We start from the raw sequence: 61,720 nt of genomic DNA on the forward strand, positions 1-61,720 counted from the left end.
TGACAACTCCATTGTGTCCTCCTCCCAGAGCGCTAAGAACCTTGGCGTGATCCTGGACAACACCCTGTCGTTCTCAACTAACATCAAGGCGGTGGCCCGTTCCTGTAGGTTCATGCTCTACAACATCCGCAGAGTACGACCCTGCCTCACACAGGAAGCGGCGCAGGTCCTAATCCAGGCACTTGTCATCTCCCGTCTGGATTACTGCAACTCGCTGTTGGCTGGGCTCCCTGCCTGTGCCATTAAACCCCTACAACTCATCCAGAACGCCGCAGCCCGTCTGGTGTTCAACCTTCCCAAGTTCTCTCACGTCACCCCGCTCCTCCGCTCCCTCCACTGGCTTCCAGTTGAAGCTCGCATCCGCTACAAGACCATGGTGCTTGCCTACGGAGCTGTGAGGGGAACGGCACCTCAGTACCTCCAGGCTCTGATCAGGCCCTACACCCAAACAAGGGCACTGCGTTCATCCACCTCTGGCCTGCTCGCCTCCCTACCACTGAGGAAGTACAGTTCCCGCTCAGCCCAGTCAAAACTGTTCGCTGCTCTGGCCCCCCAATGGTGGAACAAACTCCCTCACGACGCCAGGACAGCGGAGTCAATCACCACCTTCCGGAGACACCTGAAACCCCACCTCTTTAAGGAATACCTAGGATAGGATAAAGTAATCCCTCTCACCCCCTTAAAAGATTTAGATGCACTATTGTAAAGTGGCTGCTCCACTGGATGTCATAAGGTGAATGCACCAATTTGTAAGTTGCTCTGGATAAGAGCGTCTGCTAAATGACTTAAATGTAATGTAATGTAAATGTTGAGTCATCTGTATACACAGACACACTGGCCTTACTCAACGCCAGTGGCATGTCGTTAGTAAATATTGAAGAAAGTAAGGGGCCCAGACAGCTGCCCTGGGGAATTCCTGATTCTACCTGGATTATGTTGGAGAGGCTTCCATTAAAGAACACCCTCCGTGTTCTGTTAGACAGGTAACCCAGGCTCGAATTTGACTCTCATGATATTACCTTACGTAGAGTATCTCAACAGCATGTGATGTGAGGTGAGAAGGACATCACCAATAAGGATTCCTATTGTAAACTGTCTAGGGGGATGACAACAGGGTATTAACTAAAGATGAAATGATTATAGGTTTATGTTATTGTATCAGGATAGGCTATCCCATGCATTCAATTAAATTGAAACATTAAAATGACTCCACCAAGGCAACATACATAAGGTTCAATATGTGTATGATTACATTTTCATGGCACATCATCAAACAAATAAATAAACATAACCCGTTGGAGTTTAAAATAAATGACGACACACAAAGTCCAGAAGCACCTCATGTTGTGACTACTCACTACTATTCCTTCAGCGAAGTATGGCAGTTCCTTGAGGTTTCCTCACAACATCCACAGCAAGCACAACTATCAATGCAGACAGTACTCCTTAGCCGTAACCGATATCCCATGGGAACATGAACTCGTTAAACCTTCCCAAGCAATTCTCTCTCGGTGTCACACGATGCTAGGCTAACCTCAAGGCTGTCAAATACCTCCACGATGAGACTAGTCTTTATTTTTAGTCTCAACAAAATTATAACAACTCTCTTAAAATAAAATCGATATTTCCCTTCATGTCTTAGTAGGTTCTGTTCTAGTTTTGTCGTCTTCTTTTATCATTTTCTTCACCAACGGTCCTAATGTAAAACCTCCATCTTTTCTCAACGTCTCTTTCCCTCTCTTTTTTCCCCAGGCTTCCCATTAACCAGATCAACTCTCCCATTGGCCACATCTTAACAAGCAACCCTATTGGTCAAAACTTAAACTTAAAAGTAAACAAAGTTATTCATTTATACATTGAATAAATATTTATTCAAAAATAAATGCATTAAGAACATTACAATTTAGGAGCAATTCAATCACCTTTTAAATCTAATATCAATGAATTCTAACAAATAAACTCAATACCTAGTTCAAACAAGGGTATTAAACAGGTAAGTCTTTATCCACATTATAGCAGGGGGTGTAAAGCCATAACACATATGTTTTTCCAGCAGCAGACTGATTAATAATGTCAAAAGCTGCACTGAAGTCTAACAAGACAGCCCCCACAATCATTTCATCATCAATTTCTCTCAGCCAATCATCAGTCATTTGTGTAAGCGCTGTGCTTGTTGACTGTCTCTTACCTATAAGTGCTGTGCTTGTTGACTGTCTCTTCCCTGTAAGTGCTGTGCTTGTTGACTGTCTCTTCCCTATAAGTGCTGTGCTTGTTGACTGTCTCTTCCCTGTAAGTGCTGTGCTTGTTGACTGTCTCTTCCCTGTAAGTGCTGTGCTTGTTGACTGTCTCTTCCCTATAAGTGCTGTGCTTGTTGACTGTCTCTTCCCTATAAGTGCTGTGCTTGTTGACTGTCTCTTCCCTATAAGTGCTGTGCTTGTTGACTGTCTCTTCCCTGTAAGTGCGGTGCTTGTTGACTGTCTCTTCCCTGTAAGTGCTGTGCTTGTTGACTGTCTTCCCGTGCTCTCACCACTGGTGTCCCCCAGGGCTCTGTTCTAGGCCCTCTCCTATTCTCGCTATACACCAAGTCACTTGGCTCTGTCATAACCTCACATGGTCTCTCCTATCATTGCTATGCAGACGACACACAATTAATCTTCTCCTTTCCCCCTTCTGATGACCAGGTGGCGAATCGCATCTCTGCATGTCTGGCAGACATATCCGTGTGGATGACGGATCACCACCTCAAGCTGAACCTCGACAAGACGGAGCTGCTCTTCCTCCCGGGGAAGGACTGCCCGTTCCATGATCTCGCCATCACGGTTGACAACTCCATTGTGTCCTCCTCCCAGAGCGCTAAGAACCTTGGCGTGATCCTGGACAACACCCTGTCGTTCTCAACTAACATCAAGGCGGTGGCCCCGTCCTGTAGGTTCATGCTCTAAACATCCGCAGAGTACGACCCTGCCTCACACAGGAAGCGGCGCAGGTCCTAATCCAGGCACTTGTCATCTCCCGTCTGGATTACTGCAACTCGCTGTTGGCTGGGCTCCCTGCCTGTGCCATTAAACCCCTACAACTCATCCAGAACGCCGCAGCCGTCTGGTGTTCAACCTTCCCAAGTTCTCTCACGTCACCCCGCTCCTCCGCTCCCTCCACTGGCTTCCAGTTGAAGCTCGCATCCGCTACAAGACCATGGTGCTTGCCTACGGAGCTGTGAGGGGAACGGCACCTCAGTACCTCCAGGCTCTGATCAGGCCCTACACCCAAACAAGGGCACTGCGTTCATCCACCTCTGGCCTGCTCGCCTCCCTACCACTGAGGAAGTACAGTTCCCGCTCAGCCCAGTCAAAACTGTTCGCTGCTCTGGCCCCCCAATGGTGGAACAAACTCCCTCACGACGCCAGGACAGCGGAGTCAATCACCACCTTCCGGAGACACCTGAAACCCCACCTCTTTAAGGAATACCTAGGATAGGATAAAGTAATCCCTCTCACCCCCCTTAAAAGATTTAGATGCACTATTGTAAAGTGGCTGCTCCACTGGATGTCATAAGGTGAATGCACCAATTTGTAAGTTGCTCTGGATAAGAGCGTCTGCTAAATGACTTAAATGTAATGTAATGTAAATGTTGAGTCATCTGTATACACAGACACACTGGCCTTACTCAACGCCAGTGGCATGTCGTTAGTAAATATTGAAGAAAGTAAGGGGCCCAGACAGCTGCCCTGGGGAATTCCTGATTCTACCTGGATTATGTTGGAGAGGCTTCCATTAAAGAACACCCTCCGTGTTCTGTTAGACAGGTAACCCAGGCTCGAATTTGACTCTCATGATATTACCTTACGTAGAGTATCTCAACAGCATGTGATGTGAGGTGAGAAGGACATCACCAATAAGGATTCCTATTGTAAACTGTCTAGGGGGATGACAACAGGGTATTAACTAAAGATGAAATGATTATAGGTTTATGTTATTGTATCAGGATAGGCTATCCCATGCATTCAATTAAATTGAAACATTAAAATGACTCCACCAAGGCAACATACATAAGGTTCAATATGTGTATGATTACATTTTCATGGCACATCATCAAAAAATAAATAAACATAACCCGTTGGAGTTTAAAATAAATGACGACACACAAAGTCCAGAAGCACCTCATGTTGTGACTACTCACTACTATTCCTTCAGCGAAGTATGGCAGTTCCTTGAGGTTTCCTCACAACATCCACAGCAAGCACAACTATCAATGCAGACAGTACTCCTTAGCCGTAACCGATATCCCATGGGAACATGAACTCGTTAAACCTTCCCAAGCAATTCTCTCTCGGTGTCACACGATGCTAGGCTAACCTCAAGGCTGTCAAATACCTCCACGATGAGACTAGTCTTTATTTTTAGTCTCAACAAAATTATAACAACTCTCTTAAAATAAAATCGATATTTCCCTTCATGTCTTAGTAGGTTCTGTTCTAGTTTTGTCGTCTTCTTTTATCATTTTCTTCACCAACGGTCCTAATGTAAAACCTCCATCTTTTCTCAACGTCTCTTTCCCTCTCTTTTTTTCCCCAGGCTTCCCATTAACCAGATCAACTCTCCCATTGGCCACATCTTAACAAGCAACCCTATTGGTCAAAACTTAAACTTAAAAGTAAACAAAGTTATTCATTTATACATTGAATAAATATTTATTCAAAAATAAATGCATTAAGAACATTACAATTTAGGAGCAATTCAATCACCTTTTAAATCTAATATCAATGAATTCTAACAAATAAACTCAATACCTAGTTCAAACAAGGGTATTAAACAGGTAAGTCTTTATCCACATTATAGCAGGGGGTGTAAAGCCATAACACATATGTTTTTCCAGCAGCAGACTGATTAATAATGTCAAAAGCTGCACTGAAGTCTAACAAGACAGCCCCCACAATCATTTCATCATCAATTTCTCTCAGCCAATCATCAGTCATTTGTGTAAGCGCTGTGCTTGTTGACTGTCTCTTACCTATAAGTGCTGTGCTTGTTGACTGTCTCTTCCCTGTAAGTGCTGTGCTTGTTGACTGTCTCTTCCCTATAAGTGCTGTGCTTGTTGACTGTCTCTTCCCTATAAGTGCTGTGCTTGTTGACTGTCTCTTCCCTATAAGCGCTGTGCTTGTTGACTGTCTCTTCCCTGTAAGCGCTGTGCTTGTTGACTGTCTCTTCCCTATAAGCGCTGTGCTTGTTGACTGTCTCTTCCCTATAAGCGCTGTGCTTGTTGACTGTCTCTTCCCTGTAAGTGCTGTGCTTGTTGACTGTCTCTTCCCTGTAAGTGCTGTGCTTGTTGACTGTCTCTTCTCTGTAAGTGCTGTGCTTGTTGACTGTCTCTTCTCTATAAGTGCTGTGCTTGTTGACTGTCTCTTCCCTATAAGTGCTGTGCTTGTTGACTGTCTCTTCCCTGTAAGTGCTGTGCTTGTTGACTGTCTCTTCCCTGTAAGTGCTGTGCTTGTTGACTGTCTCTTCCCTATAAGTGCTGTGCTTGTTGACTGTCTCTTCCCTGTAAGTGCTGTGCTTGTTGACTGTCTCTTCCCTATAAGTGCTGTGCTTGTTGACTGTCTCTTCCCTGTAAGTGCTGTGCTTGTTGACTGTCTCTTCCCTATAAGTGCTGTGCTTGTTGACTGTCTCTTCCCTGTAAGTGCTGTGCTTGTTGACTGTCTCTTCCCTGTAAGTGCTGTGCTTGTTGACTGTCTCTTCCCTATCAGCTGAAAGTCTGTAGTCAATTTGTTTACTGTGAAATAGCATTGTATCTGGTCAAACACCTTTTTTTCAGAAGTTTACTAAGGGTTGGTAACAGGCTGATTGGTCGGCTATTTGAGCCAGTAAACGGGGCTTTACTATTCTTGGGTAGTGGAATGACTTTAGCTTCCCTCCAGGCCTGAGGACAACACACTTTCTAGTAGGCTTAGAATGAAGCTATGGTAAATAGGAGATGTGGCAATATCATCCGCTATTATCCTCAGTCATTTTCCATCCAGATTGTCAGACCCCGGTGGCTTGTCATTGTTGATAGACCCCCCCCAAAAAATCACCTCTTCCACACTCACTTCCGGAACTCAAAATGACAATGTTTGCATTTCAGAATTTGGTCAGTTATACTTGGATATGTACAGTAGAGTTGGTGTTTGTAAATGAAAAAAATCATTAAAGTACTGGGCAATATCAGTGGGTTTCTTCTGACTCAATGAATGATGGAGCCGAGTTTGCTTTTTTTGCCCAAAATGTAATTTAAGGCCCCAATGCATTTTTACTATCATTTTTGTTCCATAGTATAGTTTCTTCTTCTTTTTATTCAGTTTAGTGAAGGCAAAGGGTGGCTACTTTGAAGAATCGCAAATCTAAAATATATATTGATTTGTTGGTTACTACATGATTCCATATTGTGTTATTTCATAGTGTTGATGTCTTCACTATTATTCTACAATGTAGAACATAGTAACAATAAATAAAAACCCTTGAATGAGTAGATGTGTCCAAACTTTTGACTGGTGCTGGAAAATATTTATTTTTTCACTAATGTGTTATCATGCTCTGAGTCGGGCTGTGCTCTGAGTCTGGCTGTGCTCTGTGTCTGGCTGTGCTCTGTGTCGGGCTGTGCTCTGTGTCGGGCTGTGCTCTGTGTCGGGCTGTGCTCTGCATCTGGCTGTGCTCTGAGTCGGGCTGTGCTCTGTGTCTGGCTGTGCTCTGCGTCGGGCTGTGCTCTGCTTCGGGCTGTGCTCTGCTTCGGGCTGTGCTCTACGTCTGGCTGTGCTCTGCGTCGGGCTGTGCTCTGAGTCTGGCTGTGCTCTGCGTCTGGCTGTGCTCTGCTTCGGGCTGTGCTCTGCTTCGGGCTGTGCTCTACGTCTGGCTGTGCTCTGAGTCTGGCTGTGCTCTGAGTCTGGCTGTGCTCTGTGTCGGGCTGTGCTCTGTGTCGGGCTGTGCTCTGAGTCGGGCTGTGCTCTGCGTCGGGCTGTGCTCTGCGTCGGGCTGTGCTCTGCGTCTGGATGTGTTAATATCTACTGCAGCCCTCATCCTCCACAACCCTCTTAGGCCTCACTCCCCCCTATCTGAGATACCTACTGCAGCCCTCATCCTCCACATACAACACCCGTTCTGCCAGCCAAATTCTGTTAAAGGTCCCCAAAGCACACATCCCTGGGTCGCTCCTCTTTTCAGTACGCTGAAGCTAGCGACTGGAACGAGCTGCAACAAACACTCAAACTGGACAGTTTTATCTCTGATCTCTTCATTCAAAGACTCAGTCATGGACACTCTTACTGACAGTTGTAGCTGCTTTGCATGATGTATTGTTGTCTCTAAGTTCTTGCCCTTTATGCTGGTGTCTGTGCCCAATAATGTTCGTACCATGTTTTGTGCTGCTAACATGTTGTGTTGCTATCATGTCGTTGTCATGTTGTGTTGCTATCATGTCGTTGTCATGTTGTGTTGCTATCATGTCGTTGTCATGTTGTGTTGCTATCATGTCGTTGTCATGTTGTGTTGCTATCATGTCGTTGTCATGTTGTGTTGCTATCATGTCGTTGTCATGTTGTGTTGCTATCATGTCGTTGTCATGTTGTGTTGCTATCATGTCGTTGTCATGTTGTGTTGCTATCATGTCGTTGTCATGTTGTGTTGCTATCATGTCGTTGTCATGTTGTGTTGCTATCATGTCGTTGTCATGTTGTGTTGCTATCATGTCGTTGTCATGTTGTGTTGCTATCATGTCGTTGTCATGTTGTGTTGCTATCATGTCGTTGTCATGTTGTGTTGCTATCATGTCGTTGTCATGTTGTGTTGCTATCATGTCGTTGTCATGTTGTGTTGCTATCATGTCGTTGTCATGTTGTGTTGCTATCATGTCGTTGTCATGTTGTGTTGCTATCATGTCGTTGTCATGTTGTGTTGCTACCATGTCGTTGTCATGTTGTGTTGCTATCATGTCGTTGTCATGTTGTGTTGCTACCATGTCGTTGTCATGTTGTGTTGCTACCATGTCGTTGTCATGTTGTGTTGCTATCATGTCGTTGTCATGTTGTGTTGCTATCATGTCGTTGTCATGTTGTGTTGCTACCATGTCGTTGTCATGTTGTGTTGCTATCATGTCGTTGTCATGTTGTATTGCTATCATGTCGTTGTCATGTTGTGTTGCTATCATGTCGTTGTCATGTTGTGTTGCTACCATGTCGTTGTCATGTTGTGTTGCTATCATGTCGTTGTCATGTTGTGTTGCTATCATGTCGTTGTCATGTTGTGTTGCTATCATGTCGTTGTCATGTTGTGTTGCTATCATGTTGTGTTGTCATGTTGTGTTGCTAACATGTTGTGTTGCTAACATGTTGTGTTGCTAACATGTTGTGTTGCTATCATGTCGTTGTCATGTTGTGTTGCTATCATGTCGTTGTCATGTTGTGTTGCTAACATGTTGTGTTGCTATCATGTCGTTGTCATGTTGTGTTGCTAACATGTTGTGTTGCTATCATGTCGTTGTCATGTTGTGTTGCTAACATGTTGTGTTGCTATCATGTCGTTGTCATGCCGTGTTGTTATGTGTTACTGCCTTGATATGTTGTTGTCTTAGGTCTCTAAGTAGTGTTGCCTCTCTTGTCGTGATATGTGTTTTGTCCTATATTTATATTTACCCTTTATTTTTCATCCATGCCCGTCCCGCATTAGGCCTTTTGCCTTTTGGTAGGCCGTCATTGTAAATAAGAAGTTGTTGTTAACTGACTTGCCTAGTTATAAAAATAAAATAGCAGAGACTTACCCCGATGCTGCCAGTGGCTTGCGGCTATCAAGAATGATGCTTACGGTGACCAAAAGAGCAGAAGGATTTTCAGGCTGAACGGAATCCATTTTGACAAAAGCTGAGAAGTGATGCGATACCATCATTTTCCCCACTTCACAAACAAAACGGATGATTCTCGATTAGAGGTAACTTAACATTAGCTTGCAAGTCTATCTGGACGTTACTCTCCTGTATTGAACTCTGAAAGCCATCAGCTAAATGATATAGCCGTCAATCAATTTTACCTTTGACATTGAAGAGGTGGTAGCAACCTTCAGCAGAGTAAACGTTTGTTCGTTCTATCTTTGATTCACGCTAACTAATGCTAGCAAATAAGATTTAACTCAATTGAAACGTGCATGGTTGAACGTCAGCATGTAGCTAATAGATGCTCCATCTGCAAATTCGTGTTGATGAAAGGAATCACATGAAGCCATTGTAGTCTAGTCAGTTCTTACGGTTCTGTCCAAAGGATTATGTTGTTAGCGTCAGCTTCCTATTCAAAAATGCCTTGGGGGAGGGACGGAAGGATGAAGCATCGCCCCCACACAAATTGTAGACTTTCAGAGATTGGAAAAAATGGTGTTGACTTGTATATTTAGCAAGGAATTTGAATCACTGAAAGATGTCCAATGACTCTATCGAACAGGGACAACCATATCTAGTCGTGGCCAAAAGTTGAGAATTACACAAATATTAATTTTCACAAAGTCTGCTGCCTCAGTTTGTATGATGGTAATTTACTCCAGAATGTTATGAAGAGTGATCAGATGAATTGCAATTAATTCCTAAGTCCCTCTTTGCCAAATGAACTGAATCTCCAACAAACATTTCTGCTGCATTTCATCCCTGCCACATCCCGTTGTCACAAAAGGACCAGCTGACATCAGTGATTCTCTCGTTAACACAGGTGTGAGTGTTGACGAGGACAAGGCTGGAGATCACTCTGTCATGCTGATTGAGTTTGAATAACAGACTGGAAGCTTCAAAAGGAGGGAGGTGCTTGGAATCATTGTTCTTCCTCTGTCAACCATGGTAACCTGCAAGGAAACACGTTCCGTCATCATTGCACAGCACAGAAAGGGCTTCAGAGGCAAGGATATTTCTGCCAATAAGATTGCAACTAAATCAACCATTTATCAGATCATCAAGAACTTCAAGGAGAGCGGTTCAATTGTTATGAAGAAGGCTTCAGGGCGCCCAAGAAAGTCTAGCAAGCGCCAGGACCGTCTCCTAAAGTTGATTCAGCTGCGGGATCGGGGCACCACCAGTACAGAGCAGGAGGATGGCCTGATGTCAAGAAGGGCAGCAAAGAAGCCACTTCTCTCCAGGAAAAACATCAGGGACAGATTGATATTCTGCAAAAGGTACAGGGATTGGACTGCTGAGGACTGGGGTAAAGTCATTTTCTCTGATGAATCCCCTTTCCGATTGTTTGGGGCATCCGGAAAAAAGCTTGTCCGGAGAAGACCAGGTGAGCGCTACCATCAGTCCAGTGTCATGCCAAAAGTAAAGCATCCTGAGACCATTCATGTGTGGGGTTGCTTCTCAGCCAAGGGAGTGGGCTCACTCACAATTTTGCCTAAGAACACAGCCATGAATAAAGAATGGTACCAACACATCCTTCGAGAGCAACTTCTCCCAATCATCCAGGAACAGTTTGGTGACAAACAAGGTCTTTTCCAGCATGATGGAGCACCTTGCTATAAGGCAAAAATGATAACTAAGTGGCTCGGGGAACAAAACATCGATATTTTGGGTCCATGGCCAGGAAACTCCCCAGACCTTAATCCCATTGAGAACTTGTGGTCAGTCCTTAAGAGGCGGGTGGACAAACAAAAACCCACAAATTCTGACAAACTCCAAACATTGATTATGCAAGAATGGGCTGCCATCAGTCAGGATGTGGCCCAGAAGTTAATTGACAGCATGCCATCAGTCAGGATGTGGCTCAGAAGTTAATTGACAGCATGCCAGGGCGGATTGCAGAGGTCTTGAAAAAATAGGGTCAACACTGCAAATATTGAGTCTTTGCATCAACTTCATGTAATTGTCAATAAAAGCCTTTGACACTTAATGAAATGCTTGGAATTATACGTCAGTATTCCATAGTAACATCTGACAAAAATATCTAAAGACACTGAAGCAGCAATCTTTGTGGAAATTAATATTTGTGTCATTCTCAAAACTTTTTCGCCATGACTGTACACCCACAAAAACATACAGTGCAATCAGTATAACATGGAAACGCCTCAGACATGACGAAAACAAGCCCAGATTCTCCTTTTAATGTACATAACTAATTACAACATCTTTATCATACCTCATTAATTACATCTCTTTAACAAACCTCATTAAATGCAACACCTCTTTAACCTCATTAGTTACAACACCTCTAATACTGTAAGATATAATATAAGATATAAGATATCATAAAACGCTAGACTGAGATATCCTTTTTATTAATATTAGATCAAATTAATATTAATCACATTTTGTAAATATTTCTGTTTTTATTTTTTAATACATTTTATTTCTTTTTTTCTTTTCTAAAAACACTGTTCATTGTGTGTAGATTGACAATAATTGTTGTAAAATAAATGTTGGAAAAAAGTCTGACTACGTTTCCTTATTTATTACATCACAGTGAAGTTGTCTATTTTATCAATCAATCAACGAAAATCGCACAAAGGACATTTTCTACCACTCAATAAATCAGAATTAAATAAATCTACTACAATGATTTACAGTATCAATACAATAAAAGGCAGAGTAGGAAGCTGTCAACTCTTTGAATACATTTTGGCAGGAGGCACCTATCAGTTATCAACATCAAAAAGCAGAGCTTTCGGAATGTATTCAGACCCAGTGACTTTATCCATATTTTGTTACGTTACAGCCTTATTCTATAATGGATTAAAACAACAAACAATCCCCATCAATCTACACATAATACCTCATAATGACAAAGCAAAAACAAAAGTATTCAGACATCTTGTTTCCATTGATCATCCTTGATGTTTCTACAACTTAATTGTAGTACACCTGTGGTCAATTCAATTGATTGGACATGATTTGGAAAGTCACACACCTGTCTACATAAAAGGTCCCACAGTTGTCAGTACATGTCAGAGCAAAAACCAAGTCATGAGGTTCAAGGAACTGTCCGTAGAGCTCCGAGACAGGATTGTGTCGAGGCACAGATCTGGGGAAGGTCCCCAAAACATTTCTGCAGCATTGAAGGTCCCCAAGGACACAGTGGCCTCCATCATTCTTAAATGGAAGTTTGGAAACACCAAGACTCTTCCTAAACTGAGCAATCAGGGGAGAAGGTCCTTGGTCAGGGAGGCGACAAAGAACCAGACGGTCACTCTGACAGAGCTCCAGAGTTCCTCTGTGGAGATGGGAGAACCTTCCAGAAGGACAACCATCTCTGCAGCACTCCACCGATCAGGCCTTTATGGTAGAGTGGCCAGACGGAAGCCACGCCTAAGTAAAAGGCACACGACAGCCCGTTTAGAGTTTGCCAAAGGCACCTAAAGGACTCTCAGACCATGAGAAACAAGATTCTCTGGTCTGATGAAACCAAGAATGAACTCCTTGGCCTGAATGCCAAGCGTCACGTGTGGAGGAAACCTGGCACCATCCCTACGGTGAAGCATGTTGGTGGCAGCATCATGCTGTGGGGATGTTTTTCAGCGGCAGGGACTGGGAGACTAGTCATGATCGAGGCAAAGATGAACGGAGCAAAGTACAGAGAAATCCTTGATGAAAACCTGCTCCAGAGCGTTCAGGTCCTCAGACTGGGGCGAAGGTTCACCTTCCAACAGGACAAGTCTCTGAATGTCCTTTAGTGGCCCAGCAAGAGCCTGGACTTGAACCCGATCAAACATCTCTGGAGAGACGTGAAAATAGCTGTGCAGCGACACTCCCCATCCAACCTGACAGAGCTTGAGAGGATCTGCAGAGAAGAATGGGAGAAACTCCTCAAATACAGGGGTGCCAAGCTTGATTTTATAAATATATGTTTAACCTTTATTTAACTAGGCAAGTCATACCCAAGAAGACTCGAGGTTGTAATCGCTGCCAAAGGTGCTTCAACAAAGTACTGAGTAAAGGGGTCTGAATACTTACGTAAATGTTTTCATTTGTTGCTTTTTTATAAATTTGCAAACATTTCAGAAAAACTGTTTTTAGTTTGTCATTATGGGATATTGTGATGTCATTATGGGGTATTGTGATGTCATTATGGGGTATTGTGATGTCATTATGGGGTATAGTGCGTAGATTGATGGGATATTGTGAAGTCATTATGGGGTATTGTGATGTCATTATGGGGTATTGTGATGTCATTATGGGGTATTGTGATGTCAATATGGGATATTGGGTCTAGATTGATGAGGAATTTTTTTTCAGATAGGGTGGAGTGAGGCCTAAGAGGGTTTTATAAATAAGCATCAACCAGTGGGTCTTGCAACGGGTTTACAGAGATGACCAGTTTACAGAGGAGTATAGAGTGCAGTGATGTGTCCTATAAGGGGCATTGGTGGCAAATCTGATGTCCGAATGGTAAAGAACATCTAGCCTCTCGAGAGCACTTGAGAGCAATTTTACACAATATGTAAAAAAAAAAAAAAATCTACAAAAAATAGATATTATGACACACCACCTAAACTCAAAAACTGCAGAATAATGTCTGGCTAGAGGGGGAGAGACATAATGTAACCCAATATTGCAGGCTTTGCTAAAATGTGGACAATTGTCTGCCCTACATACACAAATGGCAGTAGGATATCTTTTTTTATTTTACTAGGCAAGTCAGTTAAGACCAAATTCTTATTTGCAATGATGGCCTACCCCAGCCAAAACCCTAACAAAGCTGGGCCAATTGTTCACCACACTATGGGACTCCCAATCACAGATGGTTGTGATACAGTCAGGATTTGAACCAGGGTGTCTGTAGTGACACCACTAGCACTGAGATGCAGTGCCTTAGACCACAGCACCACTCAGGAGCCCACAAGTTTGTCTTGGAAATACAGACCTGTAAACACAGAGATTCAATAGGTGGAAATATCAACTATTAATATTTATGATTAATGTGAGATGTACTTTGTTGGTGGCTGATTAATGGAGAACCTTCCAAGTCAAACGTTCCCTCGTTCGGTCCAGTTGCATGTATTTTTGATGTTGTGACTGTTGTTATCGCCTCTAAGGACAGCAAACGAGCTCAGACAGTGGAGAAAAAACGGCCATGTTTTCTCAGTCAAAGGTTCCTCTGTGGATTCTACAGTGCCTTGCGAAAGTATTCGGCCCCCTTGAACTTTGCAACCTTTTGCCACAATAACTTTTTACTATCCTTGTGGGGATTTTGCCCAATTTTTCAGTTTTTTTGATTAGTTAAAAAAGTTTGAAATATCCAATAAATGTCGTTCCACTTCATGATTGTGTCCCACTTGTTGTTGATTCTTCACAAAAAAATACAGTTTTATATCTTTATGTTTGAAGCCTGAAATGTGGCAAAAGGTCGCAAAGTTCAAGGGGGCCGAATACTTTCGCAAGGCACTGTATATGTTCAGCCTCTTGCAATTACATTAGGTCTTTGTACATCTATTTTTTGGGGGGGACTTTTAGCTGAATGATATTGCCTTTGATTCTTAAAGAATATCACTCATAAATGCCCAATGTTCAACTGTCGTATCTCACCAGAAGAGGTTTGTTGCTGTTTGCATTACGAACTGCAGCTTTTAAGTCCTCAATTTCCTCTGAAGTGTGCTTCTGTAGTAGTATTATTAGATTGTTTAGTGAACTTCAGCCTGGGTTTGTTGAAACCAGCCTTTAGAAGGAGATTCCTAGTGGCACAGCGGTCTAAGGCACTGCATCTCAGTGCTAGAGGCATCACTACAGACCCTGGTTTGATTCCAGGCTGTATCACAACTGGTTGTGAATGGGAGTCTCTAAGTGCGGTGCACAATTGACCCAGTGTTGTTAGTGTTTAGCCGGGCTAGGCTGTCATTGTAGAGAAGAATTGGTTCTTAACTGACTTGCTTAGTTAAATAAAGGTTAAAACAATTTTTTAAAGGAGGTTGTTTAGTTGTTTAGTGAGCAGCAAACCTGTGTTTGTGGAAACTTTAGAAGGGGATTGTCTAATCATGTAGGTGCTGCCTGCCCGAACACCTAGATACCCACAGACCTGGCTGAATGATAAGGTCACTTTTACTGAACAGGTCTTCTGCAATAAAATCACATTAAAAAAATAAAATAATAATAATAATTAAAATAGTTAATTAATTTTATTTGCCATTGCCGGAACCCCTGGTAAGGTGACGATGATGATGGTGATGATGATGATGATATAACAGCTGAATGAATGAATTGATAATTAGCTGGACAAGTGGTTGGTTACTACATGAAAAAAAAAAAAAAAAAAAAAAAAAAGTTATTTAATCCATTTTAGAAGGCTGTAACGTAACAAAATGTGGAAAAGTCAAGGGGGTCTGAATACTTTCCAAAGGCTCTGTAAATAAAGAGTGCAAAAACATACATGTCCTACATAGCACTTCATCGCACTGCTCCCCCTTCATCACGATTCAGTTCATTTAGCGCAAAATGGCCTCTCAGACCGCACAACTCAGTAGTCAACTATCAACACAGAAAAGTTAAGAATTACACATATTATTCAGAATCCCTCCTAGTCCTTAAAACCTATTGCACTTCACACATCACAGTCCTTAAAACATATAGCAATTTTTCACCAGCGAATGGTTATGACATCACCAACTAATGGGCGGGGCTTGACATTCAGGTCTGCGAGCTGGCAACTTCTGCCAAGCTCACCGGGCCAATTAAATCAAGCTTTCACATGACCCATTTGGCCCAGTACATTTCCAAACTACAAAAACAGAAAATAATTATTTATATTTGGATTTAATCCTTGACAATCTTCCTGACGTCTGACGATTCACACTTGTTATCAACCAGCATTTGGTTTCCAAGCTGAGGCAAAGCCTGAAATTCCATCTGGAGTAAGCCCCGTCACAGTATGGCCTAGATACTCGCGTCAGACCCTTCTCAGCGGAGGCAGTATTTGAAAAAAGTCCTCCCCCTGATCGTCAGTATTATTTCATATCATTATTAGCAAGGAAAGGTTTACCTAGAACTAGGCCTACACTGCGTAGCTGCTTGCTTGGTTTACCTAGAACTAGGCCTACACTGCGTAGCTGCTTGCTTGGTTTACCTAGAACTAGAACTACACTGCGTAGCTGCTTGCTTGGTTTACCTAGAACTAGAACTACACTGCGTAGCTGCTTGCTTGGTTTACCTAGAACTAGAACTACACTGCGTAGCTGCTTGCTTGGTTTACCTAGAACTAGAACTACACTGCGTAGCTGCTTGCTTGGTTTACCTAGAACTAGGCCTACACTGCGTAGCTGCTTGCTTGGTTTACCTAGAACTAGGCCTACACTGCGTAGCTGCTTGCTTGGTTTACCTAGAACTAGAACTACACTGCGTAGCTGCTTGCTTGGTTTACCTAGAACTAGAACTACACTGCGTAGCTGCTTGCTTGGTTTACCTAGAACTAGGCCTACACTGCGTAGCTGCTTGCTTGGTTTACCTAGAACTAGAACTACACTGCGTAGCTGCTTGCTTGGTTTACCTAGAACTAGAACTACACTGCGTAGCTGCTTGCTTGGTTTACCTAGAACTAGAACTACACTGCGTAGCTGCTTGCTTATCGAGACATCTTTACAGAAATCACTTGTTAGAAAAAAAAGGACAAATAATATTGTAATAATGTTATTCTGTAACACAAGTTTGGGGTCACTTAGAAATGTCCTTGTTTATGAAAGAAAAGCAAATTTTTTGCCCATTAAAGTATCAAATTGAAGTGTAGACATTGTTAAAAATAAAAAAAACTCAAGGATCCGACCCAAATCTAACTGCCTGTACCTCAGGACCTGACGCAAGGAAACTCGTCAGTCTATTTTTGTTCTGAGAAATGATGGCTATTTCATGTGAGAAATTGCCAAGAAACTGAAGATCTTGTACAACGTTGTGTACTGCTCCCTTCACAGAACAGCGCAAACTGGCTCTAACCAAAATAGAAAGAGTGGGAGGTCCCGGGTGCACAACTGAACAAGTACATTAGAGTGTCTAGTTTGAGAAACAGACGCCTCATGAGTCCTCAACTGGCAGCTTCATTAAATAGTACCCGCAAAACACCAGTCTCAACGTCAACAGTGAAGAGGTGACTCTGGGATGCTGGCCTTCTAGGCAGAGTTCCTCTGTCCAGTCTCAACGTCAACAGTGAAGAGGCGACTCCGGGATGCTGGCCTTCTAGGCAGAGTTCCTCTGTCCAGTCTCAACGTCAACAGTGAAGAGGAGACTCTGGGTGTCTGGCCTTTTAGGCAGAGTTCCTCTGTCCAGTCTCAACATCAACAGTGAAGAGGAGACTCCGGGAGTTGAGCTTCTAGGCAGACTTCCTCTGTCCAGTCTCAACGTCAACAGTGAAGAGGTGACTCTGGGATGCTGGCCTTCTAGGCAGAGTTCCTCTGTCCAGTCTCAACGTCTACAGTGAAGAGGTGACTCCGGGATGCTGGCCTTCTAGGCAGAGTTCCTCTGACCAGTCTCAACGTCTACAGTGAAGAGGCGACTCTGGGATGCTGCCCTTCTAGGCAGAGTTCCTCTGTCCAGTCTCAACGTCAACAGTGAAGAGGAGACCCGGGATGCTGCCCTTCTAGGCAGAGTTCCTCTGACCAGTCTCAACGTCAACAGTGAAGAGGCGACTCTGGGATGCTGCCCTTCTAGGCAGAGTTCCTCTGTCCAGTCTCAACGTCAACAGTGAAGAGGTGACTCCGGGATGCTGGCCTTCTAGGCAGAGTTCCTCTGTCCAGTCTCAACGTCAACAGTGAAGAGGAGACTCCGGGATGCTGGCCTTCTAGGCAGAGTTCCTCTGTCCAGTCTCAACGTCAACAGTGAAGAGGAGACTCCGGGAGTTGCAAAGAAAAGCCATATCTCAGACTGGCCAATAAAAATAAAATATTAAGATGGGCAAAAGAACACAGACACTGGACAGAGGAACTCTGCCTAGAAGGCCGTTTCCAGCTACAATAGTCATGTCTACACTGTATTTCTGATCAATTTGATGTCATTTAAAAAAGGTACAAAACAAATGTGCTTTTCTTTAAAAAACAAAATACATTTCTATGTGACTCCAAACTTTTGAACGGTAGTGTAAATATATATATATATATTTTACACACACACACACACACACACAAATAATTGTTAAAAAAAACAGATTTACATTCCAGATGAGCTATGTGGTTTATTTATCAGCTGAATATCAACTGTCAGATGGCGAGAGCTCTCAACTCCTCAGCTGGGTGGAAAGAAGTGTGTTCTAATAAGCCCAGTCACTGGGCAACATTCCTAACTGCTGTGTTCTAATAAGCCCAGTCACTGGGCAACATTCCTAACTGCTGTGTTCTAATAAGCCCAGTCTATTGGTATCAGACAGGAGACAATGTAGTCACCATGTAGTCACCATGCTGTATCAGACAGGAGACCATGTAGTCACCATGTAGTCACCATGTAGTCACCATGTAGTCACCATGTAGTCACCATGTAGTCACCATGCTGTATCAGACAGGAGACCATGTAGTCACCATGTAGTCACCATGTAGTCACCATGCTGTATCAGACAGGAGACCATGTAGTCACCGTGCTGTATCAGACAGGAGACCATGTAGTCACCATGCTGTATCAGACAGGAGACCATGTAGTCACCATGTAGTCACCATGTAGTCACCATGTAGTATCAGACAGGAGACCATGTAGTCACCATGTAGTCACCATGTAGTCACCATGTAGTCACCATGCTGTATCAGACAGGAGACCATGTAGTCACCATGTAGTCACCATGTAGTCACCATGTTGTATCAGACAGGAGACCATGTAGTCACTATGTAGTCACAATGTAGTCACCATGCTGTATCAGACAGGAGACCATGTAGTCACCGTGCTGTATCAGACAGGAGACCATGTAGTCACCATGTAGTCACCGTGCTGTATCAGACAGGAGACCATGTAGTCACCATGCTGTATCAGACAGGAGACCATGTAGTCACCATGTAGTCACCATGTAGCCACCATGTAGCCACCATGTAGTCACCATGTAGTCACCATGCTGTATCAGACAGGAGACCATGTAGTCACCATGTAGCCACCATGTAGTCACCATGTAGTCACCATGCTGTATCAGACAGGAGACCATGTAGTCACCATGTAGTCACCATGCTGTATCAGACAGGAGACCATGTAGTCACATGTAGTCACCATGTAGTCACCATGCTGTATCAGACAGGAGACCATGTAGTCACCATGTAGTCACCATGCTGTATCAGACAGGAGACCATGTAGTCACCATGTAGCCACCATGTAGTCACCATGTAGCCACCATGTAGCCACCATGTAGCCACCATGTAGTCACCATGTAGTCACCATGCTGTATCAGACAGGAGACCATGTAGTCACCATGTAGCCACCATGTAGCCACCATGTAGCCACCATGTAGTCACCATGTAGTCACCATGCTGTATCAGACAGGAGACCATGTAGTCACCATGTAGTCACCATGTAGTCACCATGCTGTATCAGACAGGAGACCATGTAGCCACCATGTAGTCACCATGTAGCCACCATGTAGTCACCATGTAGTCACCATGTAGTCACCATGCTGTATCAGACAGGAGACCATGTAGTCACCATGTAGTCACCATGTAGTCACCATGTAGTCACCATGCTGTATCAGGCTACAGGTGATAATGCTTATTGTTAAAATAGCGTACCGGCCTCTAATAAGCACCATTTACTATATAGGCCCTGAAGATATTACATTTCATCAATATGTTATTGGGCTAATTTATGACATTTAAAGGTTGAGGCTATATGTCATCACTGAGAGGGGTGGCTTTACTTTTGTTCTCCAAACAACCCGTGTAAATATCAGATTGTACAGTTGGCTATATAGAAATTTAAAAAAGGTACTTTCCCAGACTGCAAATGAAACATGAAATCACCCATGTTTCAAATTGTGTGTGCATAACTTGGCCCAGCCAGTCATTTTCTCATTGGGGAAAGTAGTTTTCCACTTGGTACTGGCAAGGGTGTGCCACTGACAAATGTACCTGAATGTCAAGCCCTGAATGGTTAGTGGTTTATGACACATGCGTCTGTACAGAAACACGCCCCCTACAGACAGTAACATATATAAAACAACATTATTGCACATATAATAACATTATATAATAGAAAGATGATGAAGTAGAGGATGACTGTAAGTACTGAACAGGAACAAGTAGTAACGTGGTAGTCATGACTACAACTGTATGGACTAAAGCAGTAACGTGGTAGTCATGACTACAACTGTATGGACTAAAGCAGTAACGTGGTAGTCATGACTACAACTATATGGACTAAAGTAGTAACGTGGTAGTCATGACTACAACTGTATGGACTAAAGCAGTAACGTGGTAGTCATGACTACAACTGTATGGACTAAAGCAGTAACGTGGTAGTCATGACGACAACTGTATGGACTAAAGCAGTAACGTGGCAGTCATGACGACAACTGTATGGACTAAAGCAGTAACGTGGTAGTCATGACGACAACAACATGGACTAAAGCAGTAACGTGGCAGTCATGACGACAACTGTATGGACTAAAGCAGTAACGTGGTAGTCATGACGACAACAACATGGACTAAAGCAGTAACGTGGTAGTCATGACGACAACTATATGGACTAAAGTAGTAAAGGTGGTAGTCATGACGACAACAACATGGACTAAAGCAGTAACGTGGCAGTCATGACGACAACTATATGGACTAAAGCAGTAACGTGGTAGTCATGACGACAACTATATGGACTAAAGCAGTAACGTGGTAGTCATGACGACAACAACATGGACTAAAGCAGTAACATGGTAGTCATGACGGCAACTATATGGACTAAAGTAGTAACATGGTAGTCATGACAACAACAACATGGACTAAAGTAGTAACGTGGTAGTCATGACGACAACTGTATGGACTAAAGTGGTAGTCATGACGACAACTATATGGACTAAAGCAGTAACGTGGTAGTCATGACGACAACTATATGGACTAAAGCAGTAACGTGGTAGTCATGACGACAACTATATGGACTAAAGCAGTAACATGGTAGTCATGACGGCAACTATATGGACTAAAGTAGTAACGTGGTAGTCATGACAACAACAACATGGACTAAAGCAGTAACGCGGTAGTCATGACAACAACAACATGGACTAAAGCAGTAACGTGGTAGTCATGACAACAACAACATGGACTAAAGCAGTAACGCGGTAGTCATGACAACAACAACATGGACTAAAGCAGTAACGTGGTAGTCATGACGACAACTATATGGACTAAAGCAGTAACGTGGTAGTCATGACGACAACAACATGGACTAAAGTAGTAACGTGGTAGTCATGACAACAACAACATGGACTAAAGCAGTAACGCGGTAGTCATGGATCTATTGAAGACTGAAAGCAACAGCCTGACTAACTGAACTCAGATCCCACAGTGGTCTAAAACCTCTGAGTCACTGTACAGCTTAGCAGAACAACTCAACCACATACTAGATTTACTCACTTATTATGCTTTGGTGTCCAGTGTACTATTGGTTCTTATTGTTATTATGACTGCTCCTCTCTGATGAGATAAACAACTAGATAACCATCAGAACAAAGCCACACTTTATCCTCTCCTCCTCCTCCACCACCACACTGAAGCTACTGTCCTTTACCGGTGTACGGAGCCAACTCTCATCTTCTCCTCTCCTTCTACTTTCTTCTCTCCTCCTCTCTCTCTCTCTCTCTCTTCTCCTAACTCCCTCTCCTCCTCTCTCTCTCTCTCTTCTCCTAACTCCCTCTCCTCTCTTCTCCTCTCCTCTAAAGCTGTAGTTCTTCAAGTAATAGCGGCTGGGCCATCTCGCTCTGCCTGCTGGGTAGTTGTCGGAGCGTCATCTGTTTGACGATAACCACCAGGAACCCTGTCACCATGACAACCCCCAGGACCACGCCCAGGGCGGTGGCGAAGGAAGGCTGGTATCTGCCCTCCAGCGGTGTGGAGTGTGTGGGTGGGGAGGGCTCGGAGAGGAGGTCCATAACCCGGGCTAGAGAACCATTGTTGGGGCGGGGCCGGACAGACAGGATGTGACACATGAGAGGGTAGAGGTCAACGGAACGCATGGAACTCTTCACGTAGTCCTGACGGAAGGCGGGGCCACGCGCCACCAAGACAGGATGCATGCTGGGTAGGGTGTTGTCGTAGCCGTGGTTACCCACTGTGAAACACAGAGAGAGAACAGCATTAAATAGGATTAAACATTTAGAACACATTTACCCTTAATTAGCTGTCATCGTGGACTGAATCCTAATATTGGTAACTCTAAAGGTTTAACGGACAGCCTAAAGATCTGAACTTGTGAAAGTCTGAGAGTTACAATAATACTGCAAATATTTCAAAATTGTAATTTAGTTGATGTAGTATATTTCCTTACACATGTGTGGTCCTGTGGTTCTGTTCTGGGTGATGGTCCAGCCCTCCTTGGCCTCGATAATTATGGGCATGATCCGGTTGTTGTGACGGTAGTGGAGACGCTCGGGGATCTGCTCCCTCCTATACACCACCATGTTGGGATTGGCCTCAACCAGCGCACTGTACACCTCCTCTAACTTACCTACAGGACAGGTGAGACAGACAGTTACTGTACACCTCCTCTAACTTACCTACAGGACAGGTGAGACAGTTACTATACACCTCCTCTAACTTACCTACAGGACAGGTGGGACAGTCCCTTCTCTAGGCAGCATCCCCAGGATCTTACCTCCTCTAGGCAGCATCCCCAGGATCTTACCTCCTCTAGGCAGCATCCCCAGGATCGTACCTCCTCTAGGCAGCATCCCCAGGATCTTACCATCTCTAGGCAGCATCCCCAGGATCTTACCTCCTCTAGGTAGCATCACCAGGATCTTACCTCCTCTAGGTAGCATCCCCAGGATCTTACCTCCTCTAGGCAGCATCCCCAGGATCTTACCATCTCTAGGCAGTATCCCCACCACAGGACTCTTGTCCACCCAGGTGTAGAGGTCTCTGTCCAGGTATTGGTCCAGCTCAATCACCTTGTCTTTGGAGAGCTGAGTCATGCCATGATCACTGGTCACAATCAGGTTCACACTTTCGTACAGACCTAGGAATGCAGTCAAAACACAACTAATTACATTTAAATTGACCAATAATTAAATATGTATTTAGTGAATTGATCAATTACATGCGTTTCTTGCTAAATTGATTAAAGCACAAGGTAATCTTTCTAAATTGGGGTCGTGCATCATCAGCTCCTCTTGTCGTGTCAGTCATTGCAGACCTTAGAGAGTTATGTATAGCTGTCCAGATCAACTAGCCCAGTCAGCTCATGTTTTTTAGCCCATATATTTTGTAGTAATGTTCGAGTGTCTCAAATATCACGAGTACACATAAAACATGGCAAAATACATAGAATTGCATGAAAATATGCTTTAAAACTGCAAAATGTTCTCTGTAACCCCATGACAAACTGTTAGCTGTAACCCCCATGACAAACTGTTATCTGTTACCCCCATGACAAACCCCATGACAAACTGTTATCTGTACCCCCATGACAAACTGTTATCTGTAACCCCATGACAAACCCCATGACAAACTGTTATCTGTACCCCCATGACAAACCCCATGACAAACTGTTATCTGTACCCCCATGACAAACTGTTATCTGTACCCCCATGACAAACTGTTATCTGTACCCCCATGACAAACCCCATGACAAACTGTTATCTGTAACCCCATGACAAACTGTTATCTGTAACCCCATGACAAACTGTTCTCTGTACCACCATGACAAACTGTTCTCTGTAACCCCATGACAAACCCCATGACAAACTGTTATCTGTACCCCCATGACAAACTGTTATCTGTACCCCCATGACAAACTGTTATCTGTACCCCCATGACAAACTGTTATCTGTACCCCCATGACAAACTGTTATCTGGGGGTGAACAGTTTAATACTGGAAGGGGGTGAACAGTTTAATACTGGAAGGGGGTGAACAGTTTAATACTGGAAGGGGGGGTGAACAGTTTAATACTGGAAGGGGGTGAACAGTTTAATACTGGAAGGGGGTGAACAGTTTAATACTGGAAGGGGGTGAACAGTTTAATACTGGAAGGGGGGGTGAACAGTTTAATACTGGAAGGGGGTGAACAGTTTAATACTGGAAGGGGGGAACATGAACTGGAAGTTTAATACTGGAAGGGGGTGAACAGTTTAATACTGGAAGGGGGGTGAACAGTTTAATACTGGAAGGGGGTGAACAGTTTAATACTGGAAGGGGGTGAACAGTTTAATACTGGAAGGGGGATGAACAGTTTAATACTGGAAGGGGGAACAGTTTAATACTGGAAGGGGGGTGAACAGTTTAATACTGGAAGGGGTGAACAGTTTAATACTGGGAGGGGGTGGGGTGAACAGTTTAATACTGGAAGGGGGGTGAACAGTTTAATACTGGAAGGGGGGTGAACAGTTTAATACTGGAAGGGAGGGTGAACAGTTTAATACTGGAAGGGGGGTGAACAGTTTAATACTGGAAGGGGGTGAACAGTTGTCACAGTGCTTGTGCCTATACAAATAGACATTGCTTATCTAGATCATAATGTATAATGTACATAGACAGCAGGTACAGACCCATCTTGCGCAGCTCATTGCGGAGGAAGCCCAGCTTGTCGTCAATATCAGCAATGACCGCGTCCATTAGAGGGTTCTCTGGGCCCAGGTTGTGACCGCTCTCGTCAGGCTCCTCCCAGTATAACACGCCAAAGTCCACACCCCCCTGCACAGACCGAACCCCCTCCCCTGGCCTCTCCCCCATCAGCCAGGCTACCATAGTCTCCACGCGCCTCTCGAAGCTCAGCGATGCGTTGTACGGAAGGTAGCGTGACGGGTACGCCCCCCCGATCTCCACGTCCGACCCCGGCCACATCACCCCGCCGCTCCGCCCACCCTGCTTCTGATTGGTCACCCACAGAGGCTCTGCCCCAGCCCACCAGCGTGGCTCGTAGGCGCTATGCGTCTCCATGGAGAAGGAGGCGTTAAGGTCTGGGTCGTACATCTCGTTACCCACGATGCCATGCGTCTCGGCATGCAGCCCGGTGACCAGGGTGTAGTGGTCAGGGAAGGTTTTGGTGATGTAGGTGTTCTCAACCTGCTCAACTATTGACCCTTCCTCCATCAGGGCATGGAAGTTAGGGGTGGGGACACGGTCCACGTAGTCCCAGCGGAACCCATCGAAGGACAGCAGCAGTAGCTTGGGGCGAGCCCCTCTGGTGGCCTGGTGGTGAGGATGGAGGGGGTGTCCTGGGGTATAGAGAGAGGAGAGGGTCATGTTAGAATGACAACAGGCAACATAAAGCCTGCAACAAGACGGACCAACACTGCTAGTAAAGGGGTAGGCAATGTATATCTCTTGCATTTGTCCCATGTTCCCTACCCCATGTTCCCTGTCCCATGTTCCCTACCCCATGTTCCCTGTCCCATGTTCCCTGTCCCATGTTCCCTGTCCCATGTTCCCTGTCCCATGTTCCCTGTCCCATGTTCCCTGTCCCATGTTCCCTGTCCCATGTTCCCTGTCCCATGTTCCCTACCCCATGTTCCCTGCCCCATGTTCCCTACCCCATGTTCCCTACCCCATGTTCCCTACCCCATGTTCCCTGCCCCATGTTCCCTACCCCATGTTCCCTACCCCATGTTCCCTACCCCATGTTCCCTGTCCCATGTTCCCTGTCCCATGTTCCCTGTCCCATGTTCCCTACCCCATGTTCCCTGTCCCATGTTCCCTACCCCATGTTCCCTGTCCCATGTTCCCTACCCCATGCTCCCGGGTCCTTGACCCTACTCCATGCTCCCTGACCCTACCTTGGTGTCCATGGCGGTCCATCTGTAGGGAGGCCAGAGGCAGGGTCAGGGTTAAGGTCATAAGCCATCCCAGATAGCAGCTTCCTCCTCTTCGTGAGCTGCAACCCAGCATTACGCTCCACAACATCATACCACCCTGTAATACAAACTGTGTTATTGTCAATATAGGCAGTGTTGAACAGTGTTGTGGTTAATATAGACAGTGTTGAATAGTGTTGTGGTTAATATAGACAGTGTTGAATATAGTGTTGTGGTTAATATAGACAGTGTTGAATACAGTGTTGTGGTTAATATAGACAGTGTTGAATACAGTGTTGAGAACAGTGTTGTGGTTAATATAGACAGTGTTGTGGTTAATATAGACAGTGTTGAATACAGTGTTGTGGTTAATATAGACAGTGTTGAATATAGTGTTGTGGTTAATATAGACAGTGTTGAATACAGTGTTGAATACAGTGTTGTGGTTAATATAGACAGTGTTGAATACAGTGTTGAATAAAGTGTTGTGGTTAATATAGACAGTGTTGAATATAGTGTTGTGGTTAATATAGACAGTGTTGAATACAGTGTTGTGGTTAATATAGAAGGTGTTGAATACAGTGTTGTGGTTAATATAGGCAGTGCTGTGGATAATATAGACAGTGTTGAATATAGTGTTGTGGTTAATATAGACAGTGTTGAATACAGTGTTGAATACAGTGTTGTGGTTAATATAGGCAGTGTTGAATACAGTGTTGTGGTTAATATAGACAGTGTTAAATACAGTGTTGTGGTTAATATAGACAGTGTTGAATACAGTGTTGTGGTTAATATAGGCAGTGTTGAATACAGTGTTGAGAACAGTGTTGTGGTTAATATAGACAGTGTTGAATACAGTGTTGTGGTTAATATAGACAGTGTTGAATACAGTGCTGTGGTTAATATAGACAGTGTTGAATACAGTGCTGTGGTTAATATAGACAGTGTTGAATACAGTGCTGTGGTTAATATAGGCAGTGTTGAATACAGTGTTGAGAACAGTGTTGTGGTTAATATAGACAGTGTTGAATACAGTGTTGTGGTTAATATAGACAGTGTTGAATACAGTGCTGTGGTTAATATAGACAGTGTTGAATACAGTGCTGTGGTTAATATAGACAGTGTTGAATACAGTGCTGTGGTTAATATAGGCAGTGTTGAATACAGTGTTGAGAACAGTGTTGTGGTTAATATAGACAGTGTTGAATACAGTGTTGTGGTTAATATAGACAGTGTTGAATACAGTGCTGTGGTTAATATAGACAGTGTTGAATACAGTGCTGTGGTTAATATAGACAGTGTTGAATACAGTGTTGTGGTTAATATAGACAGTGTTGAATACAGTGCTGTGGTTAATATAGACAGTGTTGAATACAGTGTTGTGGTTAATATAGACAGTGTTGAATACAGTGCTGTGGTTAATATAGACAGTGTTGAATACAGTGTTGTGGTTAATATAGACAGTGTTGAATACAGTGTTGTGGTTAATATAGACAGTGTTGAATACAGTGTTGAATATAGTGTTGTGGTTAATATAGACAGTGTTGAATACAGTGTTGTGGTTAATATAGGCAGTGTTGAATTCAGTGTTGTGGTTAATATAGACAGTGTTGTGGTTAATATAGACAGTGTTGAATATAGTGTTGTGGTTAATATAGACAGTGTTGTGGTTAATATAGACAGTGTTGAATATAGTGTTGTGGTTAATATAGACAGTGTTGAATATAGTGTTGTGGTTAATATAGACAGTGTTGTGGTTAATATAGACAGTGTTGAATACAGTGTTGTGGTTAATATAGACAGTGTTGAATACAGTGTTGTGGTTAATATAGACAGTGTTGAATACAGTGCTGTGGTTAATATAGACAGTGTTGAGTACAGTGTTGTGGTTAATATAGACAGTGTTGAATATAGTGTTGTGGTTAATATAGACAGTGCTGTGGTTAATATAGACAGTGTTGAATACAGTGTTGTGGTTAATATAGACAGTGTTGAATACAGTGTTGTGGTTAATATAGACAGTGTTGAATATAGTGTTGTGGTTAATATAGACAGTGTTGAATACAGTGTTGTGGTTAATATAGACAGTGTTGAATATAGTGTTGTGGTTAATATAGACAGTGTTGAATACAGTGTTGTGGTTAATATAGGCAGTGTTGAATATAGTGTTGTGGTTAATATAGACAGTGTTGAGTACAGTGTTGTGGTTAATATAGGCAGTGCTGTGGTTAATATAGACAGTGTTGAATACAGTGTTGTGGTTAATATAGACAGTGTTGAATACAGTGTTGTGGTTAATATAGACAGTGTTGAATACAGTGTTGTGGTTAATATAGACAGTGTTGAGAACAGTGTTGTGGTTAATATAGACAGTGTTGAATATAGTGTTGTGGTTAATATAGACAGTGTTGAATTCAGTGTTGTGGTTTATATAGACAGTGTTGAATACAGTGTTGTGGTTAATATAGGCAGTGTTGAATATAGTGTTGTGGTTAATATAGACAGTGTTGAGTACAGTGTTGTGGTTAATATAGACAGTGTTGAATACAGTGTTGTGGTTAATATAGACAGTGTTGAATACAGTGTTGTGGTTAATATAGACAGTGTTGAATATAGTGTTGTGGTTAATATAGACAGTGTTGAATATAGTGTTGTGGTTAATATAGGCAGTGCTGTGGTTAATATAGACAGTGTTGAATACAGTGTTGTGGTTAATATAGACAGTGTTGAGTACAGTGTTGTGGTTAATATAGGCAGTGTTGAATATAGTGTTGTGGTTAATATAGACAGTGTTGAGTACAGTGTTGTGGTTAATATAGACAGTGTTGAATATAGTGTTGTGGTTAATATAGACAGTGTTGAATACAGTGTTGTGGTTAATATAGGCAGTGTTGAATATAGTGTTGTGGTTAATATAGACAATGTTGAATACAGTGTTGTGGTTAATATAGACAGTGTTGAATACAGTGTTGTGGTTAATATAGGCAGTGTTGAATACAGTGTTGTGGTTAATATAGACAGTGTTGAATATAGTGTTGTGGTTAATATAGACAGTGTTGAATATAGTGTTGTGGTTAATATAGACAGTGTTGAATATAGTGTTGTGGTTAATATAGACAGTGTTGAATACAGTGTTGTGGTTAATATAGACAATGTGGTTAATATAGACAGTGTTGAATACAGTGTTGTGGTTAATATAGACAGTGTTGAATACAGTGTTGTGGTTAATATAGGCAGTGTTGAATACAGTGTTGTGGTTAATATAGACAGTGTTGAATATAGTGTTGTGGTTAATATAGACAGTGTTGAATACAGTGTTGTGGTTAATATAGACAATGTGGTTAATATAGACAATGTTGAATACAGTGTTGTGGTTAATATAGACAGTGTTGAATACAGTGTTGTGGTTAATATAGGCAGTGTTGAATACAGTGTTGAGAACAGTGTTGTGGTTAATATAGACAGTGTTGAATACAGTGTTGTGGTTAATATAGACAGTGTTGAATACAGTGTTGTGGTTAATATAGACAGTGTTGAATACAGTGTTGTGGTTAATATAGACAGTGTTGAATACAGTGTTGTGGTTAATATAGACAGTGTTGAATACAGTGTTGTGGTTAATATAGACAGTGTTGAATATAGTGTTGTGGTTAATATAGACAGTGTTGAATACAGTGTTGTGGTTAATATAGACAGTGTTGAATACAGTGTTGTGGTTAATATAGACAGTGTTGAATATAGTGTTGAGTACAGTGTTGTGGTTAATATAGACAGTGTTGAATACAGTGTTGTGGCTAATATAGACAGTGTTGAATACAGTGTTGTGGTTAATATAGACAGTGTTGAATATAGTGTTGTGGTTAATATAGGCAGTGTTGAATATAGTGTTGTGGTTAATATAGACAGTGTTGAATACAGTGTTGTGGTTAATATAGACAGTGTTGAATTCAGTGTTGTGGTGGATATAGACAGTGTTGAATATAGTGTTGTGGTTAATATAGACAGTGTTGAATACAGTGTTGTGGTTAATATAGACAGTGTTGAATACAGTGTTGTGGTTAATATAGACAGTGTTGAATACAGTGTTGTGGTTAATATAGACAGTGTTGAATTCAGTGTTGTGGTTAATATAGACAGTGTTGAATACAGTGTTGTGGTTAATATAGGCAGTGTTGAATATAGTGTTGTGGTTAATATAGACAGTGTTAAATACAGTGTTGTGGTTAATATAGACAGTGTTGAATACAGTGTTGTGGTTAATATAGACAGTGTTGAATACAGTGTTGTGGTTAATATAGACAGTGTTGAATACAGTGCTGTGGTTAATATAGGCAGTGTTGAATACAGTGCTGTGGTTAATATAGACAGTGTTGAATACAGTGCTGTGGTTAATATAGACAGTGTTGAATACAGTGTTGAATATAGTGTTGTGGTTAATATAGACAGTGTTGAATACAGTGTTGAATATAGTGTTGTGGTTAATATAGACAGTGTTGAATATAGTGTTGAGTACAGTGTTGTGGTTAATATAGACAGTGTTGAATACAGTGTTGTGGTTAATATAGACAGTGTTGAATATAGTGTTGTGGTTAATATAGACAGTGTTGTGGTTAATATAGACAGTGTTGAATACAGTGTTGTGGTTAATATAGACAGTGTTGAATACAGTGTTGTGGTTAATATAGACAGTGTTGAATACAGTGCTGTGGTTAATATAGACAGTGTTGAGTACAGTGTTGTGGTTAATATAGACAGTGTTGAATATAGTGTTGTGGTTAATATAGACAGTGCTGTGGTTAATATAGACAGTGTTGAATACAGTGTTGTGGTTAATATAGACAGTGTTGAATACAGTGTTGTGGTTAATATAGACAGTGTTGAATATAGTGTTGTGGTTAATATAGACAGTGTTGAATACAGTGTTGTGGTTAATATAGACAGTGTTGAATATAGTGTTGTGGTTAATATAGACAGTGTTGAATACAGTGTTGTGGTTAATATAGGCAGTGTTGAATATAGTGTTGTGGTTAATATAGACAGTGTTGAGTACAGTGTTGTGGTTAATATAGGCAGTGCTGTGGTTAATATAGACAGTGTTGAATACAGTGTTGTGGTTAATATAGACAGTGTTGAATACAGTGTTGTGGTTAATATAGACAGTGTTGAATACAGTGTTGTGGTTAATATAGACAGTGTTGAGAACAGTGTTGTGGTTAATATAGACAGTGTTGAATATAGTGTTGTGGTTAATATAGACAGTGTTGAATTCAGTGTTGTGGTTTATATAGACAGTGTTGAATACAGTGTTGTGGTTAATATAGGCAGTGTTGAATATAGTGTTGTGGTTAATATAGACAGTGTTGAGTACAGTGTTGTGGTTAATATAGACAGTGTTGAATACAGTGTTGTGGTTAATATAGACAGTGTTGAATACAGTGTTGTGGTTAATATAGACAGTGTTGAATATAGTGTTGTGGTTAATATAGACAGTGTTGAATATAGTGTTGTGGTTAATATAGGCAGTGCTGTGGTTAATATAGACAGTGTTGAATACAGTGTTGTGGTTAATATAGACAGTGTTGAGTACAGTGTTGTGGTTAATATAGGCAGTGTTGAATATAGTGTTGTGGTTAATATAGACAGTGTTGAGTACAGTGTTGTGGTTAATATAGACAGTGTTGAATATAGTGTTGTGGTTAATATAGACAGTGTTGAATACAGTGTTGTGGTTAATATAGGCAGTGTTGAATATAGTGTTGTGGTTAATATAGACAATGTTGAATACAGTGTTGTGGTTAATATAGACAGTGTTGAATACAGTGTTGTGGTTAATATAGGCAGTGTTGAATACAGTGTTGTGGTTAATATAGACAGTGTTGAATATAGTGTTGTGGTTAATATAGACAGTGTTGAATATAGTGTTGTGGTTAATATAGACAGTGTTGAATATAGTGTTGTGGTTAATATAGACAGTGTTGAATACAGTGTTGTGGTTAATATAGACAATGTGGTTAATATAGACAGTGTTGAATACAGTGTTGTGGTTAATATAGACAGTGTTGAATACAGTGTTGTGGTTAATATAGGCAGTGTTGAATACAGTGTTGTGGTTAATATAGACAGTGTTGAATATAGTGTTGTGGTTAATATAGACAGTGTTGAATACAGTGTTGTGGTTAATATAGACAATGTGGTTAATATAGACAATGTTGAATACAGTGTTGTGGTTAATATAGACAGTGTTGAATACAGTGTTGTGGTTAATATAGGCAGTGTTGAATACAGTGTTGAGAACAGTGTTGTGGTTAATATAGACAGTGTTGAATACAGTGTTGTGGTTAATATAGACAGTGTTGAATACAGTGTTGTGGTTAATATAGACAGTGTTGAATACAGTGTTGTGGTTAATATAGACAGTGTTGAATACAGTGTTGTGGTTAATATAGACAGTGTTGAATACAGTGTTGTGGTTAATATAGACAGTGTTGAATATAGTGTTGTGGTTAATATAGACAGTGTTGTGGTTAATATAGACAGTGTTGAATACAGTGTTGTGGTTAATATAGACAGTGTTGAATACAGTGTTGTGGTTAATATAGACAGTGTTGAATATAGTGTTGTGGTTAATATAGACAGTGTTGAATATAGTGTTGAGTACAGTGTTGTGGTTAATATAGACAGTGTTGAATACAGTGTTGTGGCTAATATAGACAGTGTTGAATACAGTGTTGTGGTTAATATAGACAGTGTTGAATATAGTGTTGTGGTTAATATAGGCAGTGTTGAATATAGTGTTGTGTTTAATATAGACAGTGTTGAATTCAGTGTTGTGGTGGATATAGACAGTGTTGAATATAGTGTTGTGGTTAATATAGACAGTGTTGAATACAGTGTTGTGGTTAATATAGACAGTGTTGAATACAGTGTTGTGGTTAATATAGACAGTGTTGAATACAGTGTTGTGGTTAATATAGACAGTGTTGAATTCAGTGTTGTGGTTAATATAGACAGTGTTGAATACAGTGTTGTGGTTAATATAGGCAGTGTTGAATATAGTGTTGTGGTTAATATAGACAGTGTTAAATACAGTGTTGTGGTTAATATAGACAGTGTTGAATACAGTGTTGTGGTTAATATAGACAGTGTTGAATACAGTGTTGTGGTTAATATAGACAGTGTTGAATACAGTGCTGTGGTTAATATAGGCAGTGTTGAATACAGTGCTGTGGTTAATATAGACAGTGTTGAATACAGTGCTGTGGTTAATATAGACAGTGTTGAATACAGTGTTGAATATAGTGTTGTGGTTAATATAGACAGTGTTGAATACAGTGTTGAATATAGTGTTGTGGTTAATATAGACAGTGTTGAATATAGTGTTGAGTACAGTGTTGTGGTTAATATAGACAGTGTTGAATACAGTGTTGTGGTTAATATAGACAGTGTTGAATATAGTGTTGTGGTTAATATAGACAGTGTTGAATATAGTGCTGTGGTTAATATAGACAGTGTTGAATACAGTGTTGAATACAGTGTTGAATTCAGTGTTGTGGTTAATATAGACAGTGTTGAATATAGTGTTGTGGTTAATATAGACAGTGTTGAATATAGTGTTGAATACAGTGTTGAATTCAGTGTTGTGGTTAATATAGACAGTGTTGAATAAAGTGTTGTGGTTAATATAGACAGTGTTGAATACAGTGCTGTGGTTAATATAGACAGTGTTGAATACAGTGCTGTGGTTAATATAGACAGTGTTGAATACAGTGCTGTGGTTAATATAGACAGTGTTGAATACAGTGTTGAATATAGTGTTGTGGTTAATATAGACAGTGTTGAATACAGTGTTGAATATAGTGTTGTGGTTAATATAGACAGTGTTGAATATAGTGTTGAGTACAGTGTTGTGGTTAATATAGACAGTGTTGAATACAGTGCTGTGGTTAATATAGACAGTGTTGAATATAGTGTTGTGGTTAATATAGACAGTGTTGAATATAGTGCTGTGGTTAATATAGACAGTGTTGAATACAGTGTTGAATACAGTGTTGAATTCAGTGTTGTGGTTAATATAGACAGTGTTGAATATAGTGTTGTGGTTAATATAGACAGTGTTGAATATAGTGTTGAATACAGTGTTGAATTCAGTGTTGTGGTTAATATAGACAGTGTTGAATAAAGTGTTGTGGTTAATATAGACAGTGTTGAATACAGTGCTGTGGTTAATATAGACAGTGTTGAATACAGTGCTGTGGTTAATATAGACAGTGTTGAATACAGTGCTGTGGTTAATATAGACAGTGTTGAATACAGTGCTGTGGTTAATATAGACAGTGTTGAATACAGTGTTGTGGTGAATATAGACAGTGTTGAATATAGTGTTGTGGTTAATATAGACAGTGTTGAATACAGTGCTGTGGTTAATATAGACAGTGTTGAATACAGTGTTGTGGTTAATATAGACAGTGTTGAATACAGTGTTGTGGTTAATATAGACAGTGTTGAATTCAGTGTTGTGGTTAATATAGACAGTGTTGAATACAGTGTTGTGGTTAATATAGGCAGTGTTGAATATAGTGTTGTGGTTAATATAGACAGTGTTAAATACAGTGTTGTGGTTAATATAGACAGTGTTGAATACAGTGTTGTGGTTAATATAGACAGTGTTGAATACAGTGTTGTGGTTAATATAGACAGTGTTGAATACAGTGCTGTGGTTAATATAGGCAGTGTTGAATACAGTGCTGTGGTTAATATAGACAGTGTTGAATACAGTGCTGTGGTTAATATAGACAGTGTTGAATACAGTGTTGAATATAGTGTTGTGGTTAATATAGACAGTGTTGAATACAGTGTTGAATATAGTGTTGTGGTTAATATAGACAGTGTTGAATATAGTGTTGAGTACAGTGTTGTGGTTAATATAGACAGTGTTGAATACAGTGTTGTGGTTAATATAGACAGTGTTGAATTCAGTGTTGTGGTTAATATAGACAGTGTTGAATACAGTGTTGTGGTTAATATAGACAGTGTTGAATTCAGTGTTGTGGTTAATATAGACAGTGTTGAATACAGTGTTGTGGTTAATATAGGCAGTGTTGAATATAGTGTTGTGGTTAATATAGACAGTGTTAAATACAGTGTTGTGGTTAATATAGACAGTGTTGAATACAGTGTTGTGGTTAATATAGACAGTGTTGAATACAGTGTTGTGGTTAATATAGACAGTGTTGAATACAGTGCTGTGGTTAATATAGGCAGTGTTGAATACAGTGCTGTGGTTAATATAGACAGTGTTGAATACAGTGCTGTGGTTAATATAGACAGTGTTGAATACAGTGTTGAATATAGTGTTGTGGTTAATATAGACAGTGTTGAATACAGTGTTGAATATAGTGTTGTGGTTAATATAGACAGTGTTGAATATAGTGTTGAGTACAGTGTTGTGGTTAATATAGACAGTGTTGAATACAGTGTTGTGGTTAATATAGACAGTGTTGAATATAGTGTTGTGGTTAATATAGACAGTGTTGAATATAGTGCTGTGGTTAATATAGACAGTGTTGAATACAGTGTTGAATACAGTGTTGAATTCAGTGTTGTGGTTAATATAGACAGTGTTGAATATAGTGTTGTGGTTAATATAGACAGTGTTGAATATAGTGTTGAATACAGTGTTGAATTCAGTGTTGTGGTTAATATAGACAGTGTTGAATAAAGTGTTGTGGTTAATATAGACAGTGTTGAATACAGTGCTGTGGTTAATATAGACAGTGTTGAATACAGTGCTGTGGTTAATATAGACAGTGTTGAATACAGTGCTGTGGTTAATATAGACAGTGTTGAATACAGTGTTGAATATAGTGTTGTGGTTAATATAGACAGTGTTGAATACAGTGTTGAATATAGTGTTGTGGTTAATATAGACAGTGTTGAATATAGTGTTGAGTACAGTGTTGTGGTTAATATAGACAGTGTTGAATACAGTGCTGTGGTTAATATAGACAGTGTTGAATATAGTGTTGTGGTTAATATAGACAGTGTTGAATATAGTGCTGTGGTTAATATAGACAGTGTTGAATACAGTGTTGAATACAGTGTTGAATTCAGTGTTGTGGTTAATATAGACAGTGTTGAATATAGTGTTGTGGTTAATATAGACAGTGTTGAATATAGTGTTGAATACAGTGTTGAATTCAGTGTTGTGGTTAATATAGACAGTGTTGAATAAAGTGTTGTGGTTAATATAGACAGTGTTGAATACAGTGCTGTGGTTAATATAGACAGTGTTGAATACAGTGCTGTGGTTAATATAGACAGTGTTGAATACAGTGCTGTGGTTAATATAGACAGTGTTGAATACAGTGCTGTGGTTAATATAGACAGTGTTGAATACAGTGTTGTGGTGAATATAGACAGTGTTGAATATAGTGTTGTGGTTAATATAGACAGTGTTGAATACAGTGCTGTGGTTAATATAGACAGTGTTGAATATAGTGTTGTGGTTAATATAGACAGTGTTGAATACAGTGTTGTGGTTAATATAGACAGTGTTGAATATAGTGTTGTGGTTAATATAGACAGTGTTGAATACAGTGTTGTGGTTAATATAGACAGTGTTGAATACAGTGTTGTGGTTAATATAGACCGTGTTGAATACAGTGTTGTGGTTAATATAGACAGTGTTGAATACAGTGTTGTGGTTAATATAGACAGTGTTGAATAAAGTGTTGTGGTTAATATAGACAGTGTTGAATACAGTGTTGTGGTTAATATAGACAGTGTTGAATACAGTGCTGTGGTTAATATAGGCAGTGTTGAATACAGTGCTGTGGTTAATATAGACAGTGTTGAATACAGTGCTGTGGTTAATATAGACAGTGTTGAATACAGTGTTGAATATAGTGTTGTGGTTAATATAGACAGTGTTGAATATAGTGTTGAGTACAGTGTTGTGGTTAATATAGACAGTGTTGAATACAGTGCTGTGGTTAATATAGACAGTGTTGAATATAGTGTTGTGGTTAATATAGACAGTGTTGAATATAGTGCTGTGGTTAATATAGACAGTGTTGAATACAGTGTTGAATACAGTGTTGAATTCAGTGTTGTGGTTAATATAGACAGTGTTGAATATAGTGTTGTGGTTAATATAGACAGTGTTGAATATAGTGTTGAATACAGTGTTGAATTCAGTGTTGTGGTTAATATAGACAGTGTTGAATTCAGTGTTGTGGTTAATATAGACAGTGTTGAATACAGTGCTGTGGTTAATATAGACAGTGTTGAATACAGTGCTGTGGTTAATATAGACAGTGTTGAATACAGTGTTGAATATAGTGTTGTGGTTAATATAGACAGTGTTGAATACAGTGTTGAATATAGTGTTGTGGTTAATATAGGCAGTGTTGTGGTTAATATAGACAGTGTTGAATACAGTGTTGTGGTTAATATAGACAGTGTTGAATACAGTGTTGTGGTTAATATAGACAGTGTTGAATACAGTGTTGTGGTTAATATAGACAGTGTTGAATACAGTGCTGTGGTTAATATAGACAGTGTTGAATATAGTGTTGTGGTTAATATAGACAGTGTTGAATATAGTGCTGTGGTTAATATAGACAGTGTTGAATATAGTGTTGAATACAGTGTTGAATTCAGTGTTGTGGTTAATATAGACAGTGTTGAATACAGTGTTGTGGTTAATATAGACAGTGTTGAATATAGTGTTGTGGTTAATATAGACAGTGTTGAATACAGTGTTGTGGTTAATATAGACAGTGTTGTGGTTAATATAGACAGTGTTGAATACAGTGTTGTGGTTAATATAGACAGTGTTGAATACAGTGTTGTGGTTAATATAGACAGTTTTGAATACAGTGTTGTGGTTAATATAGACAGTGTTGAATACAGTGTTGTGGTTAATATAGACAGTGTTGAATATAGTGTTGTGGTTAATATAGACAGTGTTGAATACAGTGTTGTGGTTAATATAGACAGTGTTGAATATAGTGTTGTGGTTAATATAGGCAGTGCTGTGGTTAATATAGACAGTGTTGAATACAGTGTTGTGGTTAATATAGGCAGTGTTAAATACAGTGTTGTGGTTAATATAGACAGTGTTGAATATAGTGTTGTGGTTAATATAGGCAGTGTTGTGGTTAATATAGACAGTGTTGAATACAGTGTTGTGGTTAATATAGGCAGTGTTGAATACAGTGTTGTGGTTAATATAGACAGTGTTGAATATAGTGTTGTGGTTAATATAGACAGTGTTGAATACAGTGTTGTGGTTAATATAGACAGTGTTGAATACAGTGTTGTGGTTAATATAGACAGTGTTGAATACAGTGTTGTGGTTAATATAGAGAGTGTTGTGGTTAATATAGACAGTGTTGAATACAGTGTTGTGGTTAATATAGGCAGTGCTGTGGTTAATATAGACAGTGTTGAATACAGTGTTGTGGTTAATATAGACAGTGTTGAATACAGTGCTGTGGTTAATATAGACAGTGTTGAATACAGTGTTGTGGTGAATATAGACAGTGTTGAATATAGTGTTGTGGTTAATATAGACAGTGTTGAATACAGTGCTGTGGTTAATATAGACAGTGTTGAATATAGTGTTGTGGTTAATATAGACAGTGTTGAATACAGTGTTGTGGTTAATATAGACAGTGTTGAATATAGTGTTGTGGTTAATATAGACAGTGTTGAATACAGTGTTGTGGTTAATATAGACAGTGTTGAATACAGTGTTGTGGTTAATATAGACCGTGTTGAATACAGTGTTGTGGTTAATATAGACAGTGTTGAATACAGTGTTGTGGTTAATATAGACAGTGTTGAATAAAGTGTTGTGGTTAATATAGACAGTGTTGAATACAGTGTTGTGGTTAATATAGACAGTGTTGAATACAGTGCTGTGGTTAATATAGGCAGTGTTGAATACAGTGCTGTGGTTAATATAGACAGTGTTGAATACAGTGCTGTGGTTAATATAGACAGTGTTGAATACAGTGTTGAATATAGTGTTGTGGTTAATATAGACAGTGTTGAATATAGTGTTGAGTACAGTGTTGTGGTTAATATAGACAGTGTTGAATACAGTGCTGTGGTTAATATAGACAGTGTTGAATATAGTGTTGTGGTTAATATAGACAGTGTTGAATATAGTGCTGTGGTTAATATAGACAGTGTTGAATACAGTGTTGAATACAGTGTTGAATTCAGTGTTGTGGTTAATATAGACAGTGTTGAATATAGTGTTGTGGTTAATATAGACAGTGTTGAATATAGTGTTGAATACAGTGTTGAATTCAGTGTTGTGGTTAATATAGACAGTGTTGAATTCAGTGTTGTGGTTAATATAGACAGTGTTGAATACAGTGCTGTGGTTAATATAGACAGTGTTGAATACAGTGCTGTGGTTAATATAGACAGTGTTGAATACAGTGTTGAATATAGTGTTGTGGTTAATATAGACAGTGTTGAATACAGTGTTGAATATAGTGTTGTGGTTAATATAGGCAGTGTTGTGGTTAATATAGACAGTGTTGAATACAGTGTTGTGGTTAATATAGACAGTGTTGAATACAGTGTTGTGGTTAATATAGACAGTGTTGAATACAGTGTTGTGGTTAATATAGACAGTGTTGAATACAGTGCTGTGGTTAATATAGACAGTGTTGAATATAGTGTTGTGGTTAATATAGACAGTGTTGAATATAGTGCTGTGGTTAATATAGACAGTGTTGAATATAGTGTTGAATACAGTGTTGAATTCAGTGTTGTGGTTAATATAGACAGTGTTGAATACAGTGTTGTGGTTAATATAGACAGTGTTGAATATAGTGTTGTGGTTAATATAGACAGTGTTGAATACAGTGTTGTGGTTAATATAGACAGTGTTGTGGTTAATATAGACAGTGTTGAATACAGTGTTGTGGTTAATATAGACAGTGTTGAATACAGTGTTGTGGTTAATATAGACAGTTTTGAATACAGTGTTGTGGTTAATATAGACAGTGTTGAATACAGTGTTGTGGTTAATATAGACAGTGTTGAATATAGTGTTGTGGTTAATATAGACAGTGTTGAATACAGTGTTGTGGTTAATATAGACAGTGTTGAATATAGTGTTGTGGTTAATATAGGCAGTGCTGTGGTTAATATAGACAGTGTTGAATACAGTGTTGTGGTTAATATAGGCAGTGTTAAATACAGTGTTGTGGTTAATATAGACAGTGTTGAATATAGTGTTGTGGTTAATATAGGCAGTGTTGTGGTTAATATAGACAGTGTTGAATACAGTGTTGTGGTTAATATAGGCAGTGTTGAATACAGTGTTGTGGTTAATATAGACAGTGTTGAATATAGTGTTGTGGTTAATATAGACAGTGTTGAATACAGTGTTGTGGTTAATATAGACAGTGTTGAATACAGTGTTGTGGTTAATATAGACAGTGTTGAATACAGTGTTGTGGTTAATATAGAGAGTGTTGTGGTTAATATAGACAGTGTTGAATACAGTGTTGTGGTTAATATAGGCAGTGCTGTGGTTAATATAGACAGTGTTGAATACAGTGTTGTGGTTAATATAGACAGTGTTGAATACAGTGTTGTGGTTAATATAGACAGTGTTGAATATAGTGTTGTGGTTAATATAGACAGTGTTGAATACAGTGTTGTGGTTAATATAGACAGTGTTGAATACAGTGTTGTGGTTAATATAGACAGTGTTGAGTACAGTGTTGTGGTTAATATAGACAGTGTTGAATATAGTGTTGTGGTTAATATAGACAGTGTTGAATATAGTGTTGTGGTTAATATAGACAGTGTTGAGTACAGTGCTGTGGTTAATATAAACAGTGTTGAATACAGTGTTGTGGTTAATATAGACAGTGTTGAATATAGTGTTGTGGTTAATATAGACAGTGTTGAGTACAGTGTTGTGGTTAATATAGACAGTGTTGAATACAGTGTTGTGGTTAATATAGACAGTGTTGAATACAGTGTTGAATACAGTGTTGTGGTTAATATAGACAGTGTTGAATACAGTGTTGTGGTTAATATAGACAGTGTTGAATATAGTGTTGTGGTTAATATAGACAGTGTTGAATACAGTGTTGTGGTTAATATAGACAGTGTTGAATACAGTGTTGTGGTTAATATAGACAGTGTTGAATACAGTGTTGTGGTTAATATAGGCAGTGTTGAATACAGTGTTGTGGTTAATATAGGCAGTGTTGAATACAGTGTTGTGGTTAATATAGGCAGTGTTGAATACAGTGTTGAGAACAGTGTTGTGGTTAATATAGACAGTGTTGAATACAGTGTTGTGGTTAATATAGACAGTGTTGAATACAGTGTTGTGGTTAATATAGACAGTGTTGAATATAGTGTTGTGGTTAATATAGACAGTGTTGAATATAGTGTTGTGGTTAATATAGGCAGTGTTGAATACAGTGCTGTGGTGAATATAGACAGTGTTGAATACAGTGTTGTGGTTAATATAGACAGTGTTGAACAGTGTTGTGGTTAATATAGACAATGTTGAATACAGTGTTGTGGTGAATATAGACAGTGTTGAGTGTCCAGTAGTGTGTCTACGTGCACTTCGCTATGTATCCTCCTTGGCTTGTTTACAAACACGTTGTGACTTGCTACAGTAGCCTGGCCTATGTGCTTGGAGAAGAGACGGCTACTAAGTCCTGTGTTACTGCTACAGTAGCCTGGCCTATGTGCTTGGAGAAGAGACGGCTACTAAGTCCTGTGTTACTGCTACAGTGTACAGTAGAATGATGTTGCACAACATGTTTATTACTATTAATGACAATCCATATGAAACGAGTGCTAAAGCAAACCCACTCACAGCTGCACCGCACACATCATATTGCAACGAGTAAAACGACAGACAGTAGGACTGTTATGATGTAGCTACCGATGAGTTATCCGGAGGGTTACTGGGCACAAACTGCATCTAAATGACAAATGACCTCCCAATAATGCAACAGTCGGAAATGTAACCAATATACCGCTAGCAGTAGCTCGGTAGTTACCTACTGCAAAATGGTATTATTATGGTATTCATAATCAGCTGTTAGCTACTATCCCCGAAGTGACTGCTGCCCAACAGTCACCCATAACACGGTCAAAGGGAGACGTTCATAATAATGTATAATGGTCGAGATGAAGATTCAAAATGACTAAACGTCGTTTTAGAGTGCGGATATTTATAAAGACTAAAAAGACGAACTAAAGTCAAACTTACCTTCTTATCTGCTCTGTGCAAGATCTCTCTGCTATTTCTGCAACACGCACAAATAAACAGTGTTGGCTACAAGGAAGTCCCGCCCATATACAGCAGTCTCCAATTGCAAAGCGCAAAATGTTATTCTATTCAAGAGACTGAATAGTGGCTTATTTAATTAAATGTTAACGTAATATAAGTTATCGACGTGCATCAACTATAAAAGCTATGCTGCAAGTGCTAAATGGACAGCTGCTGTATAGTCTGAAAACACTGAGTAAAAAAAGCACCTGTCTGAATGACGTAATGGACGTCTGTATTCATTACCCAGACACACTGTCGTCGACTAAAGACGTACACCCTCCCGACGGTACCGAGCCCTACGGCAGGGTTTCTCAAACTCTGTTCCTGCCCCCTCCCCAAAATAACCAAAGCTTGATCACTACACTTGATCTGTGTAGTGCTAGCGCCCCCCCCCCTCAAAAAAAATACGTGCACCGGGAGATGGGGGGCAGGACCGAGTTTGCGAAACCCTGATCTACTGAATAGACCAGAGACACTGTAACCAAGTGGTTCCCAAACTGTGGGGTGCGCCCCGTGGTTGTCACGCTGGAGGGGCGCGGGGGTAATGTCCAGATCAACTATCCCAAGTCAGCTCACGTTTTTTATTCCATAGATATTGTGGTAGTTTTCGAGTCTCTCAAATATCACATGAATACACAATAGACATGGAAAAAGGTATAGAATTGCAAGAGAATGTGCTTTAAAACCAGTGGTGGAAAAAGTACCCAATAGTCATACTTGAGTAAAAGTAAAGATATCCTTAATAGAAAATGACTCAAATAAAAGTCACCCAGTAAAATACTACTGGAGTAAAAGTCTAAAAGTATTTGGTTTTACATATACTTATGCATCAAATGTAAATATAATTGATACAATATACTTAAGTATCAAAAGTAAAAGTACTTAAGTACTTTACACCACTTCTTTAAACTGTAACTGTAACTAATCAATAAATGCAAACAGATATTTTGATTAGCGAGGTAGCTAAGTATCTAACATTACCTAGCTAACGTTAACTAGCTTGTACAAAGTCCAGTAGCTAACCTCTGTAGCTAGCGAACACCAGTCAGCTGAACGATAGCTAGCTAACGAACAGTGGAAAAAGGTAGCTAGCCAATTTCTGACATTATACCAGTAAGAGTAAGCCATATCCAGGTGAATGGCAAAGATTTACTAGATAAGAAATTCAACAATTGTTTATTATGGGATATTTTCTACAGGAAGTCTATTCCCTCTGCAATATTTTGTTGAGCTTCATTGTTTGATGTAGACTGGCGCTGTGCTTGGCTCACTCAGAACAAATGTATGGTGATCATCAATAACGTAAAGGAGATCTCCTTTAAGATGCTCCATAGATTCTATCTGTGTCGTAGCTTGATTTCTAAACATATACCTGATGTTACCAGTGAATGCAGTTTTTGTGAACTAGAAACTGAATCTATTGAACACTTATTCTGTCATTGTTTACATAGTGAAGTGTTCTGGACTGATGTAAAACTATATCTTGGCAACATAATGCATACAACCATTGAAATATCTAAGTTTGACATGTTATTTTCACAATACTGAATCCACAATTTTAACGTGAAAATGTCATACATCTCTTTATTTTATCATGAAAATGTTTCATACACAAATCAAACTTGATGAAGATTTGGTTTAACTTGACATCTGATTTAGACAACTATTTAGAATCATTAAAATGTATAAATTATTTATTCGCTACATGTCTCTATTTGAATTGATATAATGTGGATTTGCATTATTTTATATTTTTTCTTATTTCTTTGTGGAATTTTTTAGTGTTTTGCATGTTACTGTTTGATAGTGAAAGATGAGAACTAACGTTGGCTAGATAGCTAACCAACTTGCGAGGACATCTAGATAGCTATATTTAGCCAAGAACAGTTTTTCATATTACGGATGAAGTCATCATGTGTAAATTGCTGACCTGAAAAACATGTGTGTAATCAGAGCACAAAACAAATAAAGCTAGCGAACGTCCTTGGCTGCTGATAGCCAGTTAGCTAGCTAGGTAACGTTAGCCAACGGTAAGACTGTAACTTAAGCGAACGCGTATGGCCAGTTCACGCACCACAATATACTGTGTCCTTGCCTTGTCACATCTAAATCATGTTTTTATTTTTTTATTTCACCTTTATTTAACCAGGTAGGCTAGTTGAGAACAAGTTCTCATTTGCAACTGCGGCCTTGCCAAGATAAAGCATAGCAGTGTGAACAGACAACACAGAGTTACACATGGAGTAAACAATTAACAAGTCAATAACACAGTAGAAAAAAGGGGAGTCTATATACATTGTGTGCAAAAGGCATGAGAAGGTAGGCGAATAATTACAATTTTGCAGATTAACACTGGAGTGATAAATGATCAGATGATCATGTACAGGTAGAGATATTGGTGTGCAAAAGAGCAGAAAAGTAAATAAATAAAAACAGTATGGGGATGAGGTAGGTGAAAATGGGTGGGCTATTTACCAATAGACTAAGTACAGCTGCAGCGATCGGTTAGCTGCTCAGATAGCTGATGTTTGAAGTTGTGAGGGAGATAAAAGTCTCCAACTTCAGCGATTTTTGCAATTCGTTCCAGTCACAGGCAGCAGAGAACTGGAACGAAAGGCGGCCAAATGAGGTGTTGGCTTTAGGGATGATCAGTGAGATACACCTGCTGGAGCGCGTGCTACGGATGGGTGTTGCCATCGTGACCAGTGAACTGAGATAAGGCGGAGCTTTACCTAGCATGGACTTGTAGATGACTTGGAGCCAGTGGGTCTGGCGACGAATATGTAGCGAGGGCCAGCCGACTAGAGCATACAAGTCGCAGTGGTGGGTGGTATAAGGTGCTTTAGTGACAAAACGGATGGCACTGTGATAAACTGCATCCAGTTTGCTGAGTTGAGTGTTGGAAGCAATTTTGTAGATGACATCGCCGAAGTCGAGGATCGGTAGGATAGTCAGTTTTACTAGGGTAAGTTTGGCGGCGTGAGTGAAGGAGGCTTTGTTGCGGAATAGAAAGCCGACTTTGTTGACGTTGAGTGTGAGGTTATTTTCCTGACACCACACTCCGAGGGCCCTCACCTCCTCCCTGTAGGCCTTCTCGTCGTTGTTGGTAATCAAGCCTACCACTGTTGTGTCGTCCGCAAACTTGATGATTGAGTTGGAGGCGTGCGTGGCAACGCAGTCGTGGGTGAACAGGGAGTACAGGAGAGGGCTCAGAACGCACCCTTGTGGGGCCCCAGTGTTGAGGATCAGCGGGGTGGAGATGTTGTTACCTACCCTCACCACCTGGGGGCGGCCCGTCAGGAAGTCCAGTACACAGTTGCACAGGGCGGGGTCGAGACCCAGGGTCTCGAGCTAGATGACGAGCTTGGAGGGTACTATGGTGTTGAATGCCGAGCTGTAGTCGATGAACAGCATTCTCACATAGGTATTCCTCTTGTCCAGATGGGTTAGGGCAGTGTGCAGTGTGGTTGAGATTGCATCGTCTGTGGACCTATTTGGGCGGTAAGCAAATTGGAGTGGGTCTAGGTTGTCAGGTAGGGTGGAGGTGATATGGTCCTTGACTAGTCTCTCAAAGCACTTCATGATGACGGAAGTGAGTGCTACGGGGCGGTAGTCGTTTAGCTCAGTTACCTTAGCTTTCTTGGGAACAGGAACAATGGTGGCCCTCTTGAAGCATGTGGGAACAGCAGACTGGTATAAGGATTGATTGAATATGTCCGTAAACACACCGGCCAGCTGGTCTGCGCATGCTCTGAGGGCGCGGCTGGGGATGCCGTCTGGGCCTGCAGCCTTGCGAGGGTTAACACGTTTAAATGTCTTACTCACCTTGGCTGCAGTGAAGGAGAGACCGCATGTTTTCGTTGCAGGCCGTGTCAGTGGCACTGTATTGTCCTCAAAGCGGGCAAAAAAGTTATTTAGTCTGCCTGGGAGCAAGACATCCTGGTCCGTGACTGGGCTGGATTTCTTCCTGTAGTCCGTGATTGACTGTAGACCCTGCCACATGCCTCTTGTGTCTGAGCCATTGAATTGAGATTCTACTTTGTCTCTGTACTGACGCTTAGCTTGTTTGATAGCCTTGCGGAGGGAATAGCTGCATCCCAGTCCATGTGATGGAAGCAGTCTTGGAGTGTGGAGTCAGCTTGGTCGGACCAGCGTTGGACAGACCTCAGCGTGGGAGCCTCTTGTTTTAGTTTCTGTCTGTAGGCAGGGATCAACAAAATGGAGTTGTGGTCAGCTTTTCCGAAAGGGGGGCGGGGCAGGGCCTTATATGCGTCGCGGAAGTTAGAGTAACAATGATCCAAGGTTTTTCCACCCCTGGTTGTGCAATCGATATGCTGATAAAATTTAGGGAGTCTTGTTTTCAGATTAGCCTTGTTAAAATCCCCAGCTACAATGAATGCAGCCTCCGGATAAATGGTTTCCAGTTTGCAAAGAGTTAAAGAAAGTTTGTTCAGAGCCATCGATGTGTCTGCTTGGGTGGGATATATACGGCTGTGATTATAATCGAAGAGAATTCTCTTGGTAGATAATGCGGTCTACATTTGATTGTGAGGAATTCTAAATCAGGTGAACAGAAGGATTTGAGTTCCTGTATGTTTCTTTCATCACACCATGTCTCGTTAGCCATAAGGCATATGCCCCCGCCCCTCTTCTTACCAGAAAGATGTTTGTTTCTGTCGGCGCGATGCGTGGAGAAACCCGTTGGCTGCACTGCCTCGGATAGCGTCTCTCCAGTGAGCCATGTTTCCGTGAAGCAAAGAACGTTACATTAGTCTGATTTTAGACCAGGTCATAGCACTATCTCTGCTGCATCCCTAGTTATAAATGATGTGAACTGTATGGATAAAAGGTAACATTGTGCTGCCTTCTTCATTGACTGGTCAAAGGATTTCAATACTGTTGATCACTCACTGCTAATTCAGAAGCTTCTATCACACCCTGATCTGTTTCACCTGTCTTTGTGCTTGTCTCCACCCCCCTCCAGGTGTCGCCCACCTTCCCCATTATCCCCTGTGTATTTATACCTGTGTTCTCTGTTTGTTGCCAGTTCGTTTTCCCCCTGCCTGTTTCTTGCTCCTGTTTTCTAGCCCTCCCCAGTTTTGACCTTGCCTTGTTTTGACCTTGCCCTGAGACTGCCTGCTGCTCTGGACCTTACCCCACCTCTATGGATTACTGACTCCTGACTGCCCTGACCCTGAGACTGCCTGCTGTTCTGGACCTTACCCCACCTGTCTGGATTACTGGCACCTGCCTGCCCTGACCCTGAGACTGCCTGCTGTTCTGGACCTTACCCCACCTGTCTGGATTACTGGCACCTGCCTGCCCTGACCCTGAGACTGCCTGCTGTTTTGGACCCTTACACATGTCTGGAATACTGACCCCTGCCTGCCCTGACCCTGAGACTGCCTGCTGTTCTGGACCCTTACACCTGTCTGGATTACTGACCCCTGCCTGCCCTGACCCTGAGACTGCCTGCTGTTCTGGACCCTTACACCTGTCTGGATTACTGACCCCTGCCTGCCCTGACCCTGAGACTGCCTGCTGTTCTGGACCCTTACACCTGTCTGGATTACTGACCCCTGCCTGCCCTGACCCTGAGACTGCCTGCTGTTCTGGACCCTTACACCTGTCTGGATTACTGACCCCTGCCTGCCCTGACCCTGAGACTGCCTGCTGTTCTGGACCCTTACACCTGTCTGGATTACTGACCCCTGCCTGCCCTGACCTTGAGACTGCCTGCTGTTCTGGACCTTGTCGTGGAAAATTCCTCTATTTACCAAATCATGAGAGCAAACCACAACACAAGTCAGAGTTAGTTATCACAAAGTCCATCTTTAATTATATGAGCTCCATCACAACCCTGTGACTCTCAGATCAATTCAGTGTTTATCAATGAATTCTCTGAGAGTCCCTTCCACATTTCAACTGAGATCCTTTATAGCAAAGACACACACAGGATAAGACAGCATCGGCATAATTCATCGTTCAGCTTTGTCTCCTTTCTCAAACTCAGAACCATAAACCCATCCTCCATATCAACAGGCATATATCAAATCCATCCTATATTGACAAGATCACAGAGACACACTGACTGGCACACAGACATTGTGGAGCCAAGAGATACACGCTTGACCTCTCCCCTCTCTCCGGCCCAAGCAACTTAGTCTTGACAGAGAACAGATACTGCAACCCCGCCACAGTATTATACAAAAACAACATTCTGATGAGAAGTAACTTACAAACATATGATGAATATAAAACATCTTACCTCAAATCAAATCAAATCAAATTTTATTTGTCACATACACATGGTTAGCAGATGTTAATGCGAGTGTAGCGAAATGCTTGTGCTTCTAGTTCCGACAATGCAGTGATAACCAACAAGTAATCTAACTAACAATTCTAAAACTACTGTCTTATACACAGTGTAAGAAGATAAAGAATATGTACATAAGGATATATGAGTGAGTGATGGTACAGAGCAGCAAACAGTAGATGGTATCGAGTACAGTATATACATATGAGATGAGTATGTAGACAAAGTAAACAACCTATGTTACCAACCAATTCTGATTATTCCCCAACAACCTTTACACAACCTCTCTGGATTACTGACCCCTGCCTGCATTTGACCTGTGGTTTGCCTGCCCCTGTTTTAGAAATAAACTTTGTTTCTTCGACACTGGGTCATACCTGGAACCTGATGCTTTCCTCAATAGCCCTTATGCACATTCCATGATCGAACATTCTAAACACATTTCCTATCGGCTTGGCAATTTCCGGTCAGTCTAGTTGTTATCGACGATATAACGTTACTACCACTATGTCGCAGTTTTTTTACTAGGTGTCTTCAGGACTTGCCTGAAATTAATATTAATGATGTACATCGAATTCGTTGTCTTTGTCTTATCCCGTGTAAATAGTTTAAAAAAAATATATATTTTAATCTCACTTTCTATCTATGAACTAAATATACTTTTCCTGCAACCCGTCTCAGCCAATGTGGTACAGATCTGCTATTTTCATTCCTTATAACTGGAACCTCCATCAGGAGCTAGCCAGTTAACTAGCTAGTAGCCAGTTAGCCACTGCTAGCGGTCCTCACCGTTTACTCGGACACCAGCCAGCCTCAGCTTGGTCAATACCTGCCAGTCTGCATAGCGCGATATCAACCCAGAGCATATCGGACTGCTTTTCTCTACCACATCTCCGGATTCCTGCCGCAACCTCTGGACCATTACACTGAATCATCGCAGCTTGCTAGCTGCAATCGAGTGGCTACTGTTAGCTAAAGCCTCTGTCCTGAAGCAAGCACGAGCTAGCCTCGAGCTAGGCCCATATACCAGCTAACTTCTTGGGCTACAATACCTCTTTTGCCAATTGGCCTGGACTCTTTATTGTCGACACGGTACCCCGTCGATCCATCACGAATGGTCTACCGAAGTAATCGTCGGATGTGGTTTCAACAGGCTTTTCCGTTGCGATGTCGCCGAAGACCCATCCGCTAGCCCCAGCCCACTAGCTTTCTGAATTCCGTAGTAGTAGCGTAGTAGCGACTACCGAACAGCTCCCTGAATCACCTATTGCTGCTCATTGGACCCTATGATCACTCGGCTACACAGCTGATGCCTGCTGGACTATTCAATAACGCGGTACCTCTTTTGGTTTATCTGTCGCTCCAGTCCCGAACTCAGGTCCTGTGCATACCTAACTGACCCTCTCTGCCCATTCATCACCATTTATCCGTTGTTGTCTTAGCTCTCCCGATCAAAACCTGTGATTGCTTTATGTCTCTCTCTAATGTCAAAATGCCTTGTCTACGGCTGTCTCGGTTAGTACTTATTGTTTTATTTCACTGTAGAGCCCCCAGTCCCGCTCAACATGCCTTAGCTTTTGTCCCACCCCCCACACATGTGGAGACCTCACCTGGCTTAACTGGTGCCTCCAGAGATGCAATCTCTCAATGCCTAGGTTAACCTCCAATGTACACACTTCCTACCATACCCTTGCCTGTACATTATGCCCTGAATCTATTCTACCACGCCCAGAAATCTGCCCCTTTATTCTCTGTTCCCAGCGCACTAGATGACCGGTTCTAATAGCTTTTAGCCATACCCGTATCCTACTCCTCCTCTGTTCCTCTGGTGAAGTAGAGGTTAACCAAGGCCCTAGAGCCCCACTACCACACCTATTCCCCAGGCGCTCTCATTTTTTTACTTCTGTAACTGTAAAAGCCTTGGTTTCATGCATGTTAACATCAGAAACCTCCTCCCTACGTTTGTTTTATTCACTGCTTTACTCCACCAACCATGATGTCCTAGCCGTATCTATATCCTGGCTTAGGAAGGCCACCAAAAATTCAGAAATTTCCATCCCCAACTACAAAAAGGCTAGCTTTTTCATAAAGAAATGTGCATCCTGTAACACAAATTCCCCAAAGTTTTGGGACACGTTAAAGTCCATGGAGAATAAGAGCATCTCCTCCCAGCTGCCCACCTCACTGAGTCTAGGAAGCACTGTCACCACTGATAAATCTACGATAATTGAGAATTTCAATAAGCATTTTTCTACGGCTGGCCATGCTTTCCTCCTGGCTACCCCTACCCCGGCCAACAGCTCTGCACCCCCTGCATCAACTTGCCCAAGCCTCCCCCACTTATCCTTCACCCAAATCCAGATAGCTGATGTTCTGAAAGAGCTGCAAAATCTGGACCCCTACAAATCAGCTGGGATAGACAATCTGGACCCCCTCTTTCTAAAATGATCTGCCGCAATTGTTGCAACCCCTATTACTAGCCTGTTCAACCTCTTCGTATCGTCTAAGATCCCTAAAGATTGGAAAGCTGCCGCGGTCATCCCCCTCTTCAAAGGGGGAGACACTCTAGACTCAAACTGCTACAGACCCATATCTATCCTGCCCTGCCTTTCCAAAGTCTTCAAAAGCCAAGTTAACAAACAGATCCCTAACCATTTCGAATTCCACCAAAGATTCTCTGCTATGCAATCTGGTTTCCCATGGGTGCACCTCAGCCACGCTCAAGGTCCTACACAATATCATAACCACCATCGATAAGAGACATTACTATGCAGCCGTCAAAATCGACCTGGCCAAGGCTTTTGACTCTGTCAATCACCGCATTCTTATCGGCAGACTCAATAGCCTTGCTTTCTCAAATGACTGCCTCGCCTGCTTCACCAACTACTTCTCAGATAGAATTCAGTGTGTCAAATCGGAGGGCCTGTTGTCCGGACCTCTGGTAGTCCCTATGGGGGTGCCCCAGGGTTCAATTCTCAGGCCAACTCTTTTATCTGTAAATATCAATGATGACGCTCTTGCTGCTGGTGATTCTCCGATCCACCTCAACGCAGACTACACCATTCTATATACTCCTGGCCCTTATATGGACACTGTGTTAACAAACCTCCAAACGAGCTTCAATGCCACTCCTTCCGTGGCCTCCAACTGCTTTTAAATGCTAGTAAAACTAAATGCATGCTCTTCAACCGATTGCTGTCCGCACCCGCCCGCCCGACTAGCATTACTGCTCCAGACGGTTCTGACTTAAATGTGGACAACTACAAATACATACAGTTGAAGTCGGAAGTTTACATACACCTTAGACAAATACATTTAAACTCAGTTTTTCACAATTCCTGACATTTAATCCTAGTAGAAATTCCCTGTCTTAGGTCAGTTAGGGTCACCACTTTATTTTAAGAATGTGAAATAATAGTAGAGAGTGATTTATTTCAGCTTTTATTTATTTCATCACATTCCCAGTGGGTCAGAAGTTTACATACACTCAATTAGTATTTGGTAGCATTGCTGTTAAATTGTTTAACTTGGGTCAAACGTTTTGGGTAGCCTTCCACAAGCTTCCCACAATAAGTGGGGTGAATTTTGGCCCATTCCTCCTGACAGAGCTGGTGTAACTGAGTCGGGTTTGTAGGCCTCCTTGCTCGCACACGCTTTTTCAGTTCTGCCCACAAATTTTCTATAGGATTGAGGTCAGGGCTTTGTGATGGCCACTCCAATACCTTGACTTTGTTGTCCTTAAGACATTTTGCCACAACTTTGGAAGTATGCTTGGGGGCATTGTCCATTTTGAAGACCCATTTGCGACCAAGCTTTAACTTCCTGACTGATGTCTTGAGATGTTGCTTCAATATATCCACATCATTTCCCTTCCTCATGATGCCACCTTTTTTGTGAAGCGCACCAGTCCCTCCTGCAGCAATGCACCCCCACAACATGATGCTGCTACCCCTGTGCTTCATGGTTGGGAAGGTGTTCTTCGGCTTGCAAGCCTCCCACTTTTTCCTCCAAACATAACGATGGTCATTATGGCCGAAAGTTATATTTTTGTTTCATCAGGCCAGGGGACATTTCTCCAAAAAGTACGATCTTTGTCCCCATGTTCAGTTGCAAACCGTAGTCTGGCTTTTTAATGGTGGTTTTGGAGCAGTGGCCTCTTCCTTGCTGAGCGGCCTTTCCGGTTATGTCGATATAGGACTCGTTGTACTGTGGATATACATACTTTTGTACCTGTTTCCTCCAGCAATGTCCTTTGTTCTGGGATTGATTTGCACTTTTCGCACCAAAGTACGTTCATTTCTAGGAAACAGAACGTGTCTCCTTCCTGAGGGGTATGACGGCTGCGTGGTCCCATGGTGTTTATACTTTGGTACTGTTGTTTATAGAGATGAACGTGGTACCTTCAGGCATTTGGGAATTGCTCCCAAGGATGAACCAGACTTGTGGGGGTCTACAATTTTTTTCTGAGGTCTTGGCTGATTTCTTTTGATTTTCCCAAGATGTCAAGCAAAGAGGCACTGAGTTTGAAGCCAGGCCTTGAAATACATCCACAGATACACCTCCAATTGACTCAAATGATTTCAATTAGCATATCAGAAGCTTCTAAGCCATGACATCATTTACTGGAATTTTCCAAGCTGTTTGAAGGCACAGTCATCTTAGTGTATGTAAACTTCTATCCCACTGGAATTGTGATACAGTGAATTATAAGTGAAATAATCTGTCTGTAAACAATTGTTGGAAGAATGACTTGTGTCGTGCACAAAGTAGGTGTCCTTACCGACTTGCCAAAACTATAGTTTATTAACTTCTCTGCGTCTGGCCAACATCCAGTGAAAATGCCGAGCGCCAAATTGAAATAAATTACTTTTTTTTTTACTTTCATAAATTCACACATGCAATACACCAAATTAAAGCTACATTCGTTGTGAATCCAGCCAACGTGTCAGATTTCAAAAAGGCTTTACGGCGAAAGCAAACAATTCTATTATCTGAGGACCCCAGAAAACAAACACAGACAATCATATTTCAACCCTCCAGGCGCGACACAGAACGCAGAAATAAAAATATAATTCATGCCTTACCTTTGACGAGCTTCTTCTGTTGGCACTCCAATATGTCCCATAAACATCACAAATGGTCCTTTTGTTCGATTAACTCGATATATATCCAAAATGTCCATTTATTTGGCATGCTTGATCCAGAAAAACACCGGTTCCAACTCGCGCAACATGACCACAAATATCTCATAAGTCAACTGTAATCTTTGTCCAAACATTTCAAACAACTTACCTTATACAACGTTAGGTATTTTTTTACGTAAATAATCGATAAAATTTAAGGATAAACTGCGTTCAATACCGGAGGAAAACAAAGTGTAGCGAGCTTTCAGATCTAGTGCCTCTAACAAAGAGTACACTTCTATCTACCCTCGTTCGGAACAGTGCTACTTCTTCATTTCTCAAATGAAAAACCTCAACCAATTGCTAAAGACTGTTGACATCCAGTGGAAGCGATAGGAACTGCAAGCAAGTCCCTTAGAAATCTGGATTCCCAATGACCTAAAAAAAAAAAAAAAATCTGAAAATCTGAATGGTTTGTCCTCGTAATTTTGCCTGCCAAATAAGTTATGTTATACACAGACATGATTCAAACAGTTTTAGAAACTTCAGAGTGTTTTCTATCCAAATCTACTAATAATATGCATATCTTAGCTTCTGGGCCTGAGTAGCAGGCAGTTTACTTTGGCTTTTCATCCAGATGTGAAAATTCTGCCCCCTGTCACCAAGATATTTGTTGAAAATGAGTTTTAATTACACCAACCTCAATGTATGTAAACTTCCGACTTCAACTGTAGGTGTTTGGTTAGACTTTAAACTCTCTTTCCAGACTCACATTAATTAAGCATCTCCAATCCAAAATGAAATCTATAATCGGCTTCCTATTTCGCAAAAAAAGCATTCGTCACTCATGCCGTCAAACATACCCTTGTAAAACTGACTATCCTACCGATCCTTGTCTTCGGCGATGTCATTCACAAAATAGCCTCCAACACTCTACTCAGCAAATTGGATGTAATCTATCACAGTGCCATCTGTTTTGTCACCAACGCCCCATATACTACCCACCACTGCGACCTGTACGTTCTCGTTGGCTGGCCCTCGCTTCATAATCATCGCCAAACCCACTGGCTCCAGGTCATCTATAAGTTTTTGCTCTGTAAAGCCCCGCCTTATCTCAGCTCACTGGTCACCATAGCAACAACCACCTGTAGCTCGCGCTCCAGCAGGTATATCTCACTGGTCACCCCCAAAACCAACTCCTCCTTTGGCCGCCTTTCCTTCCAGTTCTCTGCTGCCAATGACTGGAACAAATTGCAAAAAATCATTGAAGCTGGAGACCCATATCTCCCTCACTAACTTTAAGCATCAGATGTCAGAGCAGCTTACCGATCACTGCAGCCATCTATAAATAGCCCACCCAAAAACTTCATCCCCATATTGTTATTTATTTCTGCACCCCAGTATTTCTACTTGCACATCATCATCTGCTCATCTATCACTCCAGTGTTAATCTGCTCAATTGTAATTACTTCGCTACTATGGCCTATTTATTGCCTAACCTCCCTACTCTTACCTCATTTGCACACACTGCATATAGACCTTTCCTATTGTGTTATTGACTGTACGTTTGTTTATTCCATGTGTAACTCTGTGTTGTTGTTTGTGTCGCACTGCTTTGCTTTATCTTGGCCAGGTCACAGTTGTAAATGAGAACTTGTTCTCAACCTGGTTAAATAAAGGTGAAATAAAAAACTAAAATAAAACCATGGAGGATCTTACTACTGATGAATGTGATGTTCTGGTGTCTCGAGGTAAATTCAGAAAGCTGATGGAGGATCGTGTTACTGGTGAATGTGTGGTAACCAAAACAGTCCTGAAAGGTGCAAAACACTAAACAGAAATTAATTACCCACAAAAACCCTGTGGGGAAAAAGCTACCCAAGTATGTTTCCCAATCAGAGACAACGATAGACAGCTGTCCCTGATTGAGAACCATACCCGGCCAAAAACAAAGAAATACAAAAACATAGAAAATAGAACATAGAATGCCCACCCAAATCACACCGTGGCCAAACCAAAATAGAGACATAATAAGCTCTAAGGACGTGACAGTGACCGTGTATTTCTTTCTGCTTGCATGTTATATTTATGTTAAAGTGTGTATCATCTGTCATTTCTGTAATTCAGGGCTCATCTGTAAAATAGATATTGGTCTCAGTATGACTCCCTGATAAAATAAAAGTTCAAATAAAAAATTATTCACAGATAGAGCCCACTCAGCACAGGTAGTCTAGGACTATTACTATGGGAACAGAGACACCACCACCACCAGGTCCTAGACTATTACTATGGGAACAGAGACACCACCACCACCACCACCAGGTCCTAGACTATTACTATGGGAACAGAGACACCACCACCACCAGGTCCTAGACTATTACTATGGGAACAGAGACACCACCACCACCAGGTCCTAGACTATTACTATGGGAACAGAGACACCACCACCACCAGGTCCTAGACTATTACTATGGGAACAGAGACACCACCACCACCAGGTCCTAGACTATTACTATGGGAACAGAGACACCACCACCACCAGGTCCTAGACTATTACTATGGGAACAGAGACACCACCACCACCAGGTCCTAGACTATTACTACAATATTCTAATTGATTTCTGCTTGTACACATGATGTTGTACCCATGATGTTGTTTGGAGACAGTACTGCTTTGTCCACAAGGTGTCAGTCAGGTGTAGAGCTGATCTTGTGGCTCGACTACAACCAATGATGTCATGGATCTGATGACACCACAACAGACTGGTCTAGCGAGACGTCTGGACAGACTAAAGCAGGTTCCAACATAATGAAATCCCCTGCTTGGTCTTTACATTCCAATTCTCTCATTCACCAATTCCCATGCCAGCGTAATACATGATCAATGAACAATCAACAACTTAGTTGTGTGTCCTCGTATATTCTCCTCCGCTGGCTTGTCATAATGACATCCAGGTATCTGAGGATCACCATCTATCTCTAAGTCGTCTATCGGTTTAGCTGGGACCCAGAAAGACTTTGGGAAACAGAGTTTGCATTCCAAATGACAGACTATTCCCTATTTAGGGCTCTACTTTTGACCAGGGCCCATAGGGAATCCCAATCGACTAAAGACTGTTAGATGTTTTTGTGACCCTTCAGATAAAAACACCACCCAGTCAGTCAGTCATTAATTCAGTCTAGTCAGTCAACTAGCCAGTCAATCAGCCAGCTGGACAGTCAGCCAGTCAGTCAGCCAGTCAGTCAGTCAGCTAGTCAGTCAGCCAACTAGCCAGCCAGTCAGTCAGCAGCTAGTAAGCCAGTCAGCCAGCCAGTCAACCAGTCAGTCAGTCAGCTAGCCATCCAGCCAGCCAGTTAGCTTGTTAGCAACCTAGCCAGTCAGTCAACTAGCCAGTCAGCCAGCTAGTCAGCCAGTCAGCTAGCCAGTAAGTCAGCCAGCTAGTCAGTCAGTCAGCCAGTCAGCTATCCAGTCAGGCAGCTAGCCAGTCAGCCAGCTATCCAGTCAGCCAGCTATCCAGCCAGCCAGCTAGTCAGTCAGTCAGCCAGTCAGCTATCCAGTCAGGCAGCTAGGCAGTCAGCCAGCTAGCCAGTCAGCCAGCCAGTCAGTTATCCAGTCAGCCAGCTATCCAGCCAGCCACCTAGCCAGTCAGTCAGTTATCCATGCACAGGTCAGTGTTTAGCTGTAATGCCTGTAACAGACTGAGACCCTGACCTTGACTAGCAGGGACCTAGCAACATTAGAGACACACTGGTTCTAAGGTAAGGTCACAGTATCACTCTGGGTTAAAGGTAACAGCACAGTGCCTTACTGACCGCCTCTATCAGGACCTTAATGGGCTCTGAAGCCTAGTTTTCATGGGAATTTAGGGCCATGTATATTTAGGACCATGTATATTAAGGACCATGCTAATCCTCATGGATAAACTGATTAAATAATAACTAAAGAGACTACATTTGTAATACAGCTCTCTATGTTTTAAACAGACCTTGGTTCAAATAACATTTTACAAATCTCAATTACTTTCACATATGTTCAAAGTTAGTATTCTGATATTTTATTTTAAAAGACAAGAGTATTTTCATATTTTAATGTATTTGGAAATACAACTTGAAAAGTATTCGACAGCTCTGGTGGAGCTGGTTCAGCTTCCTGCAGTCTGAATGCCAACTCCCTCAAAAAGGGCATTGTGTTGTGTGACAAAACTGCACATTTGAGAGTTGCCTTTTATTGTCCCCAGCACAAGGTGCACCTGTGTAATGGTCATCCTGTTTAATCAGCTTCTTGATATGCCTTTTATTGTCCCCAGCACAAGGTGCACCTGTGTAATGGTCATCCTGTTTAATCAGCTTCTTGATATGCCTTTTATTGTCCCCAGCACAAGGTGCACCTATGTAATGACCATGCTGTTTAAATCAGCTTCTTGATATGCCTTTTATTGTCCCCAGCACAAGGTGCACCTGTGTAATGGTCATCCTGTTTAATCAGCTTCTTGATATGCCACACCTGTCAGTTGGATGGATTATCTTGGCAAAGCAGAAATGCTCACTAACAGAGAGGTAAACAAATTTGTGCCCAAAACTTGAGAGAAATCAGCTTTTAGTGTAAATGGAACATAATAATAATAATAATAATAATAATAATAATAAATGGAACAATATCTGGGATCTTTTATTTCAACTCATGAAACGTTGGACCGACACTTTACATGTTGTGTTTATATTTTTTGTTCAGTGTGTAAAGTTATATATTGTATATTATATAATGTAAAGTTAGGACTTTATACTGTATATTATATAATGTAAAGTTAGGACTTTATACTGTATATTATATAATGTAAAGTTAGGACTTTATACTGTATATTATATTGTGTAAAGTTAGGCCTTGATGTACTGTACATTATATAGTGTAAAGTTAGGCCTTGATATACTGTATATTATATAGTGTAAAGTAAGGCCCTGATATACTGTATATTATATAATGTAAAGTTAGGCCCTGATATACTGTATATTATATATTGTAAAGTTAGGCCTTTATACTGTATATTATATAGTGTAAAGTTAGGCCCTGATATACTGTATATTATATAATGTAAAGTTAGGCCCTGATATACTGTATATTATATAATGTAAAGTTAGGCCCTGATATACTGTATATTATATAATGGAAAGTTAGGCCCTGATATACTGTATATTATATATTGTAAAGTTAGGCCTTTATACTGTATATTATATAGTGTAAAATAAGGCCTTGATATACTGTATATTATATAGTGTAAAATAAGGCCTTGATATACTGTATATTATATAATATAAAGTTAGGCCTTTATACTGTTGATTATATAGTGTACAGTTAGGCCGTGATATACTGTACCTTATATTGTGTAAAGTTAGGCCTTTATGCTGTATATTATATAGTGTAAAGTAAGGCCCTGATATATCATATATGATACAGTGTACAGTTAGGCCCTGATATACTGTACATTATATAATGTAAAGTTAGGCCCTGATATACTGTATATTATATAGTGTAAAGTTAGGCCCTGATATACTGTATATTATATAGTGTAAAGTTAGGCCCTGATATATTGTATTGTGTAAAGTAAGGCCCGAGGAGGTGTAGTGCATAGTGAGCTTTGCGTAGTGCATAAGAACAGCCCTTAGCTGTGGTATATTGGTCATATACCACTTCACCTCGAGCCTTATTAGTTAATTATATAGGGTGCGTTCCAAAATTAACTCTGGCTATCAACTCACATTTCAGAGCACTCTTGTCTGAGTGTGCCAGAGCACAGAATAATTGAGGCATTTTGTAATGTGCAACACCTGTTGAATATGACCTGTGTCAGTACATTTTGGAGAAAAAAAACGTAATTCAATTCCTGCCAGCAGCACAATTACAGTCACCAGCGCTCTAGATCACATTTAAAAAAAAAATATGCCTAACCAGCTCTGCTAGGGAGAGTAAAATGGTCAGGTTGAGGTATTCTCATATTTGTATCTGGAAGTAGCTAGCCAACTTTAGTCAGTTAGCTTGAGTGCTTGACTGCGGTTGTGAGATCAACCCACCTCATCTGCCAGAGCGAATTTACTAACATTACCCATAGTCTTACCTGGCTGCTCCTGAGTATTCTAGTTCCTGAAACGCTATTGTATGGTTCTGGTCCACACATGCAGTTAGCCTAGATGCGGGGGGTTTGTTGTGTGTGTGTGTGTGTGTGTGTATTGTAGCCTATTGTGGTGTGCTGTGCTGTGCTGTGGTTTTCCCCATTGTGATGTCACTGTAGAATGTTGCGATGCGATGGCCAATAGCCATTGTTGTTCGGAGGGTTCTTTCTGTAGAATGTTGTGTGAAGTGAGCTCCATTGTGATGCTTTTGTAGAACGTTGTGTGAGATCCAACCATTATGACGTCATAGTAGAGTAGAATGGTTGTGTGAACTGGGCTGAGTTCTGTTGTCACGTGTCATAGTAGCCTTAGTGCCTATAGTCTATAGCTACTCTGGAAATATCATCAGGGATGTGGTGGTGGATTCATTCATTCATTCCAGAGTTTCCCTGGACTTCTAAGTTGTTGTGTGTAAAATTGTGTTGAGTAAGCTAATGCTGCTATTATGGATCCAATAGATGTATCAATTAATCTGTTTCAACTTGGCAGTCATATATATATATATATACTATAAATACATGGATATTGCATTGATAAATAGACAATAAAACATTCAAGTTAAAATACAAGTGAAAAACATGACAAAATGTACATTTGGGGATACTCAAAGAGTTGTGGTGATTAAGTGGCATAAGTAAGTTTTGGGTGAATGTTTATATTGTTCAGTTCTGGCCTTTGGCATGTTTCATGTAAACTTATAACATACAGTGTTTGTGAAATATCACCACTTTATTGACTTTTGGTCATACTGTGGAAGACGTGGCAATATGGATTGTTGAATATAGCTACTCTATCAATGTTTGTCTTATTGATTGATAATGATTGATAGTGTGTTTATAACACAGCCCTTATTGATTTGTTAATGATTGATAGTGTATTTATAACTCAGCCCTTATTGATTTGTTAATGATTGATAGTGTATTTATAACTCAGCCCTTATTGATTTGTTAATGATTGATAGTGTATTTATAACTCAGCCTTTATTGATTGTTAATGATCGATAGTGTTTATAACACAGCCCTTATTGATTTGTTAATGATTGATAGTGTGTATAACACAGCCCTTATTGATTTGTTAATGATTGATAGTGTGTATAACACAGCCCTTATTGATTGATAATGATTGATAGTGTGTTTATAACTCAGCCCTTATTGATTTGTTAATGATTGATAGTGTTTATAACTCAGCCCTTATTGATTGTTAATGATTGATAATGATCGATAGTGTTTGTACTTCCCTTTAGACTGCTATAGTCTCATTCTTCTGGCCTGGTCCCTGCCAGCAGGTAAGAACTTGGACTCTGCCCCGAGGACAGTCAGACCCGACCCGAATGGACCCAATAATTCCTTTTTAAAATGGAAACCCGGACCCTGACAAAAACCAGATCCGAACCCGAATGGACCCGAAGACAACTCAACCTAGACCCGACCCGTACCCTATTAGGTCGGGTCCAGACCCTGATTAGACCCGAGTGACAAAAAAAATAGAGATCAGCCAAGTTGCTCTTCTGGTTAACAAATAGGTGCTTATATGTTGACTAGGACTTCTATAAGTCAATAAATTCACCTTATTAGCTTAAAATAAATATCTTATATAGTCTATGCAGAGCCATGGTCGGGTCCATTTAGGTCCACTCGGGTCTATCAGCTGTCTGTAGTTTGATAGACCAGATGACAATCAAACAGAACCCAACCCGGACCTGAGGGACAAATTACAATTTCAGACCCGAAAGCAAATCGTGCCCAGGTCGGGCCTCAGGTATATTGGGTCCAGCCAGACTCGTGAAGACCTCTACTTCCCGCCTAGACTTTCCAGAACCACTTAGAGCCCCATCATCTTTCTATTGGCCTCTCTACTTTTCTCTTCCCTTCTCTACTCTTCTCGCTTTCTTTCAACCTACACATCTGGCCATCACCCAC

The 61,720-nt window shown here is 41.1% G+C and overlaps 1 protein-coding gene across 1 annotated transcript; it reads right to left on the bottom strand.

Moving 5' to 3' along the window:
• Positions 1-11,076: 11,076 nt before the first annotated feature.
• Positions 11,077-42,207, bottom strand: enpp5 (ectonucleotide pyrophosphatase/phosphodiesterase 5). Its single transcript, XM_065026112.1, has 6 exons — positions 42,135-42,207; positions 25,844-25,979; positions 24,617-25,285; positions 22,934-23,086; positions 22,397-22,576; positions 11,077-22,180 (listed from the first exon to the last, which is right to left on the bottom strand). The coding sequence occupies exons 2-6, from the start codon at positions 25,971-25,973 to the stop codon at positions 21,786-21,788; spliced, it is 1,527 nt and encodes a 508-aa protein (XP_064882184.1). The 5' UTR covers positions 25,974-25,979; positions 42,135-42,207; the 3' UTR covers positions 11,077-21,785.
• Positions 42,208-61,720: the final 19,513 nt, after the last annotated feature.

The sequence above is a fragment of the Oncorhynchus nerka genome, linkage group LG13 (genome assembly GCF_034236695.1).
Source record: "Oncorhynchus nerka isolate Pitt River linkage group LG13, Oner_Uvic_2.0, whole genome shotgun sequence".
Classification (NCBI taxonomy): domain Eukaryota; kingdom Metazoa; phylum Chordata; class Actinopteri; order Salmoniformes; family Salmonidae; genus Oncorhynchus; species Oncorhynchus nerka.

Coding starts and splice junctions, on each gene's coding strand:
- enpp5 (XM_065026112.1), bottom strand. CDS start 25,973: ATGATGTTGTGGAGCGTAATGCTGGGTTGCAGCTCACGAAGAGGAGGA. Junction 25,286..25,843: donor GGACCGCCATGGACACCAAG/GTAGGGTCAGGG, acceptor TCTATACCCCAG/GACACCCCCTCCATCCTCAC. Junction 22,577..22,933: donor GGGGATACTGCCTAGAGATG/GTAAGATCCTGG, acceptor CCTGTCCTGTAG/GTAAGTTAGAGGAGGTGTAC.